Raw genomic sequence first — 68,625 nt, 5'->3', positions numbered from 1 at the left:
AGCACAGGAGCTAGCAAACAGAGCTGTAAACAGGGGAGTTTGAGTGGGAGTTCTTTTGGAGGACAAGGTATTTGTGTGTGTGTGTGTGTTTGGTTTTGTATTGTTAGTATCTGTATGTGTAGGGCCTTTGTGCTGGGACAGAAGCTGAGCCCTGATTAGGGGGCGGGTCTTCACTGACTAGGGGTCCTATAAAGGTAGCAGCCAATCAGGCAGCGGCACAGGAGCTATCAAACAGAGCTGTAAATAGGAGAGTTTGAGTGGGAGTTCTGTTGGAGGAGAAGTTATTTGTGTGTGTTTGGTTTTGTATTGTTAGTATCTGTATGTGTAGGGGCTTTGTGCTGGGAGAGAAGCTGAGCCCTGATTAGGGGGCGGGGCTTCCCTGACTAGGGGTCCAAAAAAGGTATCAGCCAGTCAGGCAGCGGCACAGACAGCTGCAGCGGCACAGGAGCTAGCAAACAGAGCTGTAAACAGGGGAGTTTGAGTGGGAGTTCTGTTGGAGGAGAAGGTATTTGTGTGTTTGGTTTTGTATTGGTAGTATCTGTATGTGTAGGGGCTTTGTGCTGGGAGAGAAGCTGAGCCGTGATTAGGGGGCGGGGCTTCACTGACTAGGGGTCCTATAAAGGTATCAGCCAGTCAGGCAGCGGCACAGACAGCTGCAGCGGCACAGGAGCTAGCAAACAGAGCTGTAAACAGGGGAGTTTGAGTAGCAGTTCTGTTGGAGGAGAAGGTATTTGTGTGTGTTTGGTTTTGTGTCGGTGGTATCTGTATGTGTAGAGGCTTTGTGCTGGGAGCGAAGATGAGCCCTGATTAGGGGGCGGGGCTTCACTGACTGGGGTCCTATAAAGGTAGCAGCTAGTCAGGCAGCGGCACAGGAGCTAGCAAACAGAGCTGTAAACAGGGGAGTTTGAGTGGGAGTTCTGTTGGAGGAGAAGGTATTTGTGTGTGTGTGTGTGTTTGGTTTTGTTTTGGTAGTATCTGTATGTGTAGGGGCTTTTTGCTGGGAGAGAAGCTGAGCCCTGATTAGGGGGCGGGTCTTCACTGACTAGGGGTCCTATAAAGGTAGCAGCCAATCAGGCAGCGGCACAGGAGCTAGCAAACAGAGCTGTAAACAGGGGAGTTTGAGTGGGAGTTCTGTTGGAGGAGAAGGTATTTGTGTGTGTGTGGTTTTGTATTGGTAGTATCTGTATGTGTAGAGGCTTGGAGGGGCTTTGTGCTGGGACAGAAGATGAGCCCTGATTAGGGGGCGGGGCTTCCCTGACTAGGGGTCCTATAAAGGTAGCAGCCAGTCAGGCAGCGGCACAGGAGCTAGCAAACAGAGATGTAAACAGGGGAGTTTGAGTGGGAGTTCTGTTGGAGGAGAAGGTATTTGTGTGTGTTTGGGTTTGTATTGGTAGTATTTGTATGTGTAGAGGCTTTGTGCTGGGAGAGAAGCTGAGCCCTGATTAGGGGGCGGGGCTTCCCTGACTAGGGGTCCTATAGAGGTAGCAGCCAATCAGGCAGCGGCACAGACAGCTGCAGCGGCACAGGAGCTAGCAAACAGAGCTGTAAACGGGGGAGTTTGAGTGGGAGTTCTGTTGGAGGAGAAGGTATTTGTGTGTGTGTGGTTTTGTATTGGTAGTATCTGTATGTGTAGAGGCTTTGTCCTGGGAGAGAAGCTGAGCCCTGATTAGGGGGCGGGGCTTCCCTGACTAGGGGTCCTATAAAGGTAGCAGCCAGTCAGGCAGCGGCACAGGAGCTAGCAAACAGCTGTAAACAGGGGAGTTTGAGTGGGAGTTCTGTTGGAGGAGAAGGTATTTTTGTGTGTTTGGGTTTGTATTGGTAGTATTTGTATGTGTAGAAGCTTTGTGCTGGGAGAGAAGCTGAGCCCTGATTAGGGGGCGGGGCTTGACTGACTAGGGGTCCTATAAAGGTAGCTGTCAGTCAGGCAGCGGCACAGACAGCTGCAGCGGCACAGGAGATAGCAAACAGAGCTGTAAACAGGGGAGTTGGAGTGGGAGTTCTGTTGGAGGAGAAGGTATTTGTGTGTGTTTGGTTTTGTATTGTTAGTATCTGTATGTGTAGGGGCTTTGTGCTCGGAGAGAAGCTGTGCACTGATTAGAGGGCGGGGCTTCCCTGACTAGGGGTCCTATAAAGGTAGGAGCCAGTCAGACAGCGGCACGGACAGCTGCAGCGGCACAGGAGCTAGCAAACAGAGCTGTAAACAGGGGAGTTTGAGTGGGAGTTCTGTTGGAGGAAAAGGTATTAGTGTGTGTGTTTGGTTTTGTATTGGTGGTATTTGTATATGTAGAGGCTTGGAGGGGCTTTGTGCTGGGAAAGAAGCTGAGCCCTGATTAGTGGGCGGGGCTTCCCTGACTGGGGTCCTATAAGGTTGCAGCCAGTCAGGCAGCGGCACAGGAGCTATCAAACAGAGCTGTAAACAGGGGAGTTTGAGTGGGAGTTCTGTTGGAGTAGAAGGTATTTGTGTGTGTTTGGTTTTGTATTGGTAGTATCTGTGTGTGTAGGGGCTTCGTGCTGGGACAGAAGTTGAACCCTGATTAGGGGGCGGGGCTTCACTGACTAGGGGTCCTATAAAGGTAGCAGCCAGTCAATCAGCGGCACAGACAGCTGCAGCGGCACAGGAGCTAGCAAACAGAGCTGTAAACAGGGGAGTTTGAGTGGGAGGAGAAGGTATTTGTGTGTGTTTGGTTTTGTATTGTTAGTATCTGTATGTGTAGGGGCTTTGTGCTGGGAGAGAAGCTGAGCCCTGATTAGGGGGCGGGGCTTCACTGACTAGGGCTCCTATAAAGGTATCAGCCAGTCAGGCAGCGGCACAGACAGCTGCAGCGGCACAGGAGCTAGCAAACAGAGCTGTAAACAGGGGAGTTTGAGTGGGAGTTCTGTTGGAGGAGAAGGTATTTGTGTGTGTTTGGTTTTGTATTGGTATTATATGTATGTGTCGGGGCTTTGTGCTGGGAGAGAAGCTGAGCCCTGATTAGGGGGCAGGGCTTCCCTGACTAGGGGTTCTATAAAGGTTGCAGCCAGTCAGGGAGCGGCACAGGAGCTATCAAACAGAGCTGTAAACAGGGGAGTTTGAGTGGGAGTTCTGTTGGAGGAGAAGGTATTTGTGTGTGTGTTTGGTTTTGTATTGGTAGTTTCTGTATGTGTAGAGGCTTGGAGAGGCTTTGTGCTGGGAGAGAAGCTGAGCCCTGATTAGGGGGCGGGGCTTCACTGACTAGGGCTCCTATAAAGGTAGCAGCACAGACAGCTGCAGTGGCACAGGAGCTAGCAAACAGAGCTGTAAACAGGGGAGTTTGAGTGGTAGTTCTGTTGGAGGAGAAGGTATTTGTGGGTGTTTGGTTTTGTATTGGTAGTATCTGTATGTGTAGGGGCTTTGTGCTGGGAGAGAAGCTGAGTCCTGATTAGGGGGCGGGGCTTCCCTGACTAGGGGTCCTATAAAGGTAGCAGCACAAACAGGTGCAGCAGCACAGGAGCTAGCAGACAGAGCTGTAAACAGGGGAGTTTGAGTGGGAGTTCTGTTGGAGGAGAAGGTATTTCTGAGTGTGTTTGGTTTTGTATTGGTAGTTTCTGTATGTGTAGAGGCTTGGAGAGGCTTTGTGCTGCGAGAGAAGCTGAGTTCTGATTAGGGGGCGGGGCTTCACTGACTAGGGGTCCTATAAAGGTAGCAGCCAGTCAGGCAGCGGCACAGACAGCTGCAGCGGCACAGGAGCTAGCAAACAGAGCTGTAAACAGGGGAGTTGGGGTGGGAGTTCTGTTGGTGGAGAAGGTATTTGTGTGTGTGTTTGGTTTTGTATTGGTAGTATCTGTATGTTTTGGGGCTTTGTGCTGGGAGAGAAGATGAGCCCTGATTAGGGGGCGGGGCTTCCCTGACTAGGGGTCCTATAAAGGTAGCAGCCAGTCAGGCAGCGGCACAGGAGCTAGCAAACAGAGCTGTAAACAGGGGAGTTTGAGTGGGAGTTCTGTTGGAGGAAAAGGTATTTGTGTGTGTGTTTGGTTTTGTATTGGTGGTATCTGTATGTGTAGAGGCTTGGAGGGGCTTTGTGCTGGGAGAGAATATGAGCCCTGATTAGTGGGCGGGGCTTCCCTGACTAGGGGTCCTATAAAGGTTGCAGCCAGTCAGGCAGCGGCACAGAAGCTATCAAACAGAGCTGTAAATAGGGGAGTTTGAGTGGGAGTTGTGTTGGAGTAGAAGGTATTTGTGTGTGTTTGGTTTTGTATTGGTAGTATCTGTGTGTGTAGGGGCTTTGTGCTGGGACAGAAGCTGAGCCCAGATTAGGGGGCGGGGCTTCACTGACTAGGAGTCCTATAAAGGTAGCAGCTAGTCAGGCAGCGGCACAGACAGCTGCAGCGGCACAGGAGCTAGCAAACAGAGCTGTAAACAGGGGAGTTTGAGTGGGAGTTGTGTTGGAGGAGAAGGTATTTGTGTGTGTGTTTGGTTTTGTATTGGTAGTATATGTATGTGTCGGGGCTTTGTGCTGGGAGAGAAGCTGAGCCGTGATTAGGGGGCGGAGCTTCCCTGACTAGGGGTCCTATAAAGGTAGCAGCCAATCAGGCAGCGGCACAGACAGCTGCAGCGGCACAGGAGCTATCAAACAGAGCTGTAAACAGGGGAGTTTGAGTGGGAGTACTGTTGGAGGAGAAGGTATTTGTGTGTGTTTGGTTTTGTATTGGTGGTATCTGTATGTGTAGGGGCTTTGTGCTGGGAGAGAAGCGGAGCCCTGATTAGGGGGCGGGGCTTCACTGACTAGTGGTCCTATAAAGGTAGCAGCCAGTCAGGTAGCGGCACAGACAGCTGCAGCAGCACAGGAGCTAGCAAACAGAGCTGTAAACAGGGGAGTTTGAGTGGGAGTTCTTTTGGAGGAGAAGGTATTTGTGTGTGTGTGTGTGTTTGGTTTTGTATTGTTAGTATCTGTATGTGTAGGGGCTTTGTGCTGGGAGAGAAGCTGAGCCCTGATTAGGGGGCGGGGCTTCCCTGACTAGGGGTCCTATAAAGGTAGCAGCCAGTCAGGCAGCGGCACAGGAGCTAGCAAACAGAGCTGTAAACAGGGGAGTTTGAGTGGGAGTTCTGTTGGAGGAGAAGGTATTTGTGCGTGTTTTTGTATTGGTATTATCTGTATGTGTAGGGGCTTTGTGCTGGGAGAGAAGCTGAGCCGTGATTAGCGGGCGGGGCTTCATTGACTAGGGGTCCTATAAAGGTAGCAGCCAGTCAGGCAGCGGCACAGACAGCTGCAGCGGCACAGGAGCGAGCAAACAGAGCAGTAAACAGGGGAGTTTGAGTGGGAGTTCTGTTGGTGGAGAAGGTATTTGTGTGTGTTTTTTTTATTGGTAGTATCTGTATGTTTTGGGGCTTTGTGCTGGGAGAGAATATGAGCCCTGATTAGTGGGCTGGGCTTCCCTGACTAGGGGTCCTATAAATGTTGCAGCCAGTCAGGCAGCGGCACAGGAGCTATCAAACAGAGCTGTAAATAGGGGAGTTTGAGTGGGAGTTCTGTTGGAGTAGAAGGTATTTGTTTGTGTTTGGTTTGTATTGGTAGTATCTGTATGTGTAGGGGCTTTGTGCTGGGAGAGAAGCTGAGCCGTGATTAGGGGGCGGGGCTTCACTAACTAGGGGTCCTATAAAGGTATCAGCCAGTTAGGCAGCGGCAAAGACAGCTGCAGCGGCACAGGAGCTAGCAAACAGAGCTGTAAACAGGGGAGTTTGAGTGGGAGTTCTGTTGGAGTAGAAGGTATTTGTGTGTGTTTGGTTTTGTATTGGTAATATCTGTGTGTGTAGGGGCTTTGTGCTGGGACAGAAGCTGAGCCCTGATTAGGGGGCGGGGCTTCACTGCCTACGGGTCCTATAAAGGTAGCAGCCAGTCAGGCAGCAGCACAGGAGCTAGCAAACAGAGCTGTAAACAGGGGTTTGAGTGGGAGTTCTGTTGGTGGAGAAGGTATTTGTGTGTGTTTGGTTTTGTATTGGTAGTATCTGTGTGTGTAGGGGCTTTGTGCTGGGACAGAAGCTGAGCCCAGATTAGGGGGCGGGGCTTCACTGACTAGGGGTCCTATAAAGGTAGCAGCTAGTCAGGCAGCGGCACAGACAGCTGCAGCGGCACAGGAACTAGCAAACAGAGCTGTAAACAGGGGAGTTTGAGTGGGAGTTCTGTTGGAGGAGAAGGTATTTGTGTGTGTTTGGTTTTTTATTGGTAGTATCTGTATGTGTCGGGGCTTTGTGCTGGGTGAGAAGCTGAACCCTGATTAGGGGGCGGGGCTTCACTGACTAGTGGTCCTATAAAGGTAGCAGCCAGTCAGGTAGCGGCACAGACAGCTGCAGCAGCACAGGAGCTAGCAAACAGAGCTGTAAACAGGGGAGTTTGAGTGGGAGTTCTTTTGGAGGAGAAGGTATTTGTGTGTGTTTGGTTTTGTATTGTTAGTATCTGTATGTGTAGGGGCTTTGTGCTGGGAGAGAAGCTGAGCCCTGATTAGGGGGCGGGGCTTCCCTGACTAGGGGTCCTATAAAGGTAGCAGCCAGTCAGGCAGCGGCACAGGAGCTAGCAAACAGAGCTGTAAACAGGGGAGTTTGAGTGGGAGTTCTGTTGGAGGAGAAGGTATTTGTGCGTGTTTTTGTATTGGTATTATCTGTATGTGTAGGGGCTTTGTGCTGGGAGAGAAGCTGAGCCGTGATTAGGGGGCGGGGCTTCACTGACTAGGGGTCCTATAAAGGTAGCAGCCAGTCAGGCAGCGGCACAGACAGCTGCAGCGGCACAGGAGCTAGCAAACAGAGCTGTAAACAGGGGAGTTTGAGTGGGAGTTCTGTTGGTGGAGAAGGTATTTGTGCGTGTTTTTGTATTGGTATTATCTGTATGTGTAGGGGCTTTGTGCTGGGAGAGAAGCTGAGCCGTGATTAGGGGGCGGGGCTTCACTGACTAGGGGTCCTATAAAGGTAGCAGCCAGTCAGGCAGCGGCACAGAGAGCTGCAGCGGCACAGGAGCTAGCAAACAGAGCTGTAAACAGGGGAGTTTGAGTGGGAGTTCTGTTGGAGGAAAAGGTATTTGTGTGTGTGTTTGGTTTTGTATTGGTGGTATCTGTATGTGTAGAGGCTTGGAGGGGCTTTGTGCTGGGAGAGAATATGAGCCCTGATTAGTGGGCGGGGCTTCCCTGACTAGGGGTCCTATAAAGGTTGCAGCCAGTCAGGCAGCGGCACAGGAGCTATCAAACAGAGCTGTAAATAGGGGAGTTTGAGTGGGAGTTCTGGTGGAGGAGAAGGTATTTGTGTGTGTTTGGTTTGTATTGGTAGTATCTGTATGTGTAGGGGCTTTGTGCTGGGAGAGAAGCTGAGCCGTGATTAGGGGGCGGGGCCTCACTGACTAGGGGTCCTATAAAGGTATCAGCCAGTCAGGCAGCGGCAAAGACAGCTGCAGCGGCACAGGAGCTAGCAAACAGAGCTGTAAACAGGGGAGTTTGAGTGGGAGTTCTGTTGGAGTAGAAGGTATTTGTGTGTGTTTGGTTTTGTATTGGTAGTATCTGTGTGTGTAGGGGCTTTGTGCTGGGACAGAAGCTGAACCCTGATTAGGGGGCGGGGCTTCACTGCCTACGGGTCCTATAAAGGTAGCAGCCAGTCAGGCAGCGGCACAGGAGCTAGCAAACAGAGCTGTAAAAAGGGGTTTGAGTGGGAGTTCTGTTGGTGGAGAAGGTATTTGTGTGTGTGTTTGGTTTTGTATTGGTAGTATCTGTATGTGTAGGGGCTTTGTGCTGGGAGAGAAGATGAGCCCTGATTAGGGGGCGGGGCTTCCCTGACTAGGGGTCCTATAAAGGTATCAGCCAGTCAGGCAGCGGCACAGACAGCTGCAGCGGCACAGGAGCTATCAAACGGAGCTGTAAACAGGGGAGTTTGAGTGGGAGTTCTTTTGGAGGAGAAGGTATTTGTGTGTGTTTTTGTATTGGTATTATCTGTATGTGTAGGGGCTTCGTGCTGGGAGAGAAGCTGAGCCGTGATTAGGGGGCGGGGCTTCACTGACTAGGGGTCCTATAAAGGTAGCAGCCAGTCAGGCAGCGGCACAGACAGCTGCAGCGGCACAGGAGCTAGCAAACAGAGCTGTAAACAGGGGAGTTGGGGTGGGAGTTCTGTTGGTGGAGAACGTATTTGTGTGTGTGTTTGGTTTTGTATTGGTAGTATCTGTATGTTTTGGGGCTTTGTGCTGGGAGAGAATATGAGCCCTGATTAGTGGGCGGGGCTTCCCTGACTAGGGGTCCTATAAAGGTTGCAGCCAGTCAGGCAGCGGCACAGAAGCTATCAAACAGAGCTGTAAATAGGGGAGTTTGAGTGGGAGTTCTGTTGGAGTAGAAGGTATTTGTGTGTGTTTGGTTTTGTATTGGTAGTATCTGTGTGTGTAGGGGCTTTGTGCTGGGACAGAAGCTGAGCCCAGATTAGGGGGCGGGGCTTCACTGACTAGGAGTCCTATAAAGGTAGCAGCTAGTCAGGCAGCGGCACAGACAGCTGCAGCGGCACAGGAGCTAGCAAACAGAGCTGTAAACAGGGGAGTTTGAGTGGGAGTTGTGTTGGAGGAGAAGGTATTTGTGTGTGTGTTTGGTTTTGTATTGGTAGTATATGTATGTGTCGGGGCTTTGTGCTGGGAGAGAAGCTGAGCCGTGATTAGGGGGCGGAGCTTCCCTGACTAGGGGTCCTATAAAGGTAGCAGCCAATCAGGCAGCGGCACAGACAGCTGCAGCAGCACAGGAGCTAGCAAACAGAGCTGTAAACAGGGGAGTTTGAGTGGGAGTTCTTTTGGAGGAGAAGGTATTTGTGTGTGTGTGTGTGTTTGGTTTTGTATTGTTAGTATCTGTATGTGTAGGGGCTTTGTGCTGGGACAGAAGCTGAGCCCTGATTAGGGGCGGGTCTTCACTGACTAGGGGTCCTATAAAGGTAGCAGCCAATCAGGCAGCGGCACAGGAGCTATCAAACAGAGCTCTAAATAGGAGAGTTTGAGTGGGAGTTCTGTTGGAGGAGAAGTTATTTATGTGTGTTTGGTTTTGTATTGTTAGTATCTGTATGTGTAGGGGCTTTGTGCTGGGAGAGAAGCTGAGCCCTGATTAGGGGGCGGGGCTTCCCTGACTAGGGGTCCAAAAAAGGTATCAGCCAGTCAGGCAGCGGCACAGAGAGCTGCAGCGGCACAGGAGCTAGCAAACAGAGCTGTAAACAGGGGAGTTTGAGTGGGAGTTCTGTTGGAGGAGAAGGTATTTGTGTGTTTGGTTTTGTATTGGTAGTATCTGTATGTGTAGGGGCTTTGTGCTGGGAGAGAAGCTGAGCCGTGATTAGGGGGCGGGGCTTCACTGACTAGGGGTCCTATAAAGGTATCAGCCAGTCAGGCAGCGGCACAGACAGCTGCAGCGGCACAGGAGCTAGCAAACAGAGCTGTAAACAGGGGAGTTTGAGTGGGAGTTCTGTTGGAGTAGAAGGTATTTGTGTGTGTTTGGTTTTGTATTGGTAGTATCTGTGTGTGTAGGGTCTTTGTGCTGGGAGAGAAGGTGAGCCCTGATTAGGGGGCGGGGCTTCCCTGACGAGGGGTCCTATAAAGGTAGCAGCCAGTCAGGCAGCGGCACAGGAGCTAGCAAACAGAGCTGTAAACAGGGGAGTTTGAGTAGCAGTTCTGTTGGAGGAGAAGGTATTTGTGTGTGTTTGGTTTTGTGTCGGTGGTATCTGTATGTGTAGAGGCTTTGTGCTGGGAGCGAAGATGAGCCCTGATTAGGGGCGGGGCTTCACTGACTGGGGTCCTATAAAGGTAGCAGCTAGTCAGGCAGCGGCACAGACAGCTGCAGCGGCACAGGAGCTAGCAAACAGAGCTGTAAACAGGGGAGTTTGAGTGGGAGTTCTGTTGGAGGAGAAGGTATTTGTGTGTGTGTGTGTGTTTGGTTTTGTTTTGGTAGTATCTGTATGTGTAGGGGCTTTTTGCTGGGAGAGAAGCTGAGCCCTGATTAGGGGGCGGGTCTTCACTGACTAGGGGTCCTATAAAGGTAGCAGCCAATCAGGCAGCGGCACAGGAGCTAGCAAACAGAGCTGTAAACAGGGGAGTTTGAGTGGGAGTTCTCTTGGAGGAGAAGGTATTTGTGGGTATTTGGTTTTGTATTGGTAGTATCTGTATGTGCAGGGGCTTTGTGCTGGGAGAGAAGCTGAGCCCTGATTAGGGGGCGGGGCTTCCCTGACTAGGGGTCCTATAAAGGTAGCAGCCAGTCAGGCAGCGGCACAGGAGCTAGCAAACAGAGCTGTAAACAGGGGAGTTTGAGTGGGAGTTCTGTTGGAGGAGAAGGTATTTGTGTGTGTGTGGTTTTGTATTGGTGGTATCTGTATGTGTAGAGGCTTGGAGGGGCTTTGTGCTGGGACAGAAGATGAGCCCTGATTAGGGGGCGGGGCTTCCCTGACTAGGGGTCCTATAAAGGTAGCAGCCAGTCAGGCAGCGGCACAGGAGCTAGCAAACAGAGATGTAAACAGGGGAGTTTGAGTGGGAGTTCTGTTGGAGGAGAAGGTATTTGTGTGTGTTTGGGTTTGTATTGGTAGTATTTGTATGTGTAGAGGCTTTGTGCTGGGAGAGAAGCTGAGCCCTGATTAGGGGGCGGGGCTTCCCTGACTAGGGGTCCTATAGAGGTAGCAGCCAATCAGGCAGCGGCACAGACAGCTGCAGCGGCACAGGAGCTAGCAAACAGAGCTGTAAACGGGGGAGTTTGAGTGGGAGTTCTGTTGGAGGAGAAGGTATTTGTGTGTGTGTGGTTTTGTATTGGTAGTATCTGTATGTGTAGAGGCTTTGTCCTGGGAGAGAAGCTGAGCCCTGATTAGGGGGCGGGGCTTCCCTGACTAGGGGTCCTATAAAGGTAGCAGCCAGTCAGGCAGCGGCACAGGAGCTAGCAAACAGCTGTAAACAGGGGAGTTTGAGTGGGAGTTCTGTTGGAGGAGAAGGTATTTTTGTGTGTTTGGGTTTGTATTGGTAGTATTTGTATGTGTAGAGGCTTTGTGCTGGGAGAGAAGCTGAGCCCTGATTAGGGGGCGGGGCTTGACTGACTAGGGGTCCTATAAAGGTAGCTGTCAGTCAGGCAGCGGCACAGACAGCTGCAGCGGCACAGGAGCTAGCAAACAGAGCTGTAAACAGGGGAGTTGGAGTGGGAGTTCTGTTGGAGGAGAAGGTATTTGTGTGTGTTTGGTTTTGTATTGTTAGTATCTGTATGTGTAGGGGCTTTGTGCTCGGAGAGAAGCTGTGCACTGATTAGAGGGCGGGGCTTCCCTGACTAGGGGTCCTATAAAGGTAGGAGCCAGTCAGACAGCGGCACGGACAGCTGCAGCGGCACAGGAGCTAGCAAACAGAGCTGTAAACAGGGGAGTTTGAGTGGGAGTTCTGTTGGAGTAGAAGGTATTTGTGTGTGTTTGGTTTTGTATTGGAAGTATCTGTGTGTGTAGGGGCTTCGTGCTGGGACAGAAGTTGAACCCTGATTAGGGGGCGGGGCTTCACTGACTAGGGGTCCTATAAAGGTAGCAGCCAGTCAATCAGCGGCACAGACAGCTGCAGCGGCACAGGAGCTAGCAAACAGAGCTGTAAACAGGGGAGTTTGAGTGGGAGTTCTGTTGGAGGAGAAGGTATTTGTGTGTGTTTGGTTTTGTATTGGTATTATATGTATGTGTCGGGGCTTTGTGCTGGGAGAGAAGCTGAGCCCTGATTAGGGGGCGGGGCTTCCCTGACTAGGGGTTCTATAAAGGTTGCAGCCAGTCAGGCAGCGGCACAGGAGCTATCAAACAGAGCTGTAAACAGGGGAGTTTGAGTGGGAGTACTGTCGGAGTAGAAGGTATTTGTGTGTGTTTGGTTTTGTATTGGTAGTATCTGTGTGTGTAGGGGCTTTGTGCTGGGACAGAAGCTGAGCCCTGATTAGGGGGCGGGGCTTCACTGACTCGGGGTCCTATAAAGGTAGCAGCCAGTCAGGCAGCGGCACAGGAGCAAGCAAACAGAGCTGTAAACAGGGGAGTTTTAGTGGGAGTTCTGTTGGAGGAGAAGGTATTTGTGTGTGTTTGGTTTTGTATTGGTAGTATCTGTATGTGTAGGGGCTTTGTGCTGGGACAGAAGATGAGCCCTGATTAGGGGGCTGGGCTTGCCTGACTAGGGGTCCTATAAAGGTAGCAGCCAGTCAGGCAGCGGCACAGGAGCTAACAAACAGAGCTGTAAACAGGGGAGTTTGAGTGGGAGTTCTGTTGGAGGAGAAGTTATTTGTGTGTGTTTGGTTCTGTATTGGTGGTATCTGTATGTGTAGAGGCTTGTAGGGGCTTTGTGCTGGGAGAGAAGCTGAGTCCTGATTAGGGGGCGGGGCTTCACTGACTAGGGGTCCTATAAAGGTAGCACCACAAACAAGTGCAGCGGCACAGGACCTAGCAAACAGAGCTGTAAACAGGGGAGTTTGAGTGGGAGTTCTGCTGGAGGAGAAGGTACTTGTGTGTGTGTTTGGTTTTGTATTGGTAGTTTCTGTATGTGTAGAGGCTTGGAGAGGCTTTGTGCTGGGAGAGAAGCTGAGCCCTGATTAGGGGGCGGGGCTTCACTGACTAGGGCTCCTATAAAGGTAGCAGCACAGACAGCTGCAGTGGCACAGGAGCTAGCAAACAGAGCTGTAAACAGGGGAGTTTGAGTGGGAGTTCTGTTGGAGGAGAAGGTATTTGTGTGTGTTTGGTTTTGTATTGGCAGTATCTGTATGTGTAGGGGCTTTGTGCTGGGAGAGAAGCTGAGTCCTGATTAGGGGGCGGGGCTTCACTGACTAGGGGTCCTATAAAGGTAGCAGCACAAACAGGTGCAGCAGCACAGGAGCTAGCAAACAGAGCTGTAAACAGGGGAGTTTGAGTGGGAGTTCTGTTGGAGGAGAAGGTATTTCTGAGTGTGTTTGGTTTTGTATTGGTAGTTTCTGTATGTGTAGAGGCTTGGAGAGGCTTTGTGCTGGGAGAGAAGCTGAGTTCTGATTAGGGGGCGGGGCTTCACTGACTAGGGGTCCTATAAATGTAGCAGCCAGTCAGGCAGTGGCACAGATAGCTGCAGCGGCACAGGAGCTAGCAAACAGAGGTGTAAACAGGGGAGTTTGAGTGGGAGTTCACTTGGAGGAGAAGATATTTGTGTGTGTTTGGTTTTGTATTGGTAGTGTCCCTATGTGTAGGGGCTTTGTGCTGGGAGAGAAGCTGAGCCCTGATTAGGGGGCGGGGCTTCACTGACTAGGGGTCCTATAAAGGTAGCAGCCAGTCAGGCAGCGGCACAGACAGCTGCAGCGGCACAGGAGCTAGCAAACAGAGCTGTAAACAGGGGAGTTGGGGTGGGAGTTCTGTTGGTGGAGAAGGTATTTGTGTGTGTGTTTGGTTTTGTATTGGTAGTATCTGTATGTTTTGGGGCTTTGTGCTGGGAGAGAAGCTGAGCCGTGATTAGGGGGCGGGGCTTCCCTGACTAGGGGTCCTATAAAGGTAGCAGCCAATCAGGCAGCGGCACAGACAGCTGCAGCGGCACAGGAGCTAGCAAACAGAGCTGTAAACAGGGGAGTTTGAGTGGGAGTTCTGTTGGAGGAGAAGGTATTTGTGTGTGTGTGGTTTTGTATTGGTGGTATCGGTATGTGTAGAGGCTTGGAGGGGCTTTGTGCTGGGACAGAAGATGAGCCCTGATTAGGGGGCGGGGCTTCCCTGACTAGGGGTCCTATAAAGGTAGCAGCCAGTCAGGCAGCGGCACAGGAGCTAGCAAACAGAGATGTAAACAGGGGAGTTTGAGTGGGAGTTCTGTTGGAGGAGAAGGTATTTGTGTGTGTTTGGGTTTGTATTGGTAGTATTTGTATGTGTAGAGGCTTTGTGCTGGGAGAGAAGCTGAGCCCTGATTAGGGAGCGGGGCTTCCCTGACTAGGGGTCCTATAGAGGTAGCAGCCAATCAGGCAGCGGCACAGACAGCTGCAGCGGCACAGGAGCTAGCAAACAGAGCTGTAAACGGGGGAGTTTGAGTGGGAGTTCTGTTGGAGGAGAAGGTATTTGTGTGTGTGTGGTTTTGTATTGGTAGTATCTGTATGTGTAGAGGCTTTGTCCTGGGAGAGAAACTGAGCCCTGATTAGGGGGCGGGGCTTCCCTGACTAGGGGTCCTATAAAGGTTGCAGCCAGTCAGGCAGCGGCACAGGAGCTATCAAACAGAGCTGTAAACAGGGGAGTTTGAGTGGGAGTACTGTCGGAGTAGAAGGTATTTGTGTGTGTTTGGTTTTGTATTGGTAGTATCTGTGTGTGTAGGGGCTTTGTGCTGGGACAGAAGCTGAGCCCTGATTAGGGGGCGGGGCTTCACTGACTCGGGGTCCTATAAAGGTAGCAGCCAGTCAGGCAGCGGCACAGGAGCAAGCAAACAGAGCTGTAAACAGGGGAGTTTGAGTGGGAGTTCTGTTGGAGGAGAAGGTATTTGTGTGTGTTTGGTTTTGTATTGGTAGTATCTGTATGTGTAGGGGCTTTGTGCTGGGACAGAAGATGAGCCCTGATTAGGGGGCTGGGCTTGCCTGACTAGGGGTCCTATAAAGGTAGCAGCCAGTCAGGCAGCGGCACAGGAGCTAACAAACAGAGCTGTAAACAGGGGAGTTTGAGTGGGAGTTCTGTTGGAGGAGAAGGTATTTGTGTGTGTTTGGTTCTGTATTGGTGGTATCTGTATGTGTAGAGGCTTGTAGGGGCTTTGTGCTGGGAGAGAAGCTGAGCCCTGATTAGGGGGCGGGGCTTCACTGACTAGGGCTCCTATAAAGGTAGCAGCACAGACAGCTGCAGTGGCACAGGAGCTAGCAAACAGAGCTGTAAACAGGGGAGTTTGAGTGGTAGTTCTGTTGGAGGAGAAGGTATTTGTGGGTGTTTGGTTTTGTATTGGTAGTATCTGTATGTGCAGGGGCTTTGTGCTGGGAGAGAAGCTGAGCCCTGATTAGGGGGCGGGGCTTCCCTGACTAGGGGTCCTATAAAGGTAGCAGCCAGTCAGGCAGCGGCACAGGAGCAAGCAAACAGAGCTGTAAAGAGGGGAGTTTGAGTGGGAGTTCTGTTGGAGGAGAAGGTATTTCTGAGTGTGTTTGGTTTTGTATTGGTAGTTTCTGTATGTGTAGAGGCTTGGAGAGCCTTTGTTCTGGGAGAGAAGCTGAGTTCTGATTAGGGGGCGGGGCTTCACTGACTAGGGGTCCTATAAATGTAGCAGCCAGTCAGGCAGTGGCACAGATAGCTGCAGCGGCACAGGAGCTAGCAAACAGAGGTGTAAACAGGGGAGTTTGAGTGGGAGTTCACTTGGAGGAGAAGATATTTGTGTGTGTTTGGTTATGTATTGGTAGTATCTGTATGTGTAGAGGTTTGGAGGGTCTTTGTGCTGGGAGAGAAGTTGAGCCCTGATTAGGGGGCGGGGCTTCACTGACTAAGGGTCCTATAAAGGAGCAGCCAGTCAGGCAGCAGCACAGGAGCTAGCAAACAGAGCTGTAAACAGGGGAGTTTGAGTGGGAGTTCACTTGGAGGAGAAGATATTTGTGTGTGTTTGGTTTTGTATTGGTAGTGTCCGTATGTGTAGGGGCTTTGTGCTGGGAGAGAAGCTGAGCCCTGATTAGGGGGCGGGGCTTCACTGACTAGGGGTCCTATGAAGGTAGCAGCCAGTCAGGCAGCGGCACAGACAGCTGCAGCGGCACAGGAGCTAGCAAACAGAGCTTTAAACCGGGGAGTTTGAGTGGGAGTTCTGTTGGAGGAGAAGATATTTGTGTGTGTTTGGTTTTGTATTGGTGCTATCTGTTTGTGTAGGGGCTTTGTTCTGGGAGAGAAGCTGAGCCCTGATTAGGGGGCGGGGCTTCACTGACTAAGGGTCCTATAAAGGAGCAGCCAGTCAGGCAGCAGCACAGGAGCTAGCAAACAGAGCTGTAAACAGGGGAGTTTGAGTGGGAATACTGTTGGAGGAGAAGGTATTCCTGTGTGTTTGGTTTTGTATTAGTAGTATCTGTATGTGCAGGGTCTTTGTGCTGGGAGAGAAGCTGAGCCCTGATTAGGGGGCGGGGCTTCACTGACTAGGGGTCCTATAAAGGTAGCAGCCAGTCAGGCAGTGGCACAGGAGCTAGCCAACAGACTGTAAACAGGGGAGTTTGAGTGGGAGTTCCGTTGGAGGAGAATGTATCTGTGTTTGTTCGGTTTTGTATTGGTAGTATCTGTATGTGTAAAGGCTTGGAGGGGCTTTGTGCTGGGAGAGAAGTTGAGCCCTGATTAGAAGGCGGGGCTTCACTGACCAGGGGTCCTATAAAGGTAGCAGCCAGTCAGGCAGCGGCACAGACAGCTGCAGCGGCACAGGAGCTAGCAAACAGAGCTTTAAAAAGTGGAGTTTGAGTGGGAGTTCTGTTGGAGGAGAAGGTATTTGTGTGTGTTTGGTTTTGTATTGGTAGTATCTGTATGTGTAGGGGCTTTGTGCTGGGAGAGAAGCTGAGCCCTGATTAGGGGGCGGGACTTCACTGACTAGGGGTCCTATAAAGGGAGCAGCCAGTCAGGAAGCGGCACAGACAGCTGCAGCGGCACAGGAGCTAGCAAACAGAGCTGTAAACAGGGGAGTTTGAGTGGGAGTTCTGTTGGAGGAGAAGGTATTTGTGTGTGTGTTTGGTTTTGTATTGGTAGTATCTGTATGTGTAGAGGCTTGGAGGGGCTTTGTGCTGGGACAGAAGCTGAGCCCTGATTAGGGGGCGGGGCTTCCCTGACGAGGGGTCCTATGAAGGTAGCAGCCAGTCAGGCAGCGGAAAGGACAGCTGCAGCGGCACAGGAGCTAGCAAACAGAGCTGTAAACAGGGGAGTTTGACTGGGAGTTCTGTTGGAGGAGAAGTTATTTGTGTGTGTGTTTGGTTTTGTATTGGTAGTATCTGTATGTGTAGATGCTTGGAGGGGCTTTGTGCTGGAAGAGAAGCTGAGCCCTGATTAGGGGGCGGGGCTTCACTGACTAGGGGTCCTATAAAGGTAGCAGCACAGACAGTTGCAGCGGCACAGGAGCTAGCAAACAGAGCTGTAAACAGGGGAGTTTGAGTGGGAGTTCTGTAGGAGGAGAAGGTATTTGTGTGTGTGTTTGGTTTTGTATTGGTAGTTTCTGTATGTGCAGAGGCTTTGTGCTGGGAGAGAACCTGAGCCCCGATTAGGGGGCGGGGCTACACTGACTTGGGGTTCTATGAAGGCAGCGGCACAGACAGCTGCAGCGATACAGGAGCTAGCAAACAGATCTGTAAACAGGGGAGTTTGAGTGGGAGTTCTGTTGGAGGAGAAGGTATTTGTGTGTGAGTTTGGTTTTGTATTGGTAGTATATGTATGTGTAGAGGCTTGGAGGGGCTTTGTGCTGGGAGAGAAGCTGAGCCCTGATTAGGGGGCGGGGCTTCCCTGACTAGGGGTCCTATAAAGGTAGCAGCCAGTCAGGCAGCGGCACAGGAGCTAGCAAACAGAGCTGTAAACAGGGGAGTTTGAGTGGGAGTTCTGTTGGAGGAGAAGGTATTTGTGTGTGTTTGCTTTTGTATTGGTAGTATCTGTATGAGCAGAGGCTTGGAGGGGCTTTGTGCTGGGAGAGAAGCTGAGCCCTGATTAGGGGGCGGGGCTTCACTGACTGGGGACCTATAAAGGGAGCAGCCAGTCAGGCAGCGGCACAGACAGCTTCAGCGGCACGGGAGCAAGCAAACAGAGCTGTAAACAGGGGAGTTTGAGTGGGAGTTCTGTTGGAGGAGAAGGTATTTGTGTGTGTTTGGTTTTGTATTGGTAGTATCTGTATGTGTAGAGGCTTGGAGGGTCTTTGTGCTGGGAGAGAAGCTGAGCCATGATTAGGGGGCGGAGCTTTACTGACTAGGGGTCCTATGAAGGTAGCAGCCACTCAGGCAGCGGCACAGACAGCTGCAGCGGCACAGGAGCGAGCAAACAGAGCTGTAAACAGGGGAGTTTGACTGGGAGTTCTGTTGGAGGAGAAGGTATTGGTGTGTGTTTGGTTTTGTATTGGTAGTGTCCGTATGTGTAGGGGCTTTGTGCTGGGAGAGAAGCTGAGCCCTGATTAGGGGGCGGGACTTCACTGACTAGGGGTCCTCTAAAGGTATCAGCCAGTCAGGCAGCGGCACAGACAGCTGCAGCGGCACAGGAGCTAGCAAACAGAGCTGTAAACAGGGGAGTTTGAGTCGGAGTACTGTTGGAGGAGAAGGTATTTGTGTGTGTTTGGTTCTGTATTGGTAGTTTCTGTATGTGTAGAGGCTTGTAGGGGCTTTGTGCTGGGAGAGAAGCTGAGCCCTGATTAGGGGGCGGGGCTTGCCTGACTAGGGGTCCTATAAAGGTAGCAGCCAGTCAGGCAGCGGCACAGGAGCTAACGAACAGAGCTGTAAACAGGGGAGTTTGAGTGGGAGTACTGTTGGAGGAGAAGGTATTTGTGTGTGTTTGGTTCTGTATTGGTAGTTTCTGTATGTGTAGAGGCTTGGAGAGGCTTTGTGCTGGGAGAGAAGCTGAGTTCTGATTAGGGGGCGGGGTTCACTTACTAGGGGTCCTATAAATGTAGCAGCCAGGCAGTGGCACAGACAGCTGCAGCAGTACAGGAGCTAGCAAACAGAGCTGTAAACAGGGGAGTTTGAGTGTGAGTTCTGTTGGAGGAGAAGGTATTCGTGTGTGTTTGGTTTTGTATTGGTAGTATCCGTATGTGTAGGGGCTTTGTGCTGGGAGAGAAGCTGAGTCCTGATTAGGGGGCGGGGCTTCACTGACTAGGGGTCCTATAAAGGTAGCAGCACAGACAGGTGCAGCGGCACAGGAGCTAGGAAACAGAGCTGTAAACAGGGGAGTTTGAGTGTGAGTTCTGTTGGAGGAGAAGGTATTTGTGTGTGTTTGGTTTTGATTTTGGTATCTGTATGTGCAGGGGCTTTGTGCTGGGAGAGAACCTGAGCCCTGATTAGGGGCCGGGGCTACACTGACTTGCGGTTCTATGAAGGCAGCAGCTCATCAGGCAGCGGCACAGGAGCTAGCAAACAGATCTGTAAACAGGGGAGTTTGAGTGGGAGTTCTGTTGGAGGAGAAGGTATTTGTGTGTGTGTTTGGCTTTGTATTGGTAGTATATGTATGTGTAGAGGCTTGGAGGGGCTTTGTGCTGGGAGAGAAGCTGAGCCCTGATTAGGGGGCGGGGGTTCCCTGACTAGGGGTCCTATAAAGGTAGCAGCCAGTCAGGCAGCGGCACAGGAGCTAGCAAACAGAGCTGTAAACAGGGGAGTTTGAGTGGGAGTTCTGTTGGAGGAGAAGGTATTTGTGTGTGTTTGGTTATTTATTGGTAGTATCTGTATGTGTAGAGGCTTGGAGGGGTTTTGTGCTGGGAGAGAAGCTGAGCCCTGATTAGAAGGCGGGGCTTCACTGACTAGGGGTCCTATAAAGGGAGCAGCCAGTCAGGCAGCGGCACAGGAGCTAGCAAACAGAGGTGTAAACAGGGGAGTTTGAGTGGGAATTCTGTTGGAGGAGAAGGTATTCGTGTGTGTTTGGTTTTGTATTGGTGGTATATGTATGTGCAGGGGCTTTGTGCTGGGAGAGAAGCTGTACCCTGATTAGGGGGCGGGGCTACATTGACTTGGGGTTCTATAAAGGCAGCAGCTAGTCAGGGAGCGGCACAGACAGTTGCAGCGATACAGGAGCTAGCAAACAGATCTGTAAACAGGGGAGTTTGAGTGGGAGTTCTGTTGGAGGAGAAGGTATTTGTGTGTGTGTAGGGTTTTGTATTGGTGGTATCTGTACGTGTAGGGGCTTTGTGCTGGGAGAGAAGCTGAGCCCTGATTAGGGGGCGGGGCTTCACTGTCTAGGGGTCCTATAAAGGTAGCAGCACAGACAGCTGCAGTGGCACAGGAGCTAGCACAGAGAGCTGTAAACAGGGGAGTTTGAGTGGCAGTTCTGTTGGAGGAGAAGGTATTTGTGTGTGTTTGGTTCTGTATTGGTAGTATCTGTATGTGTAGAGGCTTGTAGGGGCTTTGTGGTGGGAGAGAAGCTGAGTCCTGATTAGGGGCGGGGCTTCACTGACTAGGGGTCCTATAAAGGGAGCAGCCAGTCAGGCAGCGGCACAGGAGCTAGCAAACAGAGCTGTAAACAGGGGAGTTTGAGTGCGAGTTCTGTTGGAGGAGAAGGTATTTGTGTGTGTTTGGTTATGTATTGGTGGTATCTGTATGTGTAGAGGCTTGGAGGGGCTTTGTCCTGGAGAGAAGCTGAGCCCTGATTAGAAGGCGGGGCTTCACTGACTAGGGGTCCTATAAAGAGAGCAGCCAGTCAGGCAGCGGCACAGGAGCTAGCAAACAGAGGTGTAAACAGGGGAGTTTGTGTGAGTTCTGTTGGAGGAGAAGGTATTCGTGTGTGTTTGGTTTTGTATTGGTAGTATCCGTATGTGTAGGGGCTTTGTGCTGGGAGAGAAGCTGAGTCCTGATTAGGGGGCGGGGCTTCACTGAGTAGGGGTCCTATAAAGGTAGCAGCACAGACAGGTGCAGCGGCACAGGACCTAGCAAACAGAGCTGTAAACAGGGGAGTTTGAGTGTGAGTTCTGTTGGAGGAGAAGGTATTCGTGTGTGTTTGGTTTTGTATTGGTGGTATCTGTATGTGTAGAGGCTTGTAGGGGCTTTGTGCTGGGAGAGAAGCTGAGCCCTGATTAGGGGGCGGGGCTTCACTGACTAGGGGTCCTATAAAGGGAGCAGCCAGTCAGGCAGCAGCACAGGAGCTAGCAAACAGAGCTGTAAACAGGGGAGTTTGAGTGTGAGTTCTGTTGGAGGAGAAGGTATTCGTGTGTGTTTGGTTTTGTACTTGTAGTATCCGTATGTGTAGGGGCTTTGTGCTGGGAGAGAAGCTGAGTTCTGATTAGGGGGCGGGGCTTCACTGACTAGGGGTCCTATAAAGGTTGCAGCCAGTCAGGCAGCGGCACAGACATCTGCAGCGGCACAGGAGCTAGCAAACAGAGCTGTAAACAGGGGAGTTTGAGTGGGAATTCTGTTGGAGGAGAAGATATTTGTGTGGGTTTGGTTTTGTATTGGTGGTATCTGTATGTGTAGGGGCTTTGTGCTGGGAGAGAAGCTGAGCCCTGATTAGGGGGCGGGGCTTCACTGACTAAGGGTCCTATAAAGGGAGCAGCCAGTCAGGCAGCAGCACAGGAGCTAGCAAACAGAGCTGTAAACAGGGGAGTTTGAGTGTGAGTTCTGTTGGAGGAGAAGGTATTTGTGTGTGTTTGGTTTTGTATTGGTAGTATCTGTATGTGTAGGGGCTTTGTGCTGGGAGAGAAGCTGAGCCCTGATTAGGGGGCGGGGCTTCACTGACTAGGGGTCCTATAAAGGGAGCAGCCAGTCAGGAAGCGGCACAGACAGCTGCAGCGGCACAGGAGCTAGCAAACAGAGCTGTAAACAGGGGAGTTTGAGTGGGAGTTCTGTTGGAGGAGAAGGTATTTGTGTGTGTGTTTGGTTTTGTATTGGTAGTTTCTGTATGTGTAGAGGCTTGGAGGGGCTTTGTGCTGGGAGAGAAGCTGAGCCCTCATTAGGGGGCGGGGATTACTGACTAGGGGTCCTATAAAGGTAGCAGCCAGTGAGGCAGCGGCACAGGAACTAGCAAACAGAGCTGTAAACAGGGGAGTTCTGTTGGAGGAGAAGGTATTTGTGTATGTTTGGTTTTGTATTGGTAGTATCTGTATGTGTAGAGGCTTGGAGGGGCTTTGTGCTGGGACAGAAGCTGAGCCCTGATTAGGGGGCGGGGCTTCCCTGACTAGGGGTCCTATGAAGGTAGCAGCCACTCAGGCAGCGGCAAGGACAGCTGCAGCGGCACAGGAGCTAGCAAACAGAGCTGTAAACAGGGGAGTTTGAGTGGGAGTTCTGTTGGAGGAGAAGTTATTTGTGTGTGTGTTTGGTTTTGTATTGGTAGTATCTGTATTTGCAGGGGCTTTGTGCTGGTAGAGAAGCTGAGCCCTGATTAGGGGGCGGGGCTTCACTGACTAGGGGACCTATGAAGGTAGCAGCGAGTCAGGCAGCGGCACAGACAGCTGCAGTGGCACAGGAGCTAGCAAACAGAGCTGTAAACAGGGGAGTTTGAGTGGGAGTTCTATTGGAGGAGAAGGTATTTGTGTGGGTTTGGTTTTGTATTGGTGGTATCTGTATGTGTAGGGGCTTTGTGCTGGGAGAGAAGCTGAGCCCTGATTAGGGGGCGGGGCTTCCCTGGCTAGGGGTCCTATAAAGGTTGCAGCCAGTGAGGCAGCGGCACAGGAGCTAGCAAACAGAGCTGTAAACAGGGGAGTTCTCTTTTAGGAGAAGGTATTTGTGTATGTTTGGTTTTGTATTGCTAGTATCTGTATGTGTAGAGGCTTGGAGGGGCTTTGTGCTGGGAGAGAAGCTGAGCCCTGATTAGGGGGCGGGGCTTCACTGATTAGGGGACCTATGAAGGTAGCAGCGAGTCAGGCAGCGGCACAGACAGCTGCAGTGGCACAGGAGCTAGCAAACAGAGCTGTAAACAGGGGAGTTCTGTTGGAGGAGAAGGTATTTGTGTATGTTTGGTTTTGTATTGGTGGTATCTGTATGTGTAGGGGCTTTGTGCTGGGAGAGAACCTTAGCCCTGATTAGGGGGCGGGGCTTCACTGACTAGGGGCCCTATAAAGGGAGCAGCCAGTCAGGCAGCGGCACAGGAGCTAGCAAACAGAGCTGTAAACAGGGGAGTTCGAGTGGGAGTTCTGTTGGAGGAGAAGGTGTCTGTGTTTGGTCGGTTTTGTATTGGTAGTATCTGTATGTGTAGAGGCTTGGAGGGGCTTCGTGCTGGGAGAGAAGCGGAGCCCTGATTAGGGGGCGGGGCTTCACTGACTAGGGGTCCTATAAAGGTAGCAGCCAGTCATTCAGCGGCACAGACATCTGCAGCGGCACAGGAGCTAGCAAACAGAGCTGTAAACAGGGGATTTTGAGTGGGAATTCTGTTGGAGGAGAAGATATTTGTGTGGGTTTGGTTTTGTATTGGTGGTATCTGTATGTGTAGGGGCTTTGTGCTGGGAGAGAAGCTGAGTTCTGATTAGGGGGCGGGGTTCACTGACTAGGGGTCCTATAAATGTAGCAGCCAGGCAGTGGCACAGACAGCTGCAGCAGCACAGGAGCTAGCAAACAGAGCTGTAAACAGGGGAGTTTGAGTGGGAGTTCTTTTGGAGGAGAAGGTATTTGTGTGTGTTTGGTTTTGTATTGGTAGTTTCTGTATGTGTAGAGGCTTGGAGAGGCTTTGTGCTGGGAGAGAAGCTGAGCCCTGATTAGGGGGCGGGGCTTCACTGACTAGGGGTCCTATAAAGGTAGCAGCCAGTCAGGCAGCGGCACAGACAGCTGCAGCGGCACAGGAGCTAGAAAACAGAGGTGTAAACAGGGGAGTTTGAGTGGGAGTTCTGTTGGAGAAGAAAGTGTTTGTGTGTGTTTGGTTTTGTATTGGTAGTATCTGTATGTGTAGCGTTTTTGTGCTGGGAGAGAAGCTGAGCCCTGATTAGGGGGCGGGACTTCACTGACTAGGGGTCCTCTAAAGGTATCAGCCAGTCAGGCAGCGGCACAGACAGCTGCAGCGGCACAGGAGCTAGCAAACAGAGCTGTAAACAGGGGAGTTTGAGTCGGAGTTCTGATGGAGGAGAAGGTATTTGTGTGTGTTTGGTTTTGTATTGGTAGTATCTGTATGTGTAGATGCTTGTAGGGGCTTTGTGCTGGGAGAGAAGCTGAGCCCTGATTAGGGGGCGGGGCTTGCCTGACTAGGGGTCCTATAAAGGTAGCAGCCAGTCAGGCAGCGGCACAGGAGCTAACGAACAGAGCTGTAAACAGGGGAGTTTGAGTGGGAGTTCTGTTGGAGGAGAAGGTATTCGTGTGTGTTTGGTTTTGTATTGGTAGTATCCGTATGTGTAGGGGCTTTGTGCTGGGAGAGAAGCTGAGTCCTGATTAGGGGGCGGGGCTTCACTGACTAGGGGTCCTATAAAGGTAGCAGCAAAGACAGGTGCAGCGGCACAGGAGCTAGCAAACAGAGCTGTAAACAGGGGAGTTTGAGTGTGAGTTCTGTTGGAGGAGAAGGTATTTGTGTGTGTTTGGTTTTGATTTGGTGGTATCTGTATGTGCAGGGGCTTTGTGCTGGGAGAGAACCTGAGCCCTGATTAGGGGGCGGGGCTACACTGACTTGGGGTTCTATGAAGGCAGCAGCTCATCAGGCAGCGGCACAGACAGCTGCAGCGATACAGGAGCTAGCAAACAGATCTGTAAACAGGGGAGTTTGAGTGGGAGTTCTGTTGGAGGAGAAGGTATTTGTGTGTGTGTTTGGTTTTGTATTGGTAGTATATGTATGTGTAGAGGCTTGGAGGGGCTTTGTGCTGGGAGAGAAGCTGAGCCCTGATTAGGGGGCGGGGGTTCCCTGACTAGGGGTCCTATAAAGGGAGCAGCCAGTCAGGCAGCGGCACAAGAGCTAGCAAACAGAGGTGTAAACAGGGGAGTTTGAGTGGGAGTTCTGTTGGAGGAGAAGGTATTTGTGTGTGTTTGGTTATTTATTGGTAGTATCTGTATGTGTAGAGGCTTGGAGGGGCTTTGTGCTGGGAGAGAAGCTGAGCCCTGATTAGGGGGCGGGGCTTCCCTGACTAGGGGTCCTATAAAGGGAGCAGCCAGTCAGGCAGCGGCACAGGAGCTAGCAAACAGAGGTGTAAACAGGGGAGTTTGAGTGTGAGTTCTGTTGGAGGAGAAGGTATTCGTGTGTGTTTGGTTTTGTATTGGTAGTATCCGTATGTGTAGGGGCTTTGTGCTGGGAGAGAAGCTGAGTCCTGATTAGGGGGCGGGTCTTCACTGACTAGGGGTCCTATAAAGGTAGCAGCACAGACAGGTGCAGCGGCACAGGACCTAGCAACCAGAGCTGTAAACAGGGGAGTTTGAGTGGGAATTCTGTTGGAGGAGAAGGTATTCGTGTGTGTGTTTGGTTTTGTATTGGTGGTATCTGTATGTGCAGGGGCTTTGTGCTGGGAGAGAAGCTGAGCCCTGATTAGGGGGCGGGGCTACATTGACTTGGGGTTCTATAAAGGCAGCAGCTACTCAGGCAGCGGCACAGACAGCTGCAGCGATACAGGAGCTAGCAAACAGAGCTGTAAACAGGGGAGTTTGAGTGGGAGTTCTGTAGGAGGAGAAGGTATTTGTGTGTGTTTGGTTTTGTATTGGTAGTATATGTATGTGTAGAGGCTTGGAGGGGCTTTGTGCTGGGAGAGAAGCTGAGCCCTGATTAGGGGGCGGGGCTTCCCTGACTAGGCGTCCTATAAAGGTAGCAGCCCGTCAGGCAGCGGTACAGGAGCTAGCAAACAGACCTGTAAACAGGGGAGTTTGAGTGGGAGTTCTGTTGGAGGAGAAGGTATTTGTGTGTGAGTTTGGTTTTGTATTGGTATTATCTGTATGTGCAGAGGCTTGGAGGGGCTTTGTGCTGGGAGAGAAGCTGAGCCCTTATTAGGGGGCGGGGCTTCACTGACTAGGGGTCCTATAAAGGTAGCAGCACAGACAGGTGCAGCGATACAGGAGCTAGCAAACAGATCTGTAAACAGGGGAGTTTGAGTGGGAGTTCTGTTGGAGGAGAAGGTATTTGTGTGTGAGTTTGGTTTTATATTGGTAGTATATGTATGTGTAGAGGCTTGGAGGGGCTTTGTGCTGGGAGAGAAGCTGAGCCCTGATTCGGGGGCGGGGCTTCCCTGACTAGGGGTCCTATAAAGGTAGCAGCCAGTCAGGCAGCGGCACAGGAGCTAGCAAACAGAGCTGTAAACAGGGGAGTTTGAGTGGGAGTTCTGTTGGAGGAGAAGGTATTTGTGTGTGTTTGCTTTTGTATTGGTAGTATCTGTATGTGCAGAGGCTTGGAGGGGCTTTGTGCTGGGAGAGAAGCTGAGCCCTGATTAGGGGGCGGGGCTTCACTGACTAGGGGTCCTATAAAGGTAGCAGCCAGTCAGGCAGCGGCACAGACAGCTGCAGCGGCACAGGAGCTAGAAAACAGAGGTGTAAACAGGGGAGTTTGAGTGGGAGTTCTGTTGGAGGAGAAGGTGTTTGTGTGTGTTTGGTTTTGTATTGGTAGTATCTGTATGTGTAGCGTTTTTGTGCTGGGAGAGAAGCTGAGCCCTGATTAGGGGGCGGGACTTCACTGACAAGGGGTCCTCTAAAGGTATCAGCCAGTCAGGCAGCGGCACAGACAGCTGCAGCGGCACAGGAGCTAGCAAACAGAGCTGTAAACAGGGGAGTTTGAGTCGGAGTTCTGATGGAGGAGAAGGTATTTGTGTGTGTTTGGTTTTGTATTGGTAATATCTGTATGTGTAGATGCTTGTAGGGGCTTTGTGCTGGGAGAGAAGCTGAGCCCTGATTAGGGGGCTGGGCTTGCCTGACTAGGGGTCCTATAAAGGTAGCAGCCAGTCAGGCAGCGGCACAGGAGCTAACGAACAGAGCTGTAAACAGGGGAGTTTGAGTGGGAGTTCTGTTGGAGGAGAAGGTATTCGTGTGTGTTTGGTTTTGTATTGGTAGTATCCGTATGTGTAGGGGCTTTGTGCTGGGAGAGAAGCTGAGTCCTGATTAGGGGGCGGGGCTTCACTGACTAGGGGTCCTATAAAGGTAGCAGCACAGACAGGTGCAGCGGCACAGGAGCTAGCAAACAGAGCTGTAAACAGGGGAGTTTGAGTGTGAGTTCTGTTGGAGGAGAAGGTATTTGTGTGTGTTTGGTTTTGATTTGGTGGTATCTGTATGTGCAGGGGCTTTGTGCTGGGAGAGAACCTGAGCCCTGATTAGGGGGCGGGGCTACACTGACTTGGGGTTCTATGAAGGCAGCAGCTCCTCAGGCAGCGGCACAGACAGCTGCAGCGATACAGGAGCTAGCAAACAGAGCTGTAAACAGGGGAGTTTGAGTGTGAGTTCTGTTGGAGGAGAAGGTATTCGTGTGTGTTTGGTTCTGTATTGGTAGTATCCGTATGTGTAGGGGCTTTGTGCTGGGAGAGAAGCTGAGTCCTGATTAGGGGGCGGGGCTTCACTGACTAGGGGTCCTATAAAGGTAGCAGCACAGACAGGTGCAGCGGCACAGGACCTAGCAAATAGAGCTGTAAACATGGGAGTTCTCTTGGAGGAGAAGGTATTTGTGTATGTTTGGTTTTGTATTGGTAGTATCTGTATTTGCAGGGGCTTTGTGCTGGGAGAGAAGCTGAGCCCTGATTAGGGGGCGGGGCTTCACTGACTAGGGGACCTATGAAGGTAGCAGCGAGTCAGGCAGCGGCACAGACAGCTGCAGTGGCACAGGAGCTAGCAAACAGAGCTGTAAACAGGGGAGTTTCAGTGGGAGTTCTATTGGAGGAGAAGGTAGTTGTGTGGGTTTGGTTTTGTATTGGTGGTATCTGTATATGTAGGGGCTTTGTGCTGGGAGAGAAGCTGAGCCCTGATTAGGGGGCGGGGCTTCACTGACTAGGGGTCCTATAAAGGGAGCAGCCAGTCAGGCAGCGGCACAGACAGCTGCAGCGGCACAGGAGCTATCAAACAGAGCTGTAAACAGGGGAGTTTGAGTGGGAGTTCTGTTGGAGGAGAAGGTATTTGTGTGTGTGTTTCGTTTTGTATTGGTAGTATATGTATGTGTAGAGGCTTGGAGGGGCTTTGTGCTGGGAGAGAAGCTGAGCCCTGATTTGGGGGCGGGGCTTCACTGACTAGGGGTCCTATAAAGGGAGCAGCCAGTGAGGCAGCGGCACAGGAGCTAGCAAACAGAGCTGTAAACAGGGGAGTTTGAGTGTGAGTTCTGTTGGAGGAAAAGGTATTTGTGTGTGTTTGGTTTTGTATTGGTGGTATCTGTATGTGTAGAGACTTTGAGGGGCTTTGTGCTGGGAGAGAAGCTGAGCCCTGATTAGAAGGCGGGGCTTCACTGACTAGGGGTCCTATAAAGGGAGCAGCACAGACAGCTGCAGTGGCACAGGAGCTAGCAAACAGAGCTGTAAACAGGGGAGTTTGAGTGGGAGTTCTGTTGGAGGAGAAGGTATTTGTGTGTGTGTTTGTTTTTGTATTGGTAGTTCCTGTATGTGTAGAGGCTTGGAGAGGCTTTGTGCTGGGAGAGAAGCTGAGTTCTGATTACGGGGCGGGGCTTCACTGACTAGGGGTCCTATAAAGGGAGCAGCCAGTCAGGCAGCGGCACAGGAGCTAGTAAACAGAGCTGTAAACAGGGGAGTTTGAGTGGGAGTTCTGTTGGAGGAGAAGGTATTTGTGTGGGTTTGGTTTTGTATTGATGGTATCTGTATGTGTAGAGGCTTGGAGGGGCTTTGTGCTGGGAGAGAAGCTGAGCCCTGATTAGAAGGCGGGGCTTCACTGACTAGGGGTCCTATAAAGGGAGCAGCACAGACAGCTGCAGCGGCACAGGAGCTAGCAAACAGAGCTGTAAACAGGGGAGTTTGAGTGGGAGTTCTGTCGGAGGAGAAGGTGTCTGTTTGTTCGGTTTTGTATTGGTAGTATCTGTATGTGTAGAGGCTTGGAGGGGCTTTGTGCTGGGAGAGAAGCTGAGCCCTGATTAGGGGGTGGGGCTTCACTTACTAGGGGTCCTATAAAGGGAGCAGCCAGTCAGGCAGCGGCACAGACAGCTGCAGCGGCACAGGAGCTAGCAAAAGGAGCTGTAAACAGGGGAGTTTGAGTGGGAGTTCTTTTGGAGGAGAAGGTATTTGTGTGTGTTTGGTTTTGTATTGTTAGTATCTGTATGTGTAGGGGCTTTGTGCTGGGAGAGAAGCTGAGCCGTGATTAGGGGGCGGGGCTTCACTGACTAGGGGTCCTATAAAGGTATCAGCCAGTCAGGCAGCGGCACAGACAGCTGCAGCGGCACAGGAGCTAGCAAACAGAGCTGTAAACAGGGGGGTTTGAGTGGGAGTTCTGTTGGAGGAGAAGGTATTTGTGTGTGTTTGGTTTTGTATTGGTAGTATCTCTATGTGTAGCGGTTTTGTGCTGGGAGAGAAGCTGAGCCCTGATTAGGGGGCGGGGTTTCACTGACTGGGGACCTATAAAGGGAGCAGCCAGTCAGGCAGCAGCACAGACAGCTACAGCGGCACAGGAGCAAGCAAACAGAGCTGTAAACAGGGGAGTTTGAGTGGGAGTTTTGTTGGGGGAGAAGGTATTTGTGTTTGCTTGGTTTTGTATTGGTAGTATCTGTATGTGTAGGGGCTTTGTGCTGGGAGAGAAGCTGAGCCCTGATTAGGGGGCGGGGCTTCGCTGACTAGGGGTCCTATGAATGTAGCAGCCAGACAGGCAGCGGCACAGACAGCTGCAGCGGAACAGGAGCTAGCAAACAGAGCTGTAAACAGGGGAGTTTGAGTGGGAATTCTGTTGGAGGAGAAGTTATTTGTGTGTGTTTGGTTTTGTATTGGTAGTACCTGTATGTGTAGAGGCTTGTAGGGGCTTTGTGGTGGGAGAGAAGCTGAGTCCTGATTAGGGGCGGGGCTTCACTGACTAGGGGTCCTATAAAGGGAGCAGCACAGACAGGTGCAGCGGCACAGGACCTAGCAAACAGAACTGTAAACAGGGGAGTTGGAGTGGGAATTCTGTTGGAGGAGAAGGTATTTGTGTGTGTTTGGTTTTGTATTGGTGGTATCTGTATGTGCAGGGGCTTTGTGCTGGGAGAGAAGCTGAGCCCTGATTAGGGGGCGGGGCTACATTGACTTGGGGTTCTATAAAGGCAGCAGCTAATCAGGCAGCGGCACAGACAGCTGCAGCGATACAGGAGCTAGCAAACAGAGCTGTAAACAGGGGAGTTTGAGTGGGAGTTCTGTTGGAGGAGAAGGTATTTGTGTGTGTGTTTGGTTTTGTATTGGTAGTATATGTATGTGTAGAGGCTTGGAGGGGCTTTGTGCTGGGAGAGAAGTTGAGCCCTGATTAGGGGGCGGGGCTTCCCTGACTAGGCGTCCTATAAAGGTAGCAGCCAGTCAGGAAGCGGTACAGGAGCTAGCAAACAGAGCTGTAAACAGGGGAGTTTGTGTGGGAGTTCTGTTGGAGGAGAAGGTATTTGTGTGTGAGTTTGGTTTTGTATTGGTAGTATCTGTATGTGCAGAGGCTTGGAGGGGCTTTGTGCTGGGAGAGAAGCTGAGCCCTGATTAGGGGGCGGGGCTTCACTGACTAGGGGTCCTATAAAGGTAGCAGCACAGACAGGTGCAGCGATACAGGAGCTAGCAAACAGATCTGTAAACAGGGGAGTTTGAGTGGGAGTTCTGTTGGAGGAGAAGGTATTTGTGTGTGAGTTTGGTTTTGTATTGGTAGTATATGTATGTGTAGAGGCTTGGAGGGGCTTTGTGCTGGGAGAGAAGTTGAGCCCTGATTAGGGGGCGGGGCTTCCCTGACTAGGCGTCCTATAAAGGTAGCAGCCAGTCAGGCAGCGGCACAGGAGCTAGCAAACAGAGCTGTAAACAGGGGAGTTTGAGTGGGAGTTCTGTTGGAGGAGAAGGTGTTTGTGTGTGTTTGGTTTTGTATTGGTAGTATCTGTATGTGTAGCGTTTTTGTGCTGGGAGAGAAGCTGAGCCCTGATTAGGGGGCGGGACTTCACTGACTAGGGGTCCTCTAAAGGTATCAGCCAGTCAGGCAGCGGCACAGACAGCTGCAGCGGCACAGGAGCTAGCAAACAGAGCTGTAAACAGGGGAGTTTGAGTGTGAGTTCTGTTGGAGGAGAAGGTATTTGTGTGTGTTTGGTTTTGATTTGGTGGTATCTGTATGTGCAGGGGCTTTGTGCTGGGAGAGAACCTGAGCCCTGATTAGGGGGCGGGGCTACACTGACTTGGGGTTCTATGAAGGCAGCAGCTCATCAGGCAGCGGCACAGACAGCTGCAGCGATACAGGAGCTAGCAAACAGATCTGTAAACAGGGGAGTTTGAGTGGGAGTTCTGTTGGAGGAGAAGGTATTTGTGTGTGTTTGGTTTTTTATTGGTAGTATCTGTATGTGCAGAGGCTTGGAGGGGCTTTGTGCTGGGAGAGAAGCTGAGCCCTGATTAGAAGGCGGGGCTTCACTGACTAGGGGTCCTATAAAGGGAGCAGCCAGTCAGGCAGCGGCACAGGAGCTAGCAAACAGAGGTGTAAACAGGGGAGTTTGAGTGTGAGTTCTGTTGGAGGAGAAGGTATTCGTGTGTGTTTGGTTTTGTATTGGTAGTATCCGTATGTGTAGGGGCTTTGTGCTGGGAGAGAAGCTGAGTGATGATTAGGGGGCGGGGCTTCACTGACTAGGGGTCCTATAAAGGGAGCAGCCAGTCAGGCAGCAGCACAGGAGCTAGCAAACAGAGCTGTAAACAGGGGAGTTCGAGTGGGAGTTCTGTTGGAGGAGAAGGTATTTGTGTATGTTTGGTTTTGTATTGGTAGTATCTGTATTTGCAGGGGCTTTGTGCTGGGAGAGAAGCTGAGCCCTGATTAGGGGGCGGGGCTTCACTGACTAGGGGACCTATGAAGGTAGCAGCGAGTCAGGCAGCGGCACAGACAGCTGCAGTGGCACAGGACCTAGCAAACAGAGCTGTAAACAGGGGAGTTTCAGTGGGAGTTCTATTGCAGGAGAAGGTATTTGTGTGGGTTTGGTTTTGTATTGGTGGTATCTGTATATGTAGGGGCTTTGTGCTGGGAGAGAAGCTGAGCCCTGATTAGGGGGCGGGGCTTCACTGACTAGGGGTCCTATAAAGGGAGCAGCCAGTCAGGCAGCGGCACAGGAGCTATCAAACAGAGGTGTAAACAGGGGAGTTTGAGTGGGAGTTCTGTCGGAGGAGAAGGTGTCTGTGTTTCTTCGGTTTTGTATTGGTAGTATCTGTATGTGTAGAGGCTTGGAGGGGCTTGGTGCTGGGACAGAAGCTGAGCCCTGATTAGGGGGCGGGGCTTCACTGACTAGGGGTCCTATAAAGGGAGCAGCCAGTCAGGCAGCGGCACAGGAGCTATCAAACAGAGGTGTAAACAGGGGAGTTTGAGTGGTAGTTCTGTCGGAGGAGAAGGTGTCTGTGTTTCTTCGGTTTTGTATTGGTAGTATCTGTATGTGTAGAGGCTTGGAGGGGCTTGGTGCTGGGAGAGAAGCTGAGCCCTGATTAGGGGGCGGGGTTTCACTGACTGGGGACCTATAAAGGGAGCAGCCAGTCAGGCAGCGGCACAGACAGCTACAGCGGCACAGGAGCAAGCAAACAGAGCTGTAAACAGGGGAATTTGAGTGGGAGTTCTGTTGGGGGAGAAGGTATTTGTGTTTGCTTGGTTTTGTATTGGTAGTATCTGTATGTGTAGAGGCTTGGAGGGTCTTTGTGATCGGAGAGAAGCTGAGCCATGATTAGGGGGCGGAGCTTCACTGACTAGGGGTCCTATGAAGGTAGCAGCCACTCAGGCAGCGGCACAGACAGCTGCAGCGGCACAGGAGCGAGCAAACAGAGCTGTAAACAGGGGAGTTTGAGTGGGTGTTCTGTTGGAGGAGAAGGTATTTGTGTGTGTTTGGTTTTGTATTGGTAGTGTCCGTATGTGTAGGGGCTTTGTGCTGGGAGAGAAGCTGAGCCCTGATTAGGGGGCGGGGCTTCGCTGACTAGGGGTCCTATGAAGGTAGCAGCCAGTCAAGCAGCGGCACAGACAGCTGCAGCGGCACAGGAGCTAGCAAACAGAGCTGTAAACAGGGGAGTTTGAGTGGGAATTCTGTTGGAGGAGAAGTTATTTGTGTGTGTTTGGTTTTGCATTGTTAGTATCTGTATGTGTAGGGGCTTTGTGTTGGGAGAGAAGCTGAGCCCTGATTAGGGGGCGGTGCTTCCCTGACTCGGGGTCCTATAAACGTAGCAGCCAGTCAATCAGCGGTACAGGAGCTAGCAAACAGAGCTGTAAACAGGGGAGTTTGAGTGGGAGTTCTGTTGGAGGAGAAGGTATATGTGTGTGTTTGGTTTTTTATCGGTAGTATCTGTATGTGTAAGGGCTTTGTGCTGGGAGAGAAGCTGAGCCCTGATTAGGGGGCGGGGCTTCCCTGACTAGGAGTCCTATAAAGGTAGCAGCCAGTCAGGCAGCGGCACAGGAGCTAGCAAACAGAGCTGTAAACAGGGGAGTTTGAGTGGGAGTTCTGTTGGAGGAGAAGGTATTTGTGTGTGTTTGGATTTGTATTGGTAGTATTTGTATGTGTAGAGGCTTTGTGCTGGGAGAGAAGATGAGCCCTGATTAGGGGGCGGGCCTTCCCTGACTAGGGGTCCTATAAAGGTAGCAGCCAGTCAGGCAGCGGCACAGACAGCTGCAGCGCACAGGAGCTAGCAAACAGAGCTGTAAACAGGGGAGTTTGAGTGGGAGTTCTGTTGGAGGAGAAGGTATTTCTGTGTGTTTGGTTTTGCATTGTTAGTATCTGTATGTGTAGGGGCTTTGTGTTGGGAGAGAAGCTGAGCCCTGATTAGGGGGCGGTGCTTCCCTGACTCGGGGTCCTATAAACGTAGCAGCCAGTCAGGCAGCGGTACAGGAGCTAGCAAACAGAGCTGTAAACAGGGGAGTTTGAGTGGGAGTTCTGTTGGAGGAGAAGGTATTTGTGTGTGTGTTTCGTTTTGTATTGGTAGTATCTGTATGTGTAGGGGCTTTGTGCTGGGAGAGAAGATGAGCCCTGATTAGGGGGCGGGGCTTCCCTGACTAGGGGTCCTATAAAGGTAGCAGCCAGTCAGGCAGCGGCACAGGAGCTAGCAAACAGAGATGTAAACAGCGGAGTTTGAGTGGGAGTTCTGCTGGAGGAGAAGGTATTTGTGTGTGTTTGGTTTTGTATTGGTAGTATCTGTGTGTGTAGGGGCTTTGTGCTGGGACAGAAGCTGAGCCCTGATTAGGGGGCGGGGCTTCCCTGACTAGGGGTCCTATAAAGGTAGCAGCCAGTCAGGCAGCGGCACAGGAGCTAGCAAACAGAGCTGTAAACAGGGGAGTTTGAGTGGGAGTTCTGTTGGAGGAGAAGGTATTTGTGTTTGTCTTTGGTTTTGTATTGGTAGTATCTGTGTGTGTAGGGGCTTTGTGCTGGGAGAGAAGCTGAGCCCTGATTAGGGGGCGGGGCTTCACTGACTAGGGGTCCTATAAAGGTAGCAGCCAATCAGGGAGTGGCACAAACAGCTGCAGCGGCACAGGAGCTAGCAAACAGAGCTGTAAACAGGGGAGTTTGACTGGGAGTTCTGTTGGAGTAGAAGGTATTTGTGTGTGTTTGGTTTTGTATTGGTAGTATCTGTGTGTGTAGGGGCTTTGTGCTGGGACAGAAGCTGAGCCCTGATTAGGGGGCGGGGCTTCCCTGACTAGGGGTCCTATAAAGGTAGCAGTCAATCAGGCAGCGGCACAGGAGCTAGCAAACAGAGCTGTAAACAGGGGTTTGAGTTGGAGTTCTGTTGGAGGAAAAGGTATTTCTGTGTGTGTTTGGTTTTGTATTGGTGGTATCTGTATGTGCAGGGGCTTTGTGCTGGGAGAGAAGCTGAGCCCTGATTAGTGGGCGGGGCTTTCCTGACTAGGGGTCCTATAAAGGTTGCAGCCAGTCAGACAGCGGCACAGGAGCTAGCAAACAGAGCTGTAAACAGGGGAGTTCGAGTGGGAGTTCTGTTGGTGGAGAAGGTATTTGTGTGTGTGTTTGGTTTTGTATTGGTAGTATCTGTATGTGTAGGGGCTTTGTGCTGGGAGAGAAGATGAGCCCTGATTAGGGGGCGGGGCTTCCCTGACTAGGGGTCCTATAAAGGTAGCAGCCAGTCAGGCAGCGGCACAGGAGCTAACAAACAGAGCTGTAAACAGGGGAGTTTGAGTGGGAGTTCTGTTGGAGGAGAAGGTATATGTTTGTGTTTGGATTTGTATTGGTAGTATTTGTATGTGTAGAGGCTTCGTGCTGGGAGAGAAGCTGAGCCCTGATTAGGGGGCGGGGCTTCCCTGACTAGGGGTCCTATAAAGGTAGCAGTCAATCAGGCAGCGGCACAGACAGCTGCAGCGCACAGGAGCTAGCAAACAGAGCTGTAAACAGGGGAGTTTGAGTGGGAGTTCTGTTGGAGGAGAAGGTATTTGTGTGTGTTTGGTTTTGCATTGTTAGTATCTGTATGTGTAGAGGCTTTGTGTTGGGAGAGAAGCTGAGCCCTGATTAGGGGGCGGGGCTTCCCTGACTAGGGGTCCTATAAAGGTAGCAGCCAGTCAGGCAGCGGCAAAGACAGCTGCAGCGGCACAGGAGCTAGCAAACAGAGCTGAAAACAGGGGTTTGAGTTGGAGTTCTGTTGGAGGAAAAGGTATTTGTGTGTGTGTTTGGTTTTGTATTGGTGGTATCTGTATGTGCAGGGGCTTTGTGCTGGGAGAGAAGCTGAGCCCTGATTAGTGGGCGGGGCTTTCCTGACTAGGGGTCCTATAAAGGTTGCAGCCAGTCAGACAGCGGCACAGGAGCTAGCAAACAGAGCTGTAAACAGGGGAGTTTGAGTGGGAGTTCTGTTGGTGGAGAAGGTATTTGTGTGTGTGTTTCGTTTTGTATTGGTAGTATCTGTGTGTGTAGGGGCTTTGTGCTGGGAGAGAAGCTGAGCCCTGATTAGGGGGCGGGGCTTCACTGTCTTGGGGTCCTAGAAAGGTATCAGCCAGTCAGGCAGCGGCACAGACAGCTGCAGCCGCACAGGAGCTAGCAAACAGAGCTGTAAACAGGGGAGTTTGACTGGGAGTTCTGTTGGAGGAGAAGGTATTTGTGTGTGTTTGGTTTTGTATTGGTAGTATCTGTGTGTGTAGGGGCTTTGTGCTGGGACAGAAGCTGAGCCCTGATTAGGGGGCGGGGCTTCCCTGACTAGGGGTCCTATAAAGGTAGCAGCCAGTCAGGCAGCGGCACAGGAGCTATCAAACAGAGCTGTAAACAGGGGAGTTTGAGTGGGAGTTCTGTTGGAGGAGAAGGTATTTGTGTGTGTTTGATTTGGTATTGGTAGTATCTGTATGTGTAGGGGCTCTGTGCTGGGAGAGAAGCTGAGCCGGGATTAGGGGGCGGGGCTTCACTGACTAGGGGTCCTATAAAGGTATCAGCCAGTCAGGCACCGGCAAAGACAGCTGCAGCGGCACAGGAGCTAGCAAACAGAGCTGTAAACAGGGAAGTTTGAGTGGGAGTTCTGTTGGAGGAGAAGGTATTTGTGTTTGTCTTTGGTTTTGTATTGGTAGTATCTGTGTGTGTAGGGGCTTTGTGCTGGGAGAGAAGCGGAGCCCTGATTAGGGGGCGGGGCTTCACTGACTAGGGGTCCTATAAAGGTAGCAGCCAATCAGGGAGCGGCACAAACAGCTGCAGCGGCACAGGAGCTAGCAAACAGAGCTGTAAACAGGGGAGTTTGACTGGGAGTTCTGTTGGAGTAGAAGGTATTTGTGTGTGTTTGGTTTTGTATTGGTAGTATCTGTATGTGTAGGGGCTTTGTGCTGGGAGAGAAGATGAGCCCTGATTAGGGGGCGGGGCTTCCCTGACGAGGAGTCCTATAAAGGTAGCAGCCAGTCAGGCAGCGGCACAGGAGCTAACAAACAGAGCTGTAAACAGGGGAGTTTGAGTGGGAGTTCTGTTGGAGTAGGAGGTATTTGTGTGTGTTTGGTTTTGTATTGGTAGTATCTGTATGTGTAGGGGCTTTGAGCTGGGAGAGAAGCTGAGCCGTGATTAGGGGGCGGGGCTTCACTGACTAGGGGTCCTAGAAAGGTATCAGCCAGTCAGGCAGCGGCACAGACAGCTGCAGCGGCACAGGAGCTAGCAAACAGAGCTGTAAACAGGGGAGTTTGAGTGGGAGTTCTGTTGGAGGAGAAGGTACTTGTGTGTGTTTGGTTTTGTATTGGTGGTATCTGTATGTGTAGAGGCTTGGAGGGGCTTTGTGCTGGGAGAGAAGCTGAGCCCGGATTAGTGGGCGGGGCTTCCCTGACTAGGGGTCCTATAAAGGTTGCAGCCAGTCAGGCAGCGGCACAGGAGCTATCAAACAGAGCTGTAAACAGGGGAGTATGAGTGGGAGTTCTGTTGGAGGAGAAGGTACTTGTGTGTGTTTGGTTTTGTATTGGTGGTATCTGTATGTGCAGGGGCTTTGCGCTGGGAGAGAAGCTGAGCCCTGATTAGGGGGCGGGGCTTCACTTACTAGGGGTCCTATAAAGGTAGCAGCCAGTCAGGCAGCGGCACAGGAGCTAGCAAACAGAGCTGTAAACAGGGGAGTTTGAGTGGGAGTTCTGTTGGAGGAGAAGGTATTTGTGGGTGTTTGGTTTTGTATTCGTAGTATCTGTATGTGTAGGGGCTTTGTGCTGGGAGAGAAGCTGAGCCCTGATTAGGGGGCGGGGCTTCACTGACTAGGGGTCCTATAAAGGTATCAGCCAGTCAGGCAGCGGCACAGACAGCTGCAGCGGCACAGGAGCTAGCAAACAGAGCTGTAAACAGGGGAGTTTGAGTGGGAGTTCTGTTGGAGGAGAAGGTATTTGTGTGTCTTTGGTTTTGTATTGGTGGTATCTGTATATGTAGAGGCTTGGAGGGGCTTTGTGCTGGGAGAGAAGCTGAGCCCTGATTAGTGGGCGGGGCTTCCCTGATTAGGGGTCCTATAAAGGTTGCAGCCAGTCAGGCAGCGGCACAGGAGCTATCGAACAGAGCTGTAAACAGGGGATTTTGAGTGGGAGTTCTGTTGGAGTAGAAGGTATTAGTGTGTGTTTGGTTTTGTATTGGTAGTATCTGTGTGTGTAGGGGCTTTGTGCTGGGACAGAAGCTGAGCCCTGATTAGGGGCCGGTGCTTCATTGACTAGGGGTCCTATAAAGGTAGCAGCCAGTCAGGCAGCGGCACAGACAGCTGCAGCGGCACAGGAACTAACAAACAGAGCTGTAAACAGGGGAGTTTGAGTGGGAGTTCTGTTGGAGTAGAAGGTATTTGTGTGTGTTTGGATTTGTATTGGTAGTATCTGTGTGTGTAGGGGCTTTGTGCTGGAACAGAAGCTGAGCCCTGATTAGGGGCCGGGGCTTGACTGACTAGGGGTCCTATAAAGGTAGCAGCCAGTCAGGCAGCGGCACAGGAGCTAGCAAACAGAGCTGTAAACAGGGGAGTTTGAGTGGGAGTTCTGTTGGAGGAGAAGGTATTTGTGTGTGTTTGCATTTGTATTGGTAGTATTTGTATGTGTAGAGGCTTTGTGCTGGGAGAGAAGCTGAGCCCTGATTAGGGGGCAGGGCTTCCCTGACTAGGGGTCCTATAAAGGTAGCAGCCAGTCAGGCAGCGGCACAGGAGCTAGCAAACAGAGCTGTAAACAGGGGAGTTTGAGTGGGAGTTCTGTTGGAGGAGAAGGTACCTGTGTGTGTTTGGTTTTGTATTGGTGGTATCTGTATGTGCAGGAGCTTTGTGCTGGGAGAGAAGCTGAGCCCTGATTAGGGGGCGGGGCTTCACTGACTAGGGGTCCTATAAAGGTAGCAGCCAGTCAGGCAGCGGCACAGACAGCTGCAGCGGCACAGGAGCTAACAAACAGAGCTGTAAACAGGGGAGTTTGAGTGGGAGTTCTGTTGGAGGAGAAGGTATTTGTGTGTTTGGTTTTGTATTGTTAGTATCTGTATGTGTAGGGGCTTTGTGCTGGGAGAGAAGCTGAGCCCTGATTAGGGGGCGGGGCTTCCCTGACTAGGGGTCCTATAAAGGTAGCAGCCAGTCAGGCAGCGGCACAGGAGCTAGCAAACAGAGCTGTGAACAGGGGAGTTTGAGTGGGAGTTCTGTTGGAGGAGAAGGTATTTGTGTGTGTTGGGTTTTGTATTGGTAGTATCTGTATGTGTAGGGGCTTTGTGCTGGGACAGAAGCTGAGCCCTGATTAGGGGGCGGGGCTTGACTGACTAGGGGTCCTATAAAGGTATCAGCCAGTCAGGCAGCGGCACAGACAGCTGCAGCGGCACAGGAGCTAGCAAACAGAGCTGTAAACAGGGGAGTTTGAGTGGGAGTTCTGTTGGAGGAGAAGGTATTTGTGTGTGTTTGGTTTTGTATTGGTGGTATCTGTATGTGTAGGGGCTTTGTGCTGGGAGAGAAGCTGAGCCCTGATTAGGGGGCGGGGCTTGACTGACTCGGGGTCCTATAAACGTAGCAGCCAGTCAGGCAGCGGTACAGGAGCTAGCAAACAGAGCTGTAAACAGGGGAGTTTGAGTGGGAGTTCTGTTGGAGGAGAAGGTATATGTGTGTGTTTGGTTTTTTATCGGTAGTATCTGTATGTGTAGAGGCTTTGTGCTGGGAGAGAAGATGAGCCCTGATTAGGGGGCGGGGCTTCACTGACTGGGGTCCTATAAAGGTAGCAGCTAGTCAGGCAGCGGCACAGACAGCTGCAGCGCACAGGAGCTAGCAAACAGAGCTGTAAACAGGGGAGTTTGAGTGGGAGTTCTGTTGGAGGAGAAGGTATTTGTGTGTGTTTGGATTTGTATTGGTAGTATTTGTATGTGTAGAGGCTTTGTGCTGGGAGAGAAGCTGAGCCCTCATTAGGGGGCGGGGCTTCCCTGACTAGGGGTCCTATAAAGGTAGCAGTCAATCACGCAGCGGCACAGACAGCTGCAGCGCACAGGAGCTAGCAAACAGAGCTGTAAACAGGGGAGTTTGAGTGGGAGTTCTGTTGGAGGAGAAGGTACTTGGTTGTGTTTGGTTTTGTATTGGTGGTATCTGTATGTGCAGGAGCTTTGTGCTGGGAGAGAAGCTGAGCCCTGATTAGGGGCGGGGCTTCACTGACTAGGGGTCCTATAAAGGTAGCAGCCAGTCAGGCAGCGGCACAGACAGCTCCAGCGGCACAGGAGCTAACAAACAGAGCTGTAAACAGGGGAGTTTGAGTGGGAGTTCTGTTGGAGGAGAAGGTATTTGTGTGTTTGGTTTTGTATTGTTAGTATCTGTATGTGTAGGGGCTTTGTGCTGGGAGAGAAGCTGAGCCCTGATTAGGGGGCGGGGCTTCCCTGACTAGGGGTCCTATAAAGGTAGCAGCCAGTCAGGCAGCGGCACAGGAGCTAGCAAACAGAGCTGTGAACAGGGGAGTTTGAGTGGGAGTTCCGTTGGAGGAGAAGGTATTTGTGTGTGTTTGGTTTTGTATTGGTAGTATCTGTATGTGTAGGGGCTTTGTGCTGGGACAGAAGCTGAGCCCTGATTAGGGGGCGGGGCTTGACTGACTAGGGGTCCTATAAAGGTATCAGCCAGTCAGGCAGCGGCACGGACAGCTGCAGCGGCACAGGAGCTAGCAAACAGAGCTGTAAACAGGGGAGTTTGAGTGGGAGTTCTGTTGGAGGAGAAGGTATTTGTGTGTGTTTGGTTTTGCATTGTTAGTATTTGTATGTGTAGAGGCTTTGTGCTGGGAGAGAAGCTGAGCCCTGATTAGGGGGCGGGGCTTTCCTGACTCGGGGTCCTATAAACGTAGCAGCCAGTCAGGCAGCGGTACAGGAGCTAGCAAACAGAGCTGTAAACAGGGGAGTTTGAGTGGGAGTTCTGTTGGAGGAGAAGGTATATGTGTGTGTTTGGTTTTGTATCGGTAGTATCTGCATGTGTAGAGGCTTTGTGCTGGGAGAGAAGCTGAGCCCTGATTAGGGGGCGGGGCTTCCCTGACTAGGGGTCCTATAAAGGTAGCAGCCAGTCAGGCAGCGGCACAGACAGCTGCAGCGCACAGGAGCTAGCAAACAGAGCTGTAAACAGGGGAGTTTGAGTGGGAGTTCTGTTGGAGGAGAAGGTATTTGTGTTTGTTTGGTTTTGTATTGTTAGTATCTGTATGTGTAGGGGCTTTGTGTTGGGACAGAAGCTGAGCCCTGATTAGGGGGCGGGGCTTCCCTGACTAGGGGTCCTATAAAGGTAGCAGCCAGTCAGGCAGCGGCACAGGAGCTAGCAAACAGAGCTGTAAACAGGGGAGTTTGAGTGGGAGTTCTGTTGGAGGAGAAGGTATTTGTGTGTGTTTGCATTTGTATTGGTAGTATTTGTATGTGTAGAGGCTTTGTGCTGGGAGAGAAGCTGAGCCCTGATTAGGGGGCAGGGCTTCCCTGACTAGGGGTCCTATAAAGGTAGCAGCCAGTCAGGCAGCGGCACAGGAGCTAGCAAACAGAGCTGTAAACAGGGGAGTTTGAGTGGGAGTTCTGTTGGAGGAGAAGGTACCTGTGTGTGTTTGGTTTTGTATTGGTGGTATCTGTATGTGCAGGAGCTTTGTGCTGGGAGAGAAGCTGAGCCCTGATTAGGGGGCGGGGCTTCACTGACTAGGGGTCCTATAAAGGTAGCAGCCAGTCAGGCAGCGGCACAGACAGCTGCAGCGGCACAGGAGCTAACAAACAGAGCTGTAAACAGGGGAGTTTGAGTGGGAGTTCTGTTGGAGGAGAAGGTATTTGTGTGTTTGGTTTTGTATTGTTAGTATCTGTATGTGTAGGGGCTTTGTGCTGGGAGAGAAGCTGAGCCCTGATTAGGGGGCGGGGCTTCCCTGACTAGGGGTCCTATAAAGGTAGCAGCCAGTCAGGCAGCGGCACAGGAGCTAGCAAACAGAGCTGTGAACAGGGGAGTTTGAGTGGGAGTTCTGTTGGAGGAGAAGGTATTTGTGTGTGTTGGGTTTTGTATTGGTAGTATCTGTATGTGTAGGGGCTTTGTGCTGGGACAGAAGCTGAGCCCTGATTAGGGGGCGGGGCTTGACTGACTAGGGGTCCTATAAAGGTATCAGCCAGTCAGGCAGCGGCACAGACAGCTGCAGCGGCACAGGAGCTAGCAAACAGAGCTGTAAACAGGGGAGTTTGAGTGGGAGTTCTGTTGGAGGAGAAGGTATATGTGTGTGTTTGGTTTTTTATCGGTAGTATCTGTATGTGTAGAGGCTTTGTGCTGGGAGAGAAGATGAGCCCTGATTAGGGGGCGGGGCTTCACTGACTGGGGTCCTATAAAGGTAGCAGCTAGTCAGGCAGCGGCACAGACAGCTGCAGCGCACAGGAGCTAGCAAACAGAGCTGTAAACAGGGGAGTTTGAGTGGGAGTTCTGTTGGAGGAGAAGGTATTTGTGTGTGTTTGGATTTGTATTGGTAGTATTTGTATGTGTAGAGGCTTTGTGCTGGGAGAGAAGCTGAGCCCTGATTAGGGGGCGGGGCTTCCCTGACTAGGGGTCCTATAAAGGTAGCAGTCAATCACGCAGCGGCACAGACAGCTGCAGCGCACAGGAGCTAGCAAACAGAGCTGTAAACAGGGGAGTTTGAGTGGGAGTTCTGTTGGAGGAGAAGGTACTTGGTTGTGTTTGGTTTTGTATTGGTGGTATCTGTATGTGCAGGAGCTTTGTGCTGGGAGAGAAGCTGAGCCCTGATTAGGGGCGGGGCTTCACTGACTAGGGGTCCTATAAAGGTAGCAGCCAGTCAGGCAGCGGCACAGACAGCTCCAGCGGCACAGGAGCTAACAAACAGAGCTGTAAACAGGGGAGTTTGAGTGGGAGTTCTGTTGGAGGAGAAGGTATTTGTGTGTTTGGTTTTGTATTGTTAGTATCTGTATGTGTAGGGGCTTTGTGCTGGGAGAGAAGCTGAGCCCTGATTAGGGGGCGGGGCTTCCCTGACTAGGGGTCCTATAAAGGTAGCAGCCAGTCAGGCAGCGGCACAGGAGCTAGCAAACAGAGCTGTGAACAGGGGAGTTTGAGTGGGAGTTCCGTTGGAGGAGAAGGTATTTGTGTGTGTTTGGTTTTGTATTGGTAGTATCTGTATGTGTAGGGGCTTTGTGCTGGGACAGAAGCTGAGCCCTGATTAGGGGGCGGGGCTTGACTGACTAGGGGTCCTATAAAGGTATCAGCCAGTCAGGCAGCGGCACGGACAGCTGCAGCGGCACAGGAGCTAGCAAACAGAGCTGTAAACAGGGGAGTTTGAGTGGGAGTTCTGTTGGAGGAGAAGGTATTTGTGTGTGTTTGGTTTTGCATTGTTAGTATTTGTATGTGTAGAGGCTTTGTGCTGGGAGAGAAGCTGAGCCCTGATTAGGGGGCGGGGCTTTCCTGACTCGGGGTCCTATAAACGTAGCAGCCAGTCAGGCAGCGGTACAGGAGCTAGCAAACAGAGCTGTAAACAGGGGAGTTTGAGTGGGAGTTCTGTTGGAGGAGAAGGTATATGTGTGTGTTTGGTTTTGTATCGGTAGTATCTGTATGTGTAGAGGCTTTGTGCTGGGAGAGAAGCTGAGCCCTGATTAGGGGGCGGGGCTTCCCTGACTAGGGGTCCTATAAAGGTAGCAGCCAGTCAGGCAGCGGCACAGACAGCTGCAGCGCACAGGAGCTAGCAAACAGAGCTGTAAACAGGGGAGTTTGAGTGGGAGTTCTGTTGGAGGAGAAGGTATTTGTGTTGGTTTGGTTTTGTATTGTTAGTATCTGTATGTGTAGGGGCTTTGTGTTGGGACAGAAGCTGAGCCCTGATTAGGGGGCGGGGCTTCCCTGACTAGGGGTCCTATAAAGGTAGCAGCCAGTCAGGCAGCGGCACAGGAGCTAGCAAACAGAGCTGTAAACAGGGGAGTTTGAGTGGGAGTTCTGTTGGAGGAGAAGGTATTTGTGTGTGTTTGGATTTGTATTGGTAGTATTTGTATGTGTAGAGGCTTCGTGCTGGGAGAGAAGCTGAGCCCTGATTAGGGGGCGGGGCTTCCCTGACTAGGGGTCCCATAAAGGTAGCAGTCAATCAGGCAGCGGCACAGACAGCTGCAGCGCACAGGAGCTAGCAAACAGAGCTGTAAACAGGGGAGTTTGAGTGGGAGTTCTGTTGGAGGAGAAGGTATTTGTGTGTGTTTGGATTTGTATTGGTAGTATTTGTATGTGTAGAGGCTTTGTGCTGGGAGAGAAGCTGAGCCCTGATTAGGGGGCGGGGCTTCCCTGACTAGGGGTCCTATAAAGGTAGCAGCCAGTCAGGCAGCGGCACAGGAGCTAGGAAACAGAGCTGTAAACAGGGGAGTTTGAGTGGGAGTTCTGTTGGAGGAGAAGGTATTTGTGTGTGTTTGGTTTTGTATTGGTAGTATCTGTATGTGTAGGGTCTTTGTGCTGGGAGATAAGCTGAGCCCTGATTAGGGGGCGGGGCTTCCCTGACTAGGGGTCCTATAAAGGTAGCAGCCAGTCAGGCAGCGGCACAGGAGCTAGGAAACAGAGCTGTAAACAGGGGAGTTTGAGTGGGAGTTCTGTTGGAGGAGAAGGTGTTTGTGTTTGGTTTTGTACTGGTAGTATCTGTATGTGTAGAGGCTTGGAGGGGGTTTGTTCCTGGAGAGAAGCTGAGCCCTGATTAGGGGGCGGGGCTTCACTGAGTAGGGGTCCTATAAAGGTAGCAGCCAGTCAGGCGGCGGCACAGACAGCTGCAGCGGCACAGGAGCTAGCAAACAGAGCTGTGAACAGGGGAGTTTGAGTGGGAGTTCTGTTGGAGGAGAAGGTATTTTTGCGTGTTTGGTTTTGTATTGTTAGTATCTGTATGTGTAGGGGCTTGGCGGGGCTTTGTGCTTGGAGAGAAGCTGAGCCCTGATAAAGGGGCGGGGTTGACTGACTAGGGGTCCTATAAAGGTAGCAGCCAGTCAGGCAGTGGAACAGACAGGTGCAGCGGCACAGGAGCTAGCAAACAGAGCTGTAAGCAGGGGAGTTTGAGTGGGAGTTCTGTTGGAGGAGAAGGTATTCGTGTGTTCTTTTGTATTGGTAGTATATGTATGTGTAGAGGCTTGAAGGGGCTTTGTGCTGTGAGAGAAGCTGAGCCCTGATTAGGGGGCGGGGCTTCACTGACTAGGGGTCCTATAAAGGTAGGAGCCAATCAGGCAGCGGCACAGGAGCCAGCAAACAGAGCTGTAAGCAGGGGAGTTTGAGTGGGAGTTCTGTTGGAGGAGAAGGTATTTGTGTGTGTTTGGTTTTGTATTGGTAGTATCTGTATGTGTACGGGCTTTGTGCTGTGAGAGAAGCTGAGCCCTGATTAGGGGGCGGGGCTTGACTGACTAGGGGTCCTATAATGGTAGGAGCCAGTCAGGCAGCGGCACAGGAGCCAGCAAATAGAGCTGTAAGCAGGGGAGTTTGACTGGGAGTTCTGTTGGAGGAGAAGGTATTTGTGTGTGTTTGGTTTTGTATTGGTAGTATCTGTATGAGTAGGGGCTTTGTGTTGGGAGAGAAGCTGATCCCTGATTAGGGGCGGGGCTTCACCTACTAGGGGTCCTATAAAGGTAGCGGCACAGACAGCTGCAGCGGCACAGGAGCTAGCAAACAGAGCTGAAAACAGGGGAGTTTGAGCGGGAGTGATGTTGGAGGAGAACGTGTTTGTGTTAGTTTGGTTTTGAATTGGTAGTATCTGTATGTGTAGAGGCTTGGAGGGGCTTTGTGCTGGGAGAGAAGCTGAGCCCTGATTAGGGGGCGGGGCTTCACTGACTAGGGGACCTATAAAGGTAGCAGCCAGTCAGGCAGCGGCACAGGAGCTAGCAAACAGAGCTGTAAACAGGGGAGTTTGAGCGGGAGTGATGTTGGAGGAGAACGTGTTTGTGTTAGTTTGGTTTTGTATTGGTAGTATCTGTATGTGTAGGGGCTTGTAGGGGCTTTGTGCTGGGAAACAAGCTGAGCCCTGATTAGGGGGCGGGGCTTCACTGACTAGGGGTCCTATAAAGGTAGCAGGCAGTCAGGCAGCGGCACAGGAGCTAGGAAAGAGAGCTGTAAACAGGGGAGTTTGAGTGGGAGTTCTGTTGGAGGAGAAGGTGTTTGTGTTAGGTTTTGTATTGGTAGTATCTGTATGTGTAGAGGCTTGGAGGGGCTTCGTGCTGGGAGACAAGCTGAGCCCTGATTAGGGGGCGGGGCTTCACTGAGTAGGGGTCCTATAAAGGTAGCAGCCAGTCAGGCTGCGGCACAGACAGCTGCAGCGGCACAGGAGCTAGCAAACAGAGCTCTAAGCAGGGGAGTTTGAGTGGGAGTTCTGTTGGAGGAGAAGGTATTTGTGTGTTCTTTTGTATTGGTAGTATATGTATGTGTAGAGGCTTGAAGGGGCTTTGGGCTGTGAGAGAAGCTGAGCCCTGATTAGGGGGCGGGGCTTCCCTGACTAGGGGTCCTATAAAGGGAGCAGCCAGTCAGGCAGCGGAACAGACAGCTGCAGCGCCAAAGGAGCTAGCAAACAGCTGTAAACAGCGGAGTTTGAGTGGGAGTTCTGTTGGAGGAGAAGGTATTTCTGTTAGTTTGGTTTTGTATTGTTCGTATCTGTAGGTGTAGGGGCTTTGTGCTGGGAGAGAAGCTGAGCCCTGATAAAGGGGCGGGGCTTGACTGACTAGGGGTCCTATAAAGGTAGCAGCCAGTCAGGCAGAGGAACAGACAGGTGCAGCGGCACAGGAGCTAGCAAACAGAGCTGTAAGCAGGGGAGTTTGAGTGGGAGTTCTGTTGGAGGAGAAGGTATTTGTGTGTGTTTGGTTTTGTATTGGTAGTATCTGTATGTGTAGGGGCTTTGTGCTGGGAGAGAAGCTGAGCCCTGATTAGGGGGCGGGGCTTCCCTGACTAGGGGTCCTATAAAGGTAGCGGCACAGACAGCTGCAGCGGCACAGGAGCTAGCAAACAGAGCTGAAAACAGGGAAGTTTGAGTGCGAGTTCTGTTGGAGGAGAAGGTATTTGTGTGTGTTTGGTTTTGTATTGGTAGTATCTGTATGTGTAGAGGCTTGGAGGGGCTTTGTGCTGGGAGACAAGCTGAGCCCTGATTAGGGGGCGGGGCTTCACTGACTAGGGGTCCTATAAAGGTAGCAGGCAGTCAGGCAGCGGCACAGGAGCTAGGAAACAGAGCTGTAAACAGGGGAGTTTGAGTGGGAGTTCTGTTGGAGGAGAAGGTGTTTGTGTTTGGTTTTGTATTGGTAGTATCTGTATGTGTAGAGGCTTGGAGGGGCTTTGTGCTGGGAGAGAAGCTGAGCCCTGATTAGGGGGCGGGGCTTCACTGAGTAGGGGTCCTATAAAGGTAGCAGCCAGTCAGGCCGCGGCACAGACAGCTGCAGCAGCACAGGAGCTAGCAAACAGAGCTGTAAGCAGGGGAGTTTGAGTGGGAGTTCTGTTGGAGGAGAAGGTATTTGTGTGTTCGTTTGTATTGGTAGTATATGTATGTGTAGAGGCTTGAAGGGGCTTTGTGCTGTGAGAGAAGCTGAGCCCTGATTAGGGGGCGGGGCTTCCCTGACTAGGGGTCCTATAAAGGGAGCAGCCAGTCAGGCAGCGGAACAGACAGCTGCAGCGCCAAAGGAGCTAGCAAACAGAGCTGTAAACAGGGGAGTTGGAGTGGGAGTTCTGTTGGAGGAGAAGGTATTTGTGTTAGTTTGGTTTTGTATTGGTAGTATCTGTAGGTGTAGGGGCTTTGTGCTGGGAGAGAAGCTGAGCCCTGATTAGGGGGCGGGGCTTCCCTGACTAGGGGTCCTATAAAGGTAGCAGCCAGTCAGGCAGCGGCACAGGAGCTAGCAAACAGAGCTGTAAAGAGGGGAGTTTGAGAGGGAGTTCTATTGGAGGAGAAGGTATTTGTGTGTGTTGGTTTGGTTTTGCATTGGTAGTATCTGTATGAGTAGGGGCTTTGTGTTGGGAGAGAAGCTGAGCCCTGATTAGGGGCGGGGCTTCACCTACTAGGGGTCCTATAAAGGTAGCGGCACAGACAGCTGCAGCGGCACAGGAGCTAGCAAACAGAGCTGAAAACAGGGGAGTTTGAGCGGGAGTGATGTTGGAGGAGAACGTGTTTGTGTTAGTTTGGTTTTGTATTGGTAGTATCTGTATGTGTAGGGGCTTGTAGGGGCTTTGTGCTGGGAAAAAAGCTGAGCCCTGATTAGGGAGCGGGGCTTCACTGACTAGGGGTCCTATAAAGGTAGCAGGCAGTCAGGCAGCGGCACAGGAGCTAGGAAACAGAGCTGTAAACAGGGGAGTTTGAGTGGGAGTTCTGTTGGAGGAGAAGGTATTTGTGCGTGTTTGGTTTTGCATTGTTAGTATCTGTATGTGTAGGGGCTTGGCGGGGCTTTGTGCTTGGAGAGAAGCTGAGCCCTGATAAAGGGGCGGGGCTTGACTGACTAGGGGTCCTATAAAGGTAGCAGCCAGTCAGGCAGTGGAACAGACAGGTGCAGCGGCACAGGAGCTAGCAAACAGAGCTGTAAGCAGGGGAGTTTGAGTGGGAGTTCTGTTGGAGGAGAAGGTATTTGTGTGTTCTTTTGTATTGGTAGTATATGTATGTGTAGAGGCTTGAAGGGGCTTTGTGCTGTGAGAGAAGCTGAGCCCTGATTAGGGGGCGGGGCTTCACTGACTAGGGGTCCTATAAAGGTAGGAGCCAGTCAGGCAGCGGCACAGGAGCCAGCAAACAGAGCTGTAAGCAGGGGAGTTTGAGTGGGAGTTCTGTTGGAGGAGAAGGTATTTGTGTGTGTGTTTGGTTTTGTATTGGTGGTATCTGTATGTGTAGAGGCTTGGAGGGGCGTTGTGCTCGGAGAGAAGCTGAGCCCTGATTAGGGAGCGGGGCTTCACTGACTAGGGGTCCTATAAAGGTAGCAGCCAGTCAGGCAGCGGCACAGACAGCTGCAGCGGCACAGGAGCTAGCAAACAGAGCTGTAAACAGGGGAGTTTGAGTGGGAGTTCTGTTGGAGGAGAAGGTATTTGTGTCTGTTTGGTTTTGTATTGGTGGTATCTGTATGTGCAGGGGCTTTGTGCTGGGAGAGAAGCTGAGCCCTGATTAGGGGGCGGGGCTTCACTGACTAGGGGTCCTATAAAGGGAGCAGCCAGTCAGGCAGCGGCACAGACAGCTGCAGCGGCACAGGAGCTATCAAACAGAGCTGTAAACAGGGGAGTTTGAGTGGGAGTTCTGTTGGAGGAGAAGGTATTTGTGTGTTTGGTTTTCTATTGGTAGTATCTGTATGTGTAGAGGCTTGGAGGGGCTTTGTGCTGGGGGAGAAGCTGGACCCTGATTAGGGGGCGGGGCTTCACTGACTAGGGGTCCTATAAAGCTAGCAGCCAGTCAGGCAGCGGCACAGGAGCTAGCAAACAGACCAGTAAACAGTGGAGTTTGAGTGGGAGTTCTGTTGGAGGAGAAGGTATTTGTGTGTGTTTGGTTTTGTATTGGTAGTATCTGTATGTGCAGGGGCTTTGTGCTGCGAGAGAAGCTGAGCCCTCATTAGGGGGCGGGGCTTCACTGACTAGGTGTCCTATAAAGGTAGGAGCCAGTCAGGCAGCGGCTAAGACAGCTGCAGCGGCACAGGACCTAGCAAACAGAGCTGTAAACAGGGGAGTTGGAGTGGGAGTTCTGTTGAAGGAGAAGCTATTTGTGTGTTTGGTTTTGTATTGGTAGTATCTGTATGTGTAGAGGCTTGGAGGGGCTTTGTGCTGGGAGAGAAGCTGGGCCCTGATTAGGGGGCGGGGCTTCACTGACTAGGGGTCCTATAAAGGGAGCAGCCAGTCAGGCAGCGGCACAGACAGCTGCAGTGGCACAGGCGCTAGCAAACAGAGCTGTAAACAGGGGAGTTTGAGTGGGCGTTCTTTTGGAGAAGGTATTTGTGTGTGTTTGGTTTTGTATTGTCAGTATCTGTATGTGCAGGGGCTTTGTGCTGGGAGAGAAGCTGAGCCCTGATTAGGGGGCGGGGCTTCACTGACTAGGGGTCCTATAAAGGTAGCAGCCTGTCAGACAGCGGCACAGGAGCTAGCAAACAGAGCTGTAAGCAGGGGAGTTTGAGTGGGAATTCTGTTGGAGGGGATGGCATTTGTGTGTGTTTGGTTTTGTATTGGTAGTATCTGTATGTGTAGGGGTTTGGCGGGGCTTTGTGCTTGGAGAGAAGCTGAGCCCTGATTACGGGGCGGGGCTGAACTGACTAGGGGTCCTATAAAGGTAGCAGCCAGTCAGACAGCGGCACAGGAGCTAGCAAACAGAGCTGTAAGCAGGGGAGTTTGAGTGGGAGTTCTGTTGGAGAAGAAGGTATTTGTGTGTGTTTGGTTTTGTATTGGTAGTATCTGTATGTGTAGAGGCTTGGAGGGGCTTTGTGCTGGGAGAGAAGCTGAGCCCTGATTAGGGGGCGGGCTTCCCTGACTAGGGGTCCTATAAAGGTAGCAGCCAGTCAGGCAGCGGCACAGGAGCTAGCAAACAGAGCTGTGAACAGCGGAGTTTGAGTGGAAGTTCTGTTGGAGGAGAAGGTATATTTGTGTGTTTGGTTTTGTATTGTCAGTATCTGTATGTGTAGAGGCTTGGAGGGGCTTTGTGCTGGGAGAGAAGCTGAGCTCTGATTATGGGGCGGGGCTTCCCTGACTAGGGGTAATATAAAGGTAGCAGCCAGTCAGGCAGCAGCTAAGACAGCTGCAGCGGCACAGGACCTAGCAAACAGAGCTGTAAACAGGGGAGTTGGAGTGGGAGTTCTGTTGGAGTAGAAGGTATTTGTGCTTGTTTTTGTATTGGTAGTATCTGTATGTGTAGGGGCTTTGTGCTGGGAGAGAAGCTGAGCCCTCATTAGGGGGCGGTGCTTCACTGACTAGGGGTCCTATAAAGGTAGCAGCCAGTCAGGCAGCGGCTAAGACAGCTGCAGCGGCACAGGAGCTAGCAAACAGAGCTGTAAACAGGGGAGTTGGAGTGGGAGTTCTGTTGGAGGGGAAGGTATTTCTGTGTGTTTGGTTTTGTATTGTCAGTATCTGTATGTGCAGGGGCTTTGTGCTGGGAGAGAAGCTGAGCCATGATTAGGGGGCGGGGCTTCCCTGACTAGGGGTCCTATAAAGGTAGCAGCCAGTCAGCAGCGGCACAGGAGCTAGCAAACAGAGCTGCAAACAGGGGAGTTTCAGTGGGAGTTCTGTTGGAGGAGAAGGTATTTGTGTGTGTTTGGTTTTGTATTGGTAATATCTGTATGTGTAGGGGCTTTGTGCTGGGAGAGAAGCTGAGCCCTGATTAGGGGGCGGGGCTTCACTGACTAGGGGTCCTATAAAGGTAGCAGCCAGTCAGGCATCGGCACAGACAGCTGCAGCGGCACAGGAGCTAGCAAACAGAGCTGTAAACAGGGGAGTTGGAGTGGGAGTTCTGTTGGAGGAGATGGTATTTGTGTGTGTTTGGTTTTGTATTGGTAGTATCTGTATGTGTAGGGGTTTGGCGGGGCTTTGTACTTGGAGAGAAGCTGGGCCCTGATTAGGGGGCGGGGCTTCAGTGACTAGGGGTCCTATAAAGGTAGCAGCCAGTCAGGCAGCGGCTAAGACAGCTGAAGCGGCACAGGAGCTAGCAAACAGAGCTGTAAACAGGGGAGTTGGAGTGGGAGTTCTGTTGGAGGAGAAGGTATTTGTGTGTGTTTTTGCATTGGTGGTATGTGTATGTGTAGACGCTTTGAGGTGCTTTGTGCTGGGAGAGAAACTGAGCCCTGATTAGGGGGCGGGGCTTCACTGACTAGGGGTCCTGTAAAGGTAGCAGCCAGTCAGGCAGCGGCTAAGACAGCTGCAGCGGCACAGGAGCTAGCAAACAGAGCTGTAAACAGGGGAGTTTGAGTGGGAGTTCTGTTGGAGGAGAAGGTATTTCTGTGTGTTTGGTTTTGTATTGTCAGTATCTGTATGTGCAGGGGCTTTGTGCTGGGAGAGAAGCTGAGCCATGATTAGGGGGCGGGGCTTCCCTGACTAGGGGTCCTATAAAGGTAGCAGCCAGTCAGCAGCGGCACAGGAGCTAGCAAACAGAGCTGTAAACAGGGGAGTTTCAGTGGGAGTTCTGTTGGAGGAGAAGGTATTTGTGTGTGTTTGGTTTTGTATTCGTAGTATCTGTATGTGTAGGGGCTTTGTGCTGGGAGAGAAGCTGAGCCCTGATTAGGGGGCGGGGCTTCACTGACTAGGGGTCCTGTAAAGGTAGCAGCCAGCCAGGCAGCGGCACCGACAGCAGCAGCGGCACAGGAGCTAGCAAACAGAGCTGTAAACACGGGAGTTTGAGTGGGAGTTCTGTTGGAGGAGATGGTATTTGTGTGTGTTTGGTTTTGTATTGTCAGTATCTGTATGTGCAGGGGCTTTGTGCTGGGAGAGAAGCTGAGCCCTGATTAGGGGGCGGGGCTTCCCTGACTAGGGGTCCTATAAAGGTAGCAGCCAGTCAAGCAGCGGCACAGGAGCTAGCAAACAGAGCTGTAAACACGGGAGTTTGAGTGGGAGTTCTGTTGGAGGAGAAGGTATTTGTGTGTGTTTTTGTTTTGGTGGTATCTGTATGTGTAGACGCTTTGAGGTGCTTTGTGCTGGGAGAGAAGCTGAGCCCTGATTAGGGGGCGGGGCTTCACTGACTAGGGGTCCTGTAAAGGTAGCAGCCAGTCAGGCAGCGGCTAAGACAGCTGCAGCGGCACAGGAGCTAGCAAACAGAGCTGTAAACAGGGGAGTTTGAGTGGGAGTTCTGTTGGAGGAGAAGGTGTTTGTGTTTGGTTTTGTACTGGTAGTATCTGTATGTGTAGAGGCTTGGAGGGGCTTTGTGCTGGGAGAGAAGCTGAGCCCTGATAAAGGGGCGGGGCTTGACTGACTAGGTGTCCTATAAAGGTAGCAGCCAGTCAGGCAGTGGAACAGACAGGTGCAGCGGCACAGGAGCTAGCAAACAGAGCTGTAAGCAGGGGAGTTTGAGTGGGAGTTCTGTTGGAGGAGAAGGTATTTGTGTGTGTTTGGTTTTGTATTGGTAGTATCTGTATGTGTAGGGGCCTTGTGGTGGGAGAGAAACTGAGCCCTGATTAGGGGGCGGGGCTTCACTGACTAGGGGTCCTATAAAGGTAGCAGCCTGTCAGGCAGCGGCACAGACAGACGCAGTGTCAGAGGAGCTAGCAAAGAGAGCTGTAAACAGGGGAGTTTGAGTGGGAGTTCTGTTGGAGGAGAAGGTATTTGTGTGTGTGTTTGGTTTTGTATTGGTGGTATCTGTATGTGTAGAGGCTTGGAGGGGCGTTGTGCTCGTAGAGAAGCTGAGCCCTGATTAGGGGGCGGGGCTTCACTGACTAGGGGTCCTATAAAGGTAGGAGCCAGTCAGGCAGCGGCACAGGAGCCAGCAAACAGAGCTGTAAGCAGGGGAGTTTGAGTGGGAGTTCTGTTGGAGGAGAAGGTATTTGTGTGTGTCTGGTTTTGTATTGGTAGTATCTGTATGTGCAGGGGCTTTGTGCTGGGAGAGAAGCTGAGCCCTGACTAGGGGGCGGGGTTTCACTGACCAGGGGTCCTATAAAGGTAGCAGCTTGTCAGGCAGCGGCACAGACATCTGCAGTAGCACAGGAGCTAGCAAACAGCTGTAAACAGGGGAGTTTGAGTGGGAGTTCTGTTGGAGGAGAAGGTATTTGTGTGTGCGTGTTTGGTTTTGTATTGGTAGTATCTGTATTTGTAGGGGCTTGGCAGGGATTTGTGCTGGGAGAGAAGCTGAGCCCTGATTAGGGGGCGGGGCTTCCCTGACTAGGGGTCCTATAAAGGTAGCAGGCAGTCAGGCAGCGGCACAGGAGCTAGCAAACAGAGCTGTAAAGAGGGGAGTTTGAGAGGGAGTTCTATTGGAGGAGAAGGTATTTGTGTGTGTTGGTTTGGTTTTGCATTGGTAGTATCTGTATGAGTAGGGGCTTTATGTTGGGAGAGAGGCTGAGCCCTGATTAGGGGCGGGGCTTCCCTGACTAGGGGTCCTACAAAGGTAGCGGCACAGACAGCTGCAGCGGCACAGGAGCTAGCAAACAGAGCTGAAAACAGGGGAGTTGAGTGGGAGTTCTGTTGGAGAAGGTATTTGTGTGTGTTTGGTTTTGTATTGGTAGTATCTGTATGTGTAAGGGCTTTGTGGTGGGAGAGAAGCTGAGCCCTGATTAGGGGGCGGGGCTTCCCTGACTCGGGGTCCTATAAGGGTCGCAGCCAGTCAGGCAGCGGCAGAGACAGCTGCAGCGGCATGGGAGCTAGGAAACAGAGCTGTAAACAGGGGAGTTTGAGTGGGAGTTCTGTTGGAGGAGAAGGTATTTGTGTGTTTGGTTTTGTATTGGTAGTATCTGTATGTGTATAGGCTTTTAGGGGCTTTGTGCTGGGAGAGAAGCTGAGCCCTGATCAAGGGGCGGGGCTTCACTGACTAGGGGTCCTATAAAGGTAGGAGCCAGTAAGGCAGCGGCACAGGAGCTAGCAAACAGAGGTGTAAGCAGGGGAGTTTGAGTGGGAGTTCTTTTGGAGGAGAATTTATTTGTGTGTGTTCGGTTTTGTATTGGTAGTGTCTGTATGTGTACGGGCTTTGTGCTGCGAGAGAAGCTGAGCCCTCATTAGGGGGCGGGGCTTCACTGACTAAATGTCCTATAAAGTTAGCAGCCAGTCAGGCAGCGGCTAAGACAGCTGTAGCGGCACAGGACCTAGCAAACAGAGCTGTAAACAGGGGAGTTGGAGTGGGAGTTCTGTTGGAGGAGAAGCTATTTGTGCGTTTGGTTTTGTATTGGTAGTATCTGTATGTGTAGAGGCTTGGAGGGGCTTTGTGCTGGGAGAGAAGCTGAGCCCTGATAAGGGGGCGGGGCTTCACTGACAAGGGGTCCTATAAAGGTAGCAGCCAGTCAGGCAGCGGCACAGGAGCTAGCAAACAGAGCTCTAAACAGGGGAGTTTGAGTGGGAGTTCTGTTGGAGGAGAAGGTATTTGTGTGTGTTTGGTTTTGTATTGGTAGTATCTGTATGTGTAGAGGCTTGGAGGGGCTTTGTGCTGGGGGAGAAGCTGGACCCTGATTAGGGGGCGGGGCTTCACTGACTAGGGGTCCTATAAAGCTAGCAGCCAGTCAGGCAGCGGCACAGGAGCTAGCAAACAGACCAGTAAACAGGGGAGTTTGAGTGGGAGTTCTGTTGGAGGAGAAGGTATTTGTGTGTGTTTGGTTTTGTATTGGTAGTATCTGTATGTGCAGGGGCTTTGTGCTGGGAGAGAAGCTGAGCCCTGATTAGGGGGCGGGGCTTCACTGACTAGGGGTCCTATAAAGGTAGCAGCCAGTCAGGCAGCGGCAGAGGAGCTAGCAAACAGAGCTGTGAACAGCGGAGTTTGAGTGGAAGTTCTGTTGGAGGAGAAGGTATTTGTGTGTGTTTGGTTTTGTATTGTCAGTATCTGTATGTGTAGAGGCTTGGAGGGGCTTTGTGCTGGGAGAGAAGCTGAGCCCTGATTAGGGGGCGGGGCTTCCCTGACTAGGGGTCCTATAAAGGTAGCAGCCAGTCAGGCAGCGGCAGAGGAGCTAGCAAACAGAGCTGTGAACAGCGGAGTTTGAGTGGAAGTTCTGTTGGAGGAGAAGGTATTTGTGTGTGTTTGGTTTTGTATTGTCAGTATCTGTATGTGTAGAGGCTTGCAGGGGCTTTGTGCTGGGAGAGAAGCTGAGCCCTGATTAGGGGGCGGGGCTTCCCTGACTAGGGGTCCTATAAAGGTAGCAGCCAGTCAGGCAGCGGCACAGGAGCTAGCAAACAGAGCTGTAAACAGGGGAGTTTGATTGGGAGTTCTGCTGGAGGAGAAGGTATTTGTGTTAGTTTGGTTTTGTACTGGTAGTATCTGTATGTGTAGGGGCTTTGTGCTGGGAGAGAAGCTGAGCCTGATTAGGGGGCGGGGCTTCACTGACTAGGGGTCCTATAAAGGTAGCAGCCAGTCAGTCAGCGGCACAGACAGCTGCAGTGGCAGAGGAGCTAGCAGAGAGAGCTGTAAACAGGGGAGTTTGAGTGGGAGTTCTGTTGGAGCAGAAGGTATTTGTGTGTGTGTTTGGTTTTGTATTGGTGGTGTCTGTATGTGTAGAGGCTTGGAGGGGCTTTGTGCTGGGAGAGAAGCTGAGCCCTGATTAGGGGGCGGGGATTCACTGACTAGGGGTCCTATAAAGGGAGCAGCCAGTCAGGGAGCGGCACAGACAGCTGCAGCGGCACAGGAGCTTGCAAATAGAGCTGTAAACAGGGGAGTTTGAGTGGGAATTCTGTTGGAGGCTAAGGTATTTGTGTGTGTTTGGTTTTGTATTGGTGATATCTGTATGTGTAGGGGCTTTGTGCTGGGAGAGAAGCTGAGCCCTGATTAGGGGGCGGGGCTTCACTGACTAGGGGTCCTATAAAGGGAGCAGCCAGTCAGGCAGCGACACAGACAGCTGCAGCGGTACAGGAGCTGGCAAACAGAGCTGTAAACAGGGGAGTTTTAGTGGGAGTTCTCTTGGAGGAGAACGTATTTGTGTGTTCGGTTTTGTATTGGTAGTATCTGTATGTGTACGGGCTTTGTGCTGGGAGAGAAGCTGTGCCCTGATTAGGGGGCGGGGCTTCACTGACTAGGGGTCCTATAAAGGGAGCAGCCAGTCAGGCAGCGGCACAGACAGCTGCAGTGGCACAGGAGCTAGCAAACATAGCTGTAAACAGGGGAGTTTGAGTGGGAGTTCTGTTGGAGGAGAAGGTATTTGTGTGTGTTTGGTTTTGTATTGTCAGTATCTGTATGTGCAGGGGCTTTGTGCTTGGAGAGAAGCTGAGCCCTGATTAGGGGGCGGGGCTTCCCTGACTAGGGGTCCTATAAAGGTAGCAGCCAGTCAGGCAGCGGTACAGGAGCTAGCAAACAGAGCTGTGAACAGGGGAGTTTGAGTGGGAGTTCTGTTGGAGGAGAAGGTATTTTTGTGTTTTTTTGTATTGGTAGTATCTGTATGTGTAGAGGCTTGGAGGGGCTTTGTGCTGGGAGAGAAGCTGAGCCCTGATTGGGGGCGGAGCTTCACTGACTAGGGGTCCTATAAAGGTAGCAGCCAGTCAGGCAGCGGCACAGGAGCTAGCAAACAGACCTGTAAACAGGGGAGTATGAGTGGGAGTTCTGTTGGAGGAGAAGGTATTTGTGTGTGTTCTGTTTTGTATTGGTAGTGTCTGTATGTGTACGGGCTTTGTGCTGGGAGAGAAGCTGAGCCCTGATTAGGGGGCGGGGCTTCACTGACTAGGGGTCCTATAAAGGTAGCAGTCAGTCAGGCAGCGGAACAGACAGCTGCAGTGGCTTAGGAGCTAGCATACAGAGCTGTTAACAGGGGAGTTTGAGTGGGAGTTCTGTTGGAGGAGAAGGTATTTGTGTTAGTTTGGTTTTGTACTGGTAGTATCTGTATGTGTAGGGGCTTTGTTCTGGGAGAGAAGCTGAGCCCTGATTAGGGGGCGGGGCTTCCCGGACTAGGGGTCCTATAAAGGTAGCAGCCAGTCAGTCAGCGGCACAGACAAATGCAGTGGCAGAGGAGCTAGCAGAGAGAGCTGTAAACAGGGGAGTTTGAGTGGGAGTTGTGTTGGAGCAGAAGGTATTTGTGTGTGTGTTTGGTTTTGTGTTGGTGGTGTCTGTATGTGTAGAGGCTTGGAGGGGCTTTGTGCTGGGAGAGAAGCTGAGCCCTGATTAGGGGGCGGGGCTTCGCTGACTAGGGGTCCTATAAAGGCAGCAGCCAGTCAGTCAGCGGCACAGACAGCTGCAGTGGCAGAGGAGCTAGCAGAGAGAGCTGTAAACAGGGGAGTTTGAGTGGGAGTTCTGTTGGAGCAGAAGGTATTTGTGTGTGTTTGGTTTTGTATTGGTAGTACCTATATGTGTTGGGGCTTTGTGCTGGGAGAGAAGCTGAGCCCTGATTAGGGGGCGGGGCTTCACTGACTAGGGGTCCTATAAAGGGAGCAGCCAGTCAGGCAGCGGCACAGACAGCTGCAGCGGCACAGGAGCTAGGAAACAGAGCTGTAAACAGGGGAGTTTGAGTGGGAGTTCTGTTGGAGGAGAAGGTATTTGTGTGTGTTTGGTTTTGTATTGGTAGTATCTGTATGTGTAGGGGCTTTGTGCTGGGAGAGAAGCTTAGCCCTGATTAGGGGGCGGGGCTTCACTGACTAGGGGTCCTATAAAGGTAGCAGCCAGTCAGGCAGCGGCACAGGAGCTAGCAAACAGAGCTGTAAACAGGGGAGTTTGAGTGGGAGTTCTGTTGGAGGAGAAGGTATTTGTGTGTTTTTTTGTTTTGGTAGTATCTGTATGTGTAGAGGCTTGGAGGGGCTTTGTGCTGGGAGAGAAGCTGAGCCCTGATTAGGGGGCGGGGCTTCCCTGACTAGGGGTCCTACAAAGGTAGCAGCCAGTCAGGCAGCGGAAAAGACAGCTGCAGCGGCACAGGAGCTAGCAAACAGAGCTGTAAACAGGGGAGTTTGAGTGGGAGTTATGTTGGAGGAGAAGGTATTTGTGTGTGTTTGGTTTTGTATTGGTAGTATCTGTATGTGTAGAGGCTTGGAGGGGCTTTGTGCTGGGAGAGAAGCTGAGCCCTGATTAGGGGGCGGGGCTTCACTGATTAGGGGTCCTATAAAGGTAGCAGCCAGTCAGGCAGCGGCACAGGAGTTAGCAAACAGAGCTGTGAACAGGGGAGTTTGAGTGGGAGTTCTGTTGGAGGAGAAGGTATTTGTGTCTGTTTTTGTATTGGTAGTATCTGTATGTGTAGAGGCTTGGAGGGGCTTTGTGCTGGGAGAGAAGCTGAGCCCTGATTAGGGGGCGGGGCTTGACTGACTAGGGGTCCTATAAAGCAAGCAGCCAGTCAGGCAGCGGCTCAGACAGCTGCAGCGGCACAGGAGCTAGCAAACAGAGCTGTAAACAGGGGAGTTGGAGTGGGAGTTATGTTGGAGGAGAAGGTATTTGTGTGTGTTTGGTTTTGTATTGTCAGTATCTGTATGTGCAGGGGCTTTGTGCTGGGAGAGAAGCTGAGCCCTGATTAGGGGGCGGGGCTTGACTGACTAGGGGTCCTATAAAGGTAGCAGCCAGTCAGGCAGCGGCTCAGACAGCTGCAGCGGCACAGGAGCTAGCAAACAGAGCTGTAAACAGGGGAGTTTGAGTGGGAGTTCTGCTGGAGGAGAAGGTATTCGTGTGTGTTTTTGTATTGGTAGTATCTGTATGTGTAGAGGTTTGAAGGGGCTTTGTGCTGGGAGAGAAGCTGAGCCCTGATTAGGGGGCAGTGCTTGACTGACTAGGGGTCCTATAAAGGTAGCAGCAAGTCAGGCAGCGGCTCAGACAGCTGCAGCGGCACAGGAGCTAGCAAACAGAGCTGTAAACAGGGGAGTTGGAGTGGGAGTTCTGTTGGAGGAGAAGGTATTTGTGTGTGTTTGGTTTTGTATTGTCAGTATCTGTATGTGCAGGGGCTTTGTGCTGGGAGAGAAGCTGAGCCCTGATTAGGGGGCGGGGCTTCACTGACTAGGGGTCCTATAAAGGTAGCAGCCAGTCAGGCAGCGGCACAGGAGCTAGCAAACAGAGCTGTAAACAGGGGAGTTGGAGTGGGAGTTCTGCTGGAGGAGAAGGTATTTGTGTGTGTTTTTTTTGTATTGTTAGTATCTGTATGTGTAGGGGCTTTGTGGTGGGAGAGAAGCTGAGCCCTGATTAGGTGGCGGGGCTTCACTGACTAGGTGTCCTATAAAGGTTGCAGCCAGTCAGACAGCGGCACAGGAGCTAGCAAACAGAGCTGTAAGCAGGGGAGTTTGAGTGGGAGTTCTGTTGGAGGAGAAGGTATTTGTGTTTTTTTGTATTGGTAGTATCTGTATGTGTAGGGGTTTGGCGGGGCTTTGTGCTTGGAGGGAAGCTGAGCCCTGATTAGGGGGCGGGGCTTGACTGACTAGGGGTCCTATAAAGGTAGCAGCCAGTCAGGCAGCGGCTAAGACAGCTGCAGCGGCACACGAGCTAGCAAACAGAGCTGTAAACAGGGGAGTTGGAGTGGGAGTTCTGTTGGAGGAGAAGGTATTTGTGTGTGTTTTCGTATTGGTAGTATCTGTGTGTGTGTAGAGGCTTGGAGGGGCTTTGTGCTGGGAGAGAAGCTGAGCCCTGATTAGGGGGCGGGGCTTCACTGACTAGGGGTCCTATAAAGGTAGAAGCCAGTCAGGCAGCGGCACAGGAGTTAGCAAACAGAGCTGTGAAGAGGGGATTTTGAGTGGGAGTTCTGTTGGAGGAGAAGGTATTTGTGTCTGTTTTTGTATTGGTAGTATCTGTATGTGTAGAGGCTTGGAGGGGCTTTGTGCTGGGAGAGAAGCTGAGCCCTGATTAGGGGGCGGGGCTTGACTGACTAGGGGTCCTATAAAGCAAGCAGCCAGTCAGGCAGCGGCTCAGACAGCTGCAGCGGCACAGGAGCTAGCAAACAGAGCTGTAAACAGGGGAGTTGGAGTGGGAGTTATGTTGGAGGAGAAGGTATTTGTGTGTGTTTGGTTTTGTATTGTCAGTATCTGTATGTGCAGGGGCTTTGTGCTGGGAGAGAAGCTGAGCCCTGATTAGGGGGCGGGGCTTGACTGACTAGGGGTCCTATAAAGGTAGCAGCCAGTCAGGCAGCGGCTCAGACAGCTGCAGCGGCACAGGAGCTAGCAAACAGAGCTGTAAACAGGGGAGTTTGAGTGGGAGTTCTGCTGGAGGAGAAGGTATTCGTGTGTGTTTTTGTATTGGTAGTATCTGTATGTGTAGAGGTTTGAAGGGGCTTTGTGCTGGGAGAGAAGCTGAGCCCTGATTAGGGGGCAGTGCTTGACTGACTAGGGGTCCTATAAAGGTAGCAGCAAGTCAGGCAGCGGCTCAGACAGCTGCAGCGGCACAGGAGCTAGCAAACAGAGCTGTAAACAGGGGAGTTGGAGTGGGAGTTCTGTTGGAGGAGAAGGTATTTGTGTGTGTTTGGTTTTGTATTGTCAGTATCTGTATGTGCAGGGGCTTTGTGCTGGGAGAGAAGCTGAGCCCTGATTAGGGGGCGGGGCTTCACTGACTAGGGGTCCTATAAAGGTAGCAGCCAGTCAGGCAGCGGCACAGGAGCTAGCAAACAGAGCTGTAAACAGGGGAGTTGGAGTGGGAGTTCTGCTGGAGGAGAAGGTATTTGTGTGTGTTTTTTTTGTATTGTTAGTATCTGTATGTGTAGGGGCTTTGTGGTGGGAGAGAAGCTGAGCCCTGATTAGGTGGCGGGGCTTCACTGACTAGGTGTCCTATAAAGGTTGCAGCCAGTCAGACAGCGGCACAGGAGCTAGCAAACAGAGCTGTAAGCAGGGGAGTTTGAGTGGGAGTTCTGTTGGAGGAGAAGGTATTTGTGTTTTTTTGTATTGGTAGTATCTGTATGTGTAGGGGTTTGGCGGGGCTTTGTGCTTGGAGGGAAGCTGAGCCCTGATTAGGGGGCGGGGCTTGACTGACTAGGGGTCCTATAAAGGTAGCAGCCAGTCAGGCAGCGGCTAAGACAGCTGCAGCGGCACACGAGCTAGCAAACAGAGCTGTAAACAGGGGAGTTGGAGTGGGAGTTCTGTTGGAGGAGAAGGTATTTGTGTGTGTTTTCGTATTGGTAGTATCTGTGTGTGTGTAGAGGCTTGGAGGGGCTTTGTGCTGGGAGAGAAGCTGAGCCCTGATTAGGGGGCGGGGCTTCACTGACTAGGGGTCCTATAAAGGTAGAAGCCAGTCAGGCAGCGGCACAGGAGTTAGCAAACAGAGCTGTGAAGAGGGGATTTTGAGTGGGAGTTCTGTTGGAGGAGAAGGTATTTGTGTCTGTTTTTGTATTGGTAGTATCTGTATGTGTAGAGGCTTGGAGGGGCTTTGTGCTGGGAGAGAAGCTGAGCCCTGATTAGGGGGCGGGGCTTCCCTGACTAGGGGTCCTATAAAGCTAGCAGCCAGTCAGGCAGCGGCTCAGACAGCTGCAGCGGCACAGGAGCTAGCAAACAGAGCTGTAAACAGGAGTTGGAGTGGGAGTTCTGTTGGAGGAGAAGGTATTTGTGTGTGTTTGGTTTTGTATTGTCAGTATCTGTATGTGCAGGGGCTTTGTGCTGGGAGAGAAGCTGAGCCCTGATTAGGGGGCGGGGCTTCCCTGACTAGGGGTCCTATAAAGGTAGCAGCCAGTGAGGCAGCGGCACAGGAGCTATCAAACAGAGCTGTAAACAGGGGAGTTTGTGTGGGAGTTCTGTTGGAGGAGAAGGTATTTGTGTGTGTTCGGTTTTGTATTGGTAGTATCTGTATGTGTACGGGCTTTGTGCTGGGAGAGAAGCTGAGCCCTGATTAGGGGGCGGGGCTTCACTGACTAGGGGTCCTATAAAAGTAGCAGCCAGTCAGGCAGCGGCACAGGAGCTAGCAAACAGAACTGTGAACAGGGGAGTTTGAGTGGGAGTTCTGTTGGAGAAGTTATTTGTGTGTGTTTTTGTATTGGTAGTACCTGTATGTGTAGAAGTTTGAAGGGGCTTTGTGCTGGGAGAGAAGCTGAGCCCTGATTAGGGGGCGGGGCTTCACTGATTAGGGGAGCTACAAAGGTAGCAGCCAGTCAGGCAGCGGCACAGGAGCTAGCAAACAGACCTGTAAACAGGGCATTTTGAGTGGGAGTTCTGTTGGAGGAGAAGGTATTTGTGTGTGTGTTTGGTTTTCTATTGGTACTATCTGTATGTGTAGGGGCTTTGTGCTGGGAGAGAAGCTGAGCCCTGATTAGGGGGCGGGGCTTCACTGACTAGGGGTTGTATAACGGTAGCAGCCAGTCAGGCAGTGGCTAAGACAGCTGCAGCGGCACAGGAGCTAGCAAACAGAGCTGTAAACAGGGGAGTTGCAGTGAGAGTTCTGTTGGAGGAGAAGGTATTTGTGTGTGTTTGGTTTTGTATTGTCAGTATCTGTATGTGCAGGGGCTTTGTGCTGGGAGAGAAGCTGAGCCCTGATTAGGGGGCGGGGCTTCACTGACTAGGGGTCCTGTAAAGGTAGCAGCCAGTAAGGCAGCGGCACAGACAGCTGCAGCGGCAAAGGAGCTAGGAAACAGAGCTGTAAACAGGGGAGTTTGAGTGGGAGTTCTGTTGGAGGAGAAGGTATTTGTGTGTGTGTGTTTGGTTTTGTATTGTTAGTATCTGTATGTGTAGTGGCTTTGTGCTAGTAGAGAAGCTGAGCCCTGAGTAGGGGGCTGGGCTTTCCTGACTAGGAGTCCTATGAAGGTAGCAGCCAGTCAGGCAGCGGCACAGACAGCTGCAGCGGCACAGGAGCTATCAAACAGAGCTGTAAACAGGGGAGTTTGAGTGGGAGTTCTGTTGGAGGAGAAGGTATTTGTGTGTGTTTTTGTATTGGTAGTATCTGTATGTGTAGAGGCTTGGAGGGGCTAGGTGCTGGGAGAGAAGCTGAGCCCTGATTAGGGGGCGGGGCTTCACTGACTAGGGGTTCTATAAAGTTAGTAGCCAGTCAGACAGCGGCACAGGAGCTAGCAAACAGAGCTGTAAACAGCGGAGTTTGAGTGGGAGTTCTGTTGGAGGAGAAGGTATTTGTGTGTGTTTGGTTTTGTATTGGTAGTATCTGTATGTGTACGGGCTTTGTGCTGGGAGAGAAGCTGAGCACTGATTAGGGGGCGGGGCTTCACTGACTAGGGGTCCTATAAAGGTAGGAGCCAGGCAGGCAGCGGCACAGACAGCTGCAGCGGCACAGGAGCTAGCAAACAGAGCTTTTAACAGGGGAGTTGGAGTGGGAGTTCTGTTGGAGGAGAAGATATTTGTGTGTGTTTGGTTTTGTATTGGTAGTATCTGTATGTGTAGAGGCTTGGAGGGGCTTTGTGCTGGGAGAGAAGCGGAGCCCTGATTAGGGGGCGGGGCTTCACTGACTAGGGGGTCCTGTAAAGGTAGCAGCCAGTCAGGCAGCGGCACAGACAGCTGCAGCGGCAAAGGAGCTAGCAAACAGAGCTGTAAACAGGGGAGTTTGAGTGGGAGTTCTGTTGGAGGAGATGGTATTTGTGTGTGTTTGCTTTTGTATTGGTAATATCTGTATGTGTAGAGGCTTGGAGGGGCTTTGTGCTGGGAGAGAAGCTGAGCCCTGATTAGGGGGCGGGGCTTGACTTACTAGGGGTCCTACAAAGGTAGCAGCCAGTCAGGCAGCGGCTAAGACAGCTGCAGCGGCACAGGAGCTAGCAAACAGAGCTTTTAACAGGGGAGTTGGAGTGGGAGTTCTGTTGGAGGAGAAGATATTTGTGTGTGTTTGGTTTTGTATTGGTAGTATCTGTATGTGTAGAGGCTTGGAGGGGCTTTGTGCTGGGAGAGAAGCTGAGCCCTGATTAGGGGGCGGGGCTTGACTTACTAGGGGTCCTACGAAGGTAGCAGCCAGTCAGGCAGCGGCTAAGACAGCTGCAGCGGCACAGGAGCTAGCAAACAGAGCTGTAAACAGGGGAGTTTGAGTGGGAGTTCTGTTGGAGGAGAAGGTATTTGTGTGTGTGTGTTTGGTTTTGTATTGTTAGTATCTGTATGTGTAGGGGCTTTGTGCTAGGAGAGAAGCTGAGCCCTGAGTAGGGGGCGGGGCTTTCCTGACTAGGGGTCCTATGAAGGTAGCAGCCAGTCAGGCAGCGGCACAGGAGCTAGCAAACAGAGCTTTTAAAAGGGAGTTGGAGTGGGAGTTCTGTTGGAGGAGAAGGTATTTGTGTGTGTTTGGTTTTGTATTCGTAGTATCTGTATGTGTAGAGGCTTGGAGGGGCTTTGTGCTGGGAGAGAAGCTGAGCCCTGATTAGGGGGCGGGGTTGACTGACTAGGGGTCCTAGAAAGGTAGCAGCCAGTCAGGCAGCGGCTAAGACAGCTGCAGCGGCACAGGAGCTAGCAAACAGAGCTGTAAACAGGGGAGTTGGAGTTCTGTTGGAGGAGAAGGTATTTGTGTGTGTTTGGATTTGTATTGTCAGTATCTGTATGTGCAGGGGCTTTGTGCTGGGAGAGAAGCTGAGCCCTGATTAGGGGGCGGGGCTTCACTGACTAGGGGTCCTATAAAGGTAGCAGCCAGTCAGGCAGCAGCACAGGAGCTAGCAAACAGAGCTGTAAACAGGGGAGTTTGAGTGGGAGTTCTGTTGGAGGAGAAGGTATTTGTGTGTTTTTTTGTATTGGTAGTATCTGTATGTGTAGAGGCTTGGAGGGGTTGGTGCTGGGAGAGAAGCTGAGCCCTGATTAGGGGGCGGGACTTCACTGACGAGGGGTCCTCTAAAGGTATCAGCCAGTCAGGCAGCGGCACAGACAGCTGTAGCGGCACAGGAGCTAGCAAACAGAGCTGTAAACAGGGGAGTTTGAGCGGGAGTGATGTTGGAGGAGAACGTGTTTGTGTTAGTTTGGTTTTGTATTGGTAGTATCTGTATGTGTAGGAGCTTGTAGGGGCTTTGTGCTGGGAAACAAGCTGAGCCCTGATTAGGGGGCGGGGCTTCACTGACTAGGGGGTCCTATAAAGGTAGCAGCCAGTCAGGCAGCGGCACAGGAGCTAGGAAACAGAGCTGTAAACAGGGGAGTTTGAGTGGGAGTTCTGTTGGAGGAGAAGGTATTTGTGTGTGTGTGTGTGTTTGGTTTTGTATTGGTAGTATCTGTATATGTAGAGGCTTGGAGGGGCTTTGTGCTGGGAGAGAAGCTGAGCCCTGATTAGGGGGCGGGGCTTCACTGACTAGGGGTCCTATAAAGGTAGCAGCCAGTCAGGCAGCGGCACAGGAGCCAGCAGACAGAGCTGCTACCAATACAAAACCAAACACACACAAATACCTTCTCCCCCAACAGAACTCCCACTCAAACTCCCCTGTTTACAGCTCTGTTTGCTAGCTCCTGTGCCGCTGCCTGACTGGCTGCTACCTTTATAGGACCCCTAGTCAGTGAAGCCCCGCCCCCTAATCAGGGCTCAGCTTCTCTCCCAGCACAGAGCCCCTACACATACAGATACTACAATACAGAACCAAACACACACAAATACCTTCCCCTCCAAAAGAACTCCCACTCAAACTCCCCTGTTTACAGCTCTGTTTGCTAGCTCCTGTGCCGCTGCAGCTGTCTGTGCCGCTGCCTGACTGGCTGCTACCTTTATAGGACCCCTAGTCAGTGAAGCCCCGCCCCCTAATCAGGGCTCAGCTTCTCTCCCAGCAGAAATCCCCTCCAAGATTCTGCACATACAGATACCACCAATACAAAACCAAACACACACACAAATACCTTCTCCTCCAACAGAACTCCCACTCAAACTCCCCTGTTTACAACTCTGTTTGCTAGCTCCTGTGCCGCTGCAGCTGTCTGTGCTGCTGCCTGACTGGCTGCTACCTTTATAGGACCCCTAATCAGGGCTCTGCTTCTCTCCCAGCACAAAGCCCCTACACATAAAGATACCACCAATACAAAACCAAACACACACAAATACCTTCTCCTCCAACAGAACTCCAACTCAAACTCCCCTGTTTACAGCTCTGTTTGCTAGCTCGTGTGCCGCTGCAGCTGTCTGTGCTGCTGCCTGACTGGCTGCTACCTTCATAGGACCCCTAGTCAGTGAAGCCCCGCCCCCTAATCAGGGCTCAGCTTCTCTCCCAGCGGAAATCCCCTCCAAGATTCTGCACATACAGATACCACCAATACAAAACCAAACACACACACAAATACCTTCTCCTCCAACAGAACTCCCACTCAAACTCCCCTGTTTACAGCTCTGTTTGCTAGCTCCTGTGCTGCTGCAGCTGTCTGTGCCGCTACCTTTATAGGACTCCTAGTCAGTGAAGCCCCGCCCCCTAATCAGGGCTCAGCTTCTCTCCCAGCACAAAGCCCCTCCAAGCCTCTACACATACAGATACTACAAATACAAAACCAAACACACACAAATACCTTCTCCTCCAACAGAACTCCCACTCAAACTCCCCTGCTTACAGCTCTGTTTGCTAGCTCTTGTGCCGCTGCAGCTGTCTGTGCCGCTGCCTGACTGGCTGCTCCCTTTATAGGACCCCTAGTCAGTGAAGCCCCGCCCCCTAATCAGGCCTCAGCTTCTCTCCCAGCACAAAGCCCCTACACATACATATACTACCAATACAAAACCAAACACACACAAATACCTTCTCCTCCAACAGAACTCCCACTCAAACTCCCCTGTTTACAGCTCTGTTTGCTAGCTCCTGTGCCGGTGCCTGACTGGCTGCTACATTTATAGGACCCCTAGTCAGTGAAGCCCCGCCCCCTAATCAGGGCTCAGCTTCTCTCCCAGCACAAAGCCCCTTCCAATTCAGATACCACCAATACAAAACCAAACACACACAAATATTTTCTCCTCCAACAGAACTCCCACTCAAATTACCCTGTTTACAGCTCTGTTTGCTAGCTCCTGTGTCGCTGCAACTGTCTGTGCTGCTGCCTGACTGGCTTCTACCTTGATAGGACCCCTAGTCAGTGAAGTCCCGCCCCCTAATCAGGGCTCAGCTTCTCTCCAAACACAAAGCCCCTTCCAATTCAGATACCACCAATACAAAACCAAACACACACAAGTACATTCTCCTCCAACAGAACTCCCACTCAAATTCCCCTGTTTACAGCTCTGTTTGCTAACTCCTGTGTCGCTGCAGCTGTCTGTGCCGCTACCTTTATAGGACTCCTAGTCAGTGAAGCCCCGCCCCCTAATCAGGGCTCAGCTTCTCTCCCAGCACAAAGCCCCTCCAAGCCTCTACACATACAGATATTACCAATACAAAACCAAACACACAAAAATACCTTCTCCTCCAACAGAACTCCCACTCAAACTCCCCTGTTTACAGCTCTGTTTGCTAGCTCCTGTGCCGGTGCCTGACTGGCTGCTACCTTTATAGGACCCCTAGTCAGGGAAGCCCCGACCCCTAATCAGGGCTCAGCTTCTCTCCCAGCACAAAGCCCCTACATATACAGATACCACCAATACAAAACCAAACACACACAAATACTTTCTCCTCCAACAGAACTCCCACTCCAACTCCCCTGTTTACAGCTCTGTTTGCTAGCTCCTGTGCCGCTGCCTGACTGGCTGCTACCTTTATAGGACCCCTAGTCAGTGAAGCCCCGCCCCCTAATCAGGGCTCAGCTTCTCTCCCAGCACAAAGCCCCTCCAAGCCTCTACACATACACATAGTACCAATACAAAACCAAAAACAAACAAATTCCTTCCACTCCAACAGAACTCCCACTCCAACTCCCATGTTTACAGCTCTGTTTGCTAGCTCCTGTGCCGCTGCCTGACTGGCTGCTACCTTTATAGGACCCCTAGTCAGTGAAGCCCCGCCCCCTAATCAGGGCTCAGCTTCTCTCCCAGCACAAAGCCCCTCCAAGCCTCTACACATACACATAGTACCAATACAAAACCAAAAACACACAAATTCCTTCTCCTCCAACAGAACTCCCACTCAAACTCCCCTGTTTACAGCTCTGTTTGCTAGCTCCTGTGCCGCTGCCTGACTGGCTGCTCCCTTTATAGGACCCCTAGTCAGTGAAGCCCCGCCCCCAAATCAGGGCTCAGCTTCTCTCCCAGCACAAAGCCCCTTCCAATTCAGATACCACCAATACAAAACCAAACACACACAAATACTTTCTCCTCCAACAGAACTCCCACTCAAACTCCCCTGTTGACAGCTCTGTTTGCTAGCTCCTGTGCCGGTGCCTGACTGGCTGCTACCTTTATAGGACCCCTAGTCAGGGAAGCCCCGCCCCCTAATCAGGGCTCAGCTTCTCTCCCAGCACAAAGCCCCTCCAAGCCTCTACACATACAGATACTACCAATACAAAACCAAACACACACAAATACCTTCTCCTCCAACAGAACTCCCACTCAAACTCCCCTGTTTACAGCTCTGTTTGCTAGCTCCTGTACCGCTGCCTGACTGGCTGCTACCTTTATAGGACCCCTAGTCAGGGAAGCCCCGCCCCCTAATCAGGGCTCAGCTTCTCTCCCAGCACAAAGCCCCTCCAAGTCTCTACACATACAGATACGAACAATACAAAACCAAACACACACAAATACCTTCTCCTCCAACAGAACTCCCACTCAAACTCCCCTGTTTACAGCTCTGTTTACTAGCTCCTGTGCCGCTGCAGCTCTCTGTGCTGCTGCCTGACTGGCTGCTACCTTCATAGGACCCCTAGTCAGTGAAGCCCCGCCCCCTAATCAGGGCTCAGCTTCTCTCCCAGCACAGAGCCCCTGCAAATACAGATACTACCAATACAAAACCAAACACACACAAATACCTTCTCCTCCAACAGAACTCCCACTCAAACTCCCCTGTTTACAGCTCTGTTTGCTAGCTCCTGTGCC

The sequence above is a fragment of the Lepidochelys kempii genome, chromosome 21 (genome assembly GCF_965140265.1).
Source record: "Lepidochelys kempii isolate rLepKem1 chromosome 21, rLepKem1.hap2, whole genome shotgun sequence".
NCBI lineage: Eukaryota > Metazoa > Chordata > Testudines > Cheloniidae > Lepidochelys > Lepidochelys kempii.
This window is presented reverse-complemented; position numbering follows the sequence as displayed.